Source organism: Cnephaeus nilssonii, assembly GCF_951640355.1.
Source record: "Cnephaeus nilssonii genome assembly, chromosome: 22".
Lineage (NCBI taxonomy): Eukaryota > Metazoa > Chordata > Mammalia > Chiroptera > Vespertilionidae > Cnephaeus > Cnephaeus nilssonii.
In genome coordinates, this window is record NC_137093.1 from 22,186,267 (window position 1) to 22,244,992 (window position 58,726).

General features: G+C 51.6%; 1 protein-coding gene across 1 annotated transcript; it reads left to right on the forward strand.

Annotated features, from left to right (window-relative positions):
• Positions 1–6,418: 6,418 nt before the first annotated feature.
• SSH1 (slingshot protein phosphatase 1) lies at positions 6,419–58,392 on the forward strand. The gene is made up of 15 exons (XM_079762897.1): positions 6,419–6,586; positions 11,713–11,753; positions 31,714–31,817; positions 33,698–33,762; positions 34,241–34,362; positions 36,373–36,441; positions 37,708–37,773; positions 40,349–40,543; positions 40,983–41,076; positions 41,879–42,007; positions 44,106–44,152; positions 47,483–47,629; positions 49,093–49,293; positions 51,716–52,274; positions 52,529–58,392. Exons 1-15 carry the CDS (start codon positions 6,521–6,523, stop codon positions 53,765–53,767), a joined length of 3,144 nt encoding a protein of 1,047 aa, XP_079619023.1. The 5' UTR covers positions 6,419–6,520; the 3' UTR covers positions 53,768–58,392.
• Positions 58,393–58,726: the final 334 nt, after the last annotated feature.

Here is a 58,726-nt window from a genome sequence, read left to right on the forward strand (position 1 = left end):
TGATTGATAACCAATGTGGCCTCCTCGCAGCTCTGAAATTCACTCAGGCCAGGGCGAAAGGATCATTTACTAGGAGGCAGAACTCTGGTGGGGGCCACGTGAAGTTATAGAGTAACAAGTTAACCCCCGCCCCCCCCCCCCCACACTCTCTCTCTCAGACAAAATTAGCTTTATTATACCTTTTCTGAGTACTGACACAATCATAACCTCTCTAATTTTATACAATACAGGAGATAGAAAGCAGAAAGTACTAATCCCCTGGAACCCATCCCACCACCAGGAAAGAGGGGCCAATTCACATTTGGGGCAAATATCCCCAAACATTAACATAAACACACCACTTCGTGTGCCAAAAATGGGATCACGTCGGACGTGCGGCTTCGGCTCCCAGTTCACGTATCAATATGGTCTGTCCTGAACACGTTTCCACTCGACTCATAAACCGGTGGCCCATTCACACAGGACCATGGAATATGGGTATCACAGTTTTTAAAGGCAGATCCTCGGGGGACCGTCTCGGTAATGTTTTCGATATTACGAACAAGTGTTACAGAAAACCGGAGAAGAACCGAGCAACACTTAGAGAGATGGAGTTCCATTTGTTACGCGCGGGTCCAGAGGAAAATGTCTCTCAAATTCCAACATGGAGGAACTTTCCCTATTTACATGTTTTTACCTTCTTTGTCTCCCAAATATGGGGTGTTTCCGGCCCCCTTTGCAAGTTCTTAAAGAGCCCCTATGTGCTGGGGCCTTGAGACCTCAACCAAAGGCCTGGCCTGGTGCCAGCACTGATAATTTTGTCCGGGGAAGGTTTAATGGCCTCTCTGAAGTGGGAGTAGTCTTATTTTCCTTATTATTTAAGCAAGCAAGCACTTACAGAAGCCAAATAGCAGGGTTAACATTTCAAACAGCGGTTTTTCTATAAGATGGATGCTTCCCAAGTATCCTGGCTGTGACCCTTGGCACACGAGTCTAATGATGTCCTTGGGGTCAAGTCCTAAGAAATGGAATCACATCCACCTGTCCAGAGAGACGCCTTCGCAGGAGCCCCGGATACCGGTGACATCTGGACGCCACGGGCCAAGGGGCCAAGGCTTCACGTCCCACACACCATTCCCTGAACACGGGGGCGTGGCCGAACTGTCACCTCCCCGGCAAGAAAGGCCAGGAACCTGGACATGGGCTCTGAGGTCTGGTTGGCCTGGGTTCAAGTCCTGCCTCTGCTCAGAGCCTCCATGTCTGCATCCCAGGATGCAGCTAATAACAGCAGGTGTATTTGTTTCCCGGAGCTGCTTTAGGAAAGAACTACAGACTGGGTGGTTCAAACAACACAAATGTGTCGCCTCACAGATCTGGAGGCCAGGGTTGGTTTCTTCCGAGGCCTGTGAGAATCTGTCCCAGGCCTCTCTCCCGGTTTCTAGGGTTTGCTGCTGGCAATCTAGGCTGTTCTCTGGCTAGTGACAACCTCCACATGGCGATTACCCTGTGTCTCTGTCTTTGCGGCCAAATTCCCCCTTTTGGTGAGGACATAGTCATATTGGACTGGGGCCCGCCCTAATGACCTCATCTTAACTCGGTGACATCTGCACAGACCCTACTTCCGAATAAGGTCACATTCACAGGTCCTGGGGGTTAGGACTCCAGCTCATAACCAAGCCACGAAATAAGGCTCCAGCAAACCCTTGAGGCACAGGGATTGCCCTTCACAAAAGGAGGAAGTAAGCCTCAGGCAGAGGAAGTGCCTGCCCTTAGTTCTAACTCCGAAGAAGGCCCGTTTGAAGCTGGCAGATTCCAGGGGTTTGGACATCAACCTGGTGGGGTTGTCGGGGATCCCTCTGCTCAAATGTCACCTTGTCCAGGGGTTCCCTGGACACTTGCCTAAACGGCCCCCTCCGCACCCTCTCGCCTTAGCCTGCTTTTCTCCACCTCGTTTCTTAATTCTCACCTGAGGGTATTTTTTTTCATTGATTTGTAGACAGAGGAGAAGGGTGGGGGGAGAGACAGAGGGAAAGAAACATTGATGTGAGAGAGACACATCGATTGGTTGCCTCCCTCACATGCCCCAGGGATGGAGCCTGCCCTTGACAGGAATCAAACCCAGGACCCTTCAGTCCGAGGGCCGACGCTCTAAGCACTGAGCAAACCATTTAGGACTCTCAAGCCCCCGCTCCCTTTTTTAAAAACATATTTTATTAATTTTTTACAGAGAGGAAGAGAGAGGGATAGAGAGTTAGAAACATCGATCAGCTGCCTCCTGCACACCCCCTACTGGGGAAGTGCCCGCAACCAAGGTACATGCCCTTGACTGGAATCGAACCTGGGACCCTTGAGTCCGCAGGCTGACGCTCTATCCACTGAGCCAAACCGGTCAGGGCTCTCAAGCCCTTTTTACTACTTGATGTCATATTTCATGTATTTGAATCTGTGCCTGTCTTGTTCTAAGAACTTTACCAATATTAATTCATTTAAATATAACATATTTTGCATATATTATACTAATGGCTTACACGGTTTGACTCTATTCCCGCTTCCTTTCCCCGTAGGCTGTACTGGAAGAACCTCTGTCTTTTGCTTGAATTCTAAAGTAGAAAAACGTGGGTTCAAACCCCAGCTTCATCACTCCCTAGCTAAGTGACCTTGTAGGTGTGACTTAACCGCTCCATGCATCCATTTCTTCATCCATGAAAGGAGAATCAGAACAGTGTGACAAGAAATAAATAAAGAGGCCTAACCCAGTAACAGACACAGGGACTGCAGGAGCACAGATAAGGGATATCTGATCTTCCTGTAGGAGGCGACCCCGACCCTGGAGCGTGCACGGAAGACATTTAGATGTTAATAAACCACGTCCCTCAACACCCTGGCAAATCCCTTTACATAATGGCCTAGCAGACAGCAAATAATTTGCTGTTCTTTTGGTAAAAAAATATATTTTTATTAATTTCAGAGAGGAAGGGCAAGGGAGAGAGAGTTAGAAACACCAGTGATGAGAGAGACTCATTGATGCCTCCTGCACCCCGCAACCTGGGCATGTGCCCTGACCAGGAATTGAACCGTGACCTCCTGGTTCATAGGTCAACGCTCAACCGCTGAGCCATGCCGGACAGGCAACTTGCTGTTCTTAATAGATGCAAACTGAGCTGAGACTATAAGAATGAGGTGAAAAATGATTAGATAAATTATGATGAAAAAAAAATTAAGATGGGACCAGATGGAAAGGGCTCCACTGGGTGCAAGGAAACTTTGGGGGTGCAAGGAAACTTTGGGGGTGCAAGGAAACTTCTAGCTGGTTCCCCTCCTCCAAACCTGGTTCTGTGAGGCCTAGAGACTGAGGCCAGGGGGCTTTGACTTCTTTCCCCTCCCACCGAAGCCCTTTTCACTAAAGGGTTTAGAATGGCCAAAATTATAAAGAAATATAGGGTCGAATCAAGACAGGGATCAGTAAAAGTAGCTTGCTGTGCCATATTGGATCCTGAAGCAAAAGGAAAAGTCAGCAATACAGTACTGATTCTGTCGTTAAAGAAAAAAAAAGAAAAGAAGTTGATATTTCCTGCATTGTGGATTTTTAAAAATATAACTTTTTTAAAAAAAAGTTACACTAGAATATTATTTTTTCACCCTGGCCAGGTAGCTCAGTTGGTTAGAGCATCGTCCGATATGCCAAGGTTGCAGGTTTGATCCCCAATCAGGGCACATACAAGAAGCAACCAATGAATGCATAAATAAGTAGAACAACAAATCGATGTCTCTCTCTCTCTCTCTCTCTCTCAAAATCCATTTAAAATATTTCCATACATTTCCTCCAAAAAACATTTCAGAGGGACTATAGTGCCTCCATTGAGAATCACCTTTGAGACAAATGATGCAGGAGGTCCTAACCCATGGGTCTGAAGGAGGCAGGGGGAGGGACCCAGGAGCTGCCTGGGTTTCTGGTTGATTCGTGAGATGGATGGTGGAGCCAGTTTGCTAAGGTGGGGAGGAGGATTGGACCATTGCGTTTGGGGGTGTTTGTGCAATGTGCACGTGGAGACTGAGGTGAGGGAAGGGATTTGGGATGAAAGAAAAGCTTTCTATTACCGAGTCAAGCCAGTACCTTGACTGATCCTTCTTGGTATGTTACTCCATGTCCCTATCTCCATCCCCCCCATACTGGCTACCGCTTCCCAGGATGACAACAGCAGCCTATGTGTTGGTCTCCCTTCACTCCCCTGCCCCACAATCCATTCTCCATGCACCAGCCAGAGCTTTCTACAATGCCCCCTAATTCCTGCCATTGGTTCTCAGGAAAGCCTTTCCTGACCTCCCTGCCCCCAAAGAATTGACTGGTGAGGAGCCAAGAGAAGAAATAAAATGGAGTAACTACATTCAAGCTGCTAAATGACTGAAATCAAGTAGGTTAAAGTGTGAGGAAATGATTCTATATTTGTTTTAACTAGCCTGGGAACTTGAACTTATGAACTTTGCAGTTCTGTGCCAATGCCTGGATATACATCAGACCTCCAGATTACCCTGTGGGTTATCCACCAAAGTACTCATGTATCCAGACCATCTGGCATCCAAACTGCCTCTCATCTGACTGATAATGGTGCTGGACCAATCCTGGGGCTAAGAATGCAGGGTTGAGTCTTCTCAAGAACGTACTTTTTATTATAAGAAGTTTTAACTTTCCTCTTTGGAATGTTTCTGGGTTTTTGCCTAGCTGTGTTTCCGGTTTGCAAACCCTAAGGCCCTTGAATAAATCTTTATCACTTATTTCTAGCCAAGGTTTCCCGATTTACTTATGCTCAGTTGACACTGGGTTTCTGGTCACATAGAAGAATTCACATAAAAATATTAGCAAAATAATTTTGAAAATGTGCCTAGTACAGTAGTCACCCCTTTATCTATAGGAAATATGTTCCAAGAGCCCCAGTGAATGTCTGAAACTGGATAGTACCAAATCTTTTTTATGCTATGTTTCTTCCTATATCTACATACCTATGATAAAGTTTAATTTATATATTAGGCACAGTAAGAGATTAACAATAATAACTAATAATAAAATAGAATAATTATAACAGTATACTGTAATAAAAGATGTGTGAATGTGGTCTCTCTCTCTCTCTCAATATATCTTATTGTACTCATCTTTCTTGTGATGATGTGAGATGATAAAATTCAAACCTAAATCTGTGTAACCATCTCTTATTTGCAGTGAATGGTTTGGTGTTTACTCATTTGAGGGGTCTCTTGCTGAAGTCTTATTAGGGGGTCCGTGCTTTTGGCACAACACTTTTTCTGTTCATGCCCCCCCAAATTTAATGTCTTTCCATCTCCACTAAGCACTCACCACACTCTGCGGCTATCATTTTTGCAATTTGAGGTGCGACAACAAAACTAGCGCGAATTTCTTATTCCTTCTTCACAATCCCATGGATGGACGTCTTAGCAACCTCAGCATACAATTTTTTTTTCCTTTCCTTCACCTTGTCACTTACAGGAAGTGCTTTAGGGCTTCTCTTTGGCACGTCCGAATTGTGATCATCGCTATCCTAGCACTTTGGGGCCCTTATTAAGTAAAATAAGGGTCACTTAAACAGTAGCACTGTGATACCGAAGCAGTTGATCTGATAACCGGCTACTAAGTGACTAACAGGCAGGGAGCGACACTGGACAAAGAGATGATTCATGTCCTGGCAGGACTTGAGCGGGATAGCTTGAGATTTCATCCCGATACTCAGACGGGCGCACAATTTAAAGCTTATGAATTTGTTCATTTCTGAAATCTCCCACTTAATATTTTCGGACTGCGGGTAACTGTAAGGAAGGATCACTATCATGTGACTCGCTTTTGTAAAATCCCCGAGGGCGGTCCTAATCTATTTTGCTCACGGTTCAGTACTCCATGCTTTACAGTACGTGCTCAGTAAATATTTCATCAATGAATGAATGGACAATGAATGAATGAATGAATGAATGAATTTCTGCAAAGACTGCCTGTCGGAGTGCTGGGCAGGGATCAGGGAGCCTTTAATTTTCTGCCTCCCCACCCTCTCCCGGGCAGTCCCGGCTGCGCGGCCACCTGGCCTCAGTTTCCCCGCCAGTGCAGCCCGCGGGCCTCTGGAGCCGGACTTGATGTCCGGCGCGCGCAGCCGCGTCCCCCAAGCCGGGGGGTGGGCCGGGCGCGCGGGCAAGAGCGCGTGTGCAGGGCGCGCGGGGAACGTGACCGGCGAGCCAGCCAGGGCCGCCCCGTCGCTGTGGCTCCCGCGCCGCGCACGCGCACGCGCGCCGCCCCACGCCCCGCCCCTCCCGCCCGCCCCGCCCGCCCCCGCTCCAGGCCTGGCGCGCGCCGGCGGGGGAGGCGGGAGGCGGAAGGCGGGGGGCGGGGGCGGTGGACGCGGACGGGGAGGGGCGGGCCCGGCCCGGCGCGGCTCGGCCCGGCCGCCGGTGCGCGGCTCCAGGAGCGCCCCGGGCCCGGCCCGGGCGGCGGCGGCGGCTCTAGCCCGAGGCCTCGGTGGCACCCGCGCGCCGCGCCGCAGCCATGGCCCTGGTGACCCTGCAGCGCTCGCCGACGCCCAGCGCCGCCTCCTCCGCCAGCAACAGCGAGGTGAGCCCGGGCCGGCCGAGCAGCCGCCGCGCCAGGCCTGGGCCGCGAGTGCGGGGCGGAGGGCTCCCGGCGGCGAGGGGGCTGCTGCGAGCGAGCGAGCGGGCCGGGGCCTGCGGGGCGGCGCTGTACGACCCCGCCTGGGCAGCCGGACTGGGGGGTCAGGGGGGCCCTGTGCGGAACTGTGTGAAGTTGTGGCCCCGGCTGAGGGTGACTGCAGGACCTGAGGGTGACTGTGTTTGCGGGTGTGACTCCCGTCTCAGGGTGACTGTGTATGTGGGTGTGACTCCCGTCTCAGGGTGACTGTATGTGCGGGTGTCACCCCGACTGGGGCTGGCTGTTCAGTGAAGCTGTCTGTCTGTGACCCCAGCCTGGGGGTGACTGTGCAGACACGGTGTGTGGCAGTGACCCCGTCTGGGGGTGACTGTATGTGCGGGTGTCACCCCGACTGGGGCTGGCTGTTCAGTGAAGCTGTCTGTCTGTGACCCCAGCCTGGGGGTGACTGTGCAGACACTGTGTGTGGCAGTGACCCCTGCCTGGGGGTGACTGTGCAGACACTGTGTGTGGCAGTGACCCCAGCCTGGGGGTGACTGTGCAGACACTGTGTGTGACAGTGACCCCAGCCTGGGGGTGACTGTGCAGGAGACTGGATGTGCGCCTGGGACACCTAATGGGGCGACTGTGTGAGAGGCGGGTTCTGAGATTTGTGACCCTGTGGCTGGTCTCGGCCCTTTTCCCTGAGCGCCTGGCGGTGTGCCCGTGAGGCTGTGTGTGACTTTCGCTGCCTGTGACTCTGTGGCCTGTGTTCCGGAAACTGCCTGTGTGATGCTGTGAGAGAGGCCACCGGGTGCCCTGTGACTGTGTGAGATTGTGTTCCCCGATGGCACGCCCCTGGGGTTCTGGCTCCCCGTGTCAGTGGCTGTGCCTGTGTCCCTGTGGCAGTGACCGTGTGTCTTATGTCTTTGTGTGCAGCCCAGTCTGGGTCTTTCCTTTTTGTCCTATCACTGGGGGCTGCATGTTTACATGCATCTGGCCGTGTGGCAGAGGCTGATGCTGGGGTTTCCCCGGCTGCACAGATGCATTCTGGGGATGCATGGTTGCCCTGCCCGGGTTTCTGTGAGACCGTGTATGACCTGGCCTATGTGTGTGGCTGGCTCCTTGTCCCGGGGTCGGTTGGGGAATTGGTCCTCTGAGTCTCCACAGTCGGGCTGGACGGTGCCAGGCTGGGTCTGGACCTTCTGAGCAGGTCACTGCTGCAGCTGCAGGGCTGAGGCTCTTGTCTCTACCCTTGCTCACCTTCTCTTGGAGAACCAGTGAAGGCCTCTGGTCTAAACTCATCTCCACGGCCAGGCTGAGTGTTGGCTCGCAGACCGAGCAGCTGGAGGAGGAGACCAGGCACTGTTTGGAGAAGGGAGAGAAGGCTGGGGGAGGAGGAGCCCCCGCCGGCCCAGGAAGTGGCCCCTCCAGCATCTGCGAGTCAGGCCCCTGCTCTGCGGGGGAAGTTGACTGATAGCACGGAAGGTTTTGTGTGTGTCTGCGAGAGACGGAGAGATGAGGGCCTGTATTTGGCTTAAGCGGCCCGGTCTGTCCCACCGGCTCCTGGCGGGGTAGCTCTTTCGCCTGTTTTGCTGGGACTGGCAGGAACATTCTCAGAGTGGCTGCCCCCTCCTCACGCGGAGAGGCCGCTGATGAGTTGTCTTGGCTACAGACAGAAGATTCTAACAGTTCCTCCTCTGCACGCTGAGAAAGAACCTGGAAGTCAGGCTGCAGCACTAGCAGCTTCTGTCCTGTCCACAGAGACATCTGTCCACAGAGACAGTTGCCTTGCAGTTGACCAAGTGCCTCTATGCACTTGATCTCGTGTTTCCTTCTCAAAAACGATGTGAGAGGCGTGAAGGCTTCAGCTCCAGGAAGGGCCTCTCAGCCTGGGTCTCTGCTTCCAAACCCCATGTTCCCTGCGTTACTCGCCCCTGATCTAGCCCTGACTTAAGACACATTTAGAAATTTTTATTTTTTAGCAGATAAAAAATATTTGTTATTTTTCATATACCATAAGTTCACCATTGAACGTGTATAATTCAGTGGTTTTTAGGATATTTCACAAGGTTGTGCAATCATCACCTCTGTCTAATTCCAGAACATTTTCATCACCCCAGAAAGAAGCCATCACCCAGAGGCTTCCTCTCCGACCCTTGACCCCCCACGCTGCTCTCACCAGCTCTAGACAACCACTAATGCACTTCCTGTCTCTATGGATTTGCCTATTCTGGGCATGTCAGATAAGTGGGATAATAGACTACGTGGTCTTTTTATGTTTGGCTTCTTTCACTTAACCTCATGTTTTCAAGGCTCATCCACATTGTGCCACGTGTCAGCACTTCATTCCTTTTTATTTCCGTGGTGGAGATGTACCCCCATTTTATTGGACATTTGGGGTTTTTCCACTAGAGGCATTTTACGTGATTCTATGAAGCATTATTTTCTCAAGGTGCCCGGGACCTGGTAAACATAGAATCATCCTCAGCCAGTTTTTATTGGACTTGAGATAAATCCGTCAGCAGCATGAGTCGCCCAGCGGGCCAGCCGAGGCAGGGAGATTTCCTGGAAGGCAAGGTTTCCCGGTGGGATGAGGCATGAAGAAGAAGCAGGACCGAACAGAGAGCGAGCAGGCTTGGGCCAGAGAGACTCTGCCTCCAGCCTGACCTCCCTCCGGCTACTTCCCCTCTCTGGGCCTCGACTCATTTGAGTTCCCTCTTGTGTATGCTCTTTTGACATATGTGGTTTGTCAGACTGACCTTCCCTTGCCGTTTATCCAGAGAATCACACACACACACACACACACACACACACACACACACACACAGAGAGAGAGAGAATTCAATGGTCTTGAAGTATCTACCCCCAGATCACTTCCTCATTCATCAAAATTCTTCTTGGAGTGAGAGATACTTAGGGCAGCTGTTTCCTGACCCAGCCTGTCCTGCCGAGTGGCGTGGGAACGGAGGGGAATCATGGCCTGGCCAGCAGAGCAACACTCCTCGCACTTTTGATTGTTTTCTCTTTCCCCCCACCCCCATCTTTCATTATCTCACTTACAGCATTTTAAGGTTAACCTTGTCTCATTCCTTTGTGAGGACAGGTAGAGAGCACCAGAGTAGATAAATCAATAACCTTCAGGAATGGATCATCACATTATGCTTGACAAACATTCAAGATGACTAATTTTCATGGGCACATCTCCAGTTTCGTTTTGGGGGGGTTGGGTCAGGATTTCTGTACATTGGCACTGCTGACACTGGGGCCTGAGATTTCTTTCTTTTTTTTTTTTTTTTAATATATATTTACTGATATTTTTACAGAGAGAAAGGGAGAGGGTTAGAGAGTTAGAAACATCCATCCGCTGCCTCCTGCACACCTCCTACTGGGGATGTGCCCGCAACCAAGGCATAGGCCCTTGACTGGACTCGAACCTGGGACCTTTCAGTCCGCAGGCCGACGCTCTATCCACTGAGCCAAACCGGTTAGGGAGGGGCTGTCTTGCGGATTGTAGGCTGTTCAGTAGCACTCTGTCCTCTACCCACTAGATGCCAGTAGCACCCTCCAAAAAAAGGCTCCAGACATTGCCCAGGGTCCCCTTCTGAGAAACATTGCCCCTGGGTGAGAACCACTGCGTCAGACCCAGCCTTCTCTCTGAAGTCTGTGGTGGTGGTGGTGGTGTGAGGGGTTTTGCATACGCTTCACTTGGAGACCCAGCCTCACAGCCCTGTGGCCAGCAAAGCCCTCCTTGATTTGTCTACTTCTCCCGTATGGAGTAGGGAAGTGTGAGAACTTGCCACCAGTGCATGCCTGTGCCTACTTATATATACTTAATAAATATAGTTAATAAAATGAAGGGGCTCCAGAACCCTCTGGCAGGTGTCCCTTGCTGCCCAGGCCCCTCCCTACATCAGCTCTGTACCCCTTTCCCATCCCTGTCAGGTTTCTGTCCTCCCTCAGCCCTGCATCTCTCCCAGCTATCTCTGCTTTCCAGGTTTCTCTTTCCCATTCAATGGGCTCCTCTGTGTAACATACAAAACACGCCAAGTCCCAGTGGTGCCGTTGTTTGGGGTGTGTGTGTGTGTGTGTGTGTGTGTGTGTGTGTGTTCTCATTTCAGTTTTCTCCTTGAAGGGCGGGGGGGGGGGGGAGAAAGAAAAATTGCAGTTAGGGCTTAAGTCATGGTTACTTTTGGAGCCTCCCCTCTTGGCCTTTGAACTTTTAGAAAATATTAAATGTCCCTTTCTTTCATGTATATAAATCAATCAATCGCCCAGAAGGTTTTATATTCAACATTTAAGCCTTTTTGAGAATCACCAAGAGCTTTTCAGACCCACAGACAGACGGCCTGATCCTGGCCACCTTCCACTGTGAAAGACTTGCCTGGAGTGTGTTGGGTTGGGTGTTTTGTTTTTTTTTAAACCCGTCTGTTGAGGCTTAGAACGGTGTTGATCACTCAGTTATGGCCTCGCTCAGTGGTCGGCAAACTCATTAGTCCACAGAGCCAAATATCAACAGTACAACGATTGAGATTTCTTTTGAGAGCCAAATTTTTTAAACTTCTTCTAACGCCACTTCTTCAAAATAGACTCGCCCAGGCCGTGGTATTTTGTGGAAGAGCCACACTCAAGGGGCCAAAGAGCCGCATGTGGCTCGCGAGCCGCAGTTTGCCGACCACTGGCCCTAGCTTGAAGGAGGAAATGGATTCTCTGAAAACACAGCCCCCCTCCCTTAAAAAAGAAAAACAGGATAAGATCCGCCCCCCCCTCCCCCAGGAAAGTTGAGACCCGAGGGCTGCTGAGTGCCTTGAGCAGCAATGCCAGATAGCAACGTTCCGTTACCAGATATTGATCCAAGATACTGTGGAAGGAATGTGGGTAAACATTGGGAAACTTCTGAATTCCTCCGTGGGAATGACCCCGAGGAACAGCCGAGCAGGCTTGGCGAGGAAAGGGTGTGGCTGTTTAGAAATCGCCAGGTTTCCTGGACGTCGGTCTGTATCTTCTTCAGACACCAGAGCAGGGAATGTGGGACTCGTGTCGCAGGCTGGTTGCTCATGCTGTCTGTGATGTGACGTTCTCTCTCTTCTCTGTAGTTGGAGGCTGGCAGCGATGAGGATCGCAAGTTAAACCTCAGGTAAGCAGGCTTTTCATTTTCCTTCTGAAGTCTTCTTCCAAGCAGGTAAGAAATACTCTTGTGGTTTTTTTTTTTTTCCCAAAAGGGAGAACCCTCAAAATAGGATACGCCAATTTTTTAGTAGCACCTTAATTATAAACAGTTTTAATAGCATTATGTAATGTTTAGAAAAGAATTGCCATTATCCTGCCGCCCTTGCTTTACCATTATATACTTCCTTCCCTTTGCTTTTAAAAAAAAAATCATGTAATATGCTCTCACATTTCTATCCTGCTTTTGGTAGGATCTTTCTTTTGAGGTAAGGACATGGCTGATTTGAAACAGACATTCAACGCTCTAAGTTTATTAATTCAAGGTGTGTGTTTTTGTTGTTGTTTTTTGGTGCTTGTGAGAAATCTTTAGCTATGCTCATTACAAAAATCCCTGAAGCTACCCATAGTCCTCAGTTGCTATATTCAATAGTAGACACCAAAAGCATTTTTGTTTTTTCTGCCCCCAAAATTAAGGCTTTCCCCTTTGGGTATTTTGTTGGTTTGCAGAAGATTTAGCGCTTCGTTATATAATGTATTCCTCTGTGCCAGGGAACCATTCTTAAACTCTGACTCTTACAGTTCAGAAGAGTAAACAGTTTCTGGGACATTGTCCTTTAAAAAAAAAATCGGTTTCATCTTGTGAGGAGGAGGAAAATTAATTGGAAAAGGAAATATGTGATCAGAAGCTGGCATTCATTCCCGAGAGCAGGATGTTCCCCGGGTTAAAACCCGAGGAGTACAGCATGCAGACGCGGTTAGGAATATGCTCAGCCCGTGGGTGAAGTTTCTGCGTGTTTGAGGGAAGGAAGGGAAAATGCTTTTATTGTGGCACACGTGACTTCTAAACATCCTATGCGTGTGGGCAAACCATAGCCTGCAGAAATCAAAGAGATGCCATATCTCCATCGCTGGGCCCTCATTTTCACGTGATGCTCGAGGAAGCACCAGTGACGGTGACACGTTGACTCTTTCACCTGGTGTTTTTGGTAGCTCAGGGTCTCGGCCAGGGCCGGCAGGCTGGAATCAGCCAGGTTCCCAAGTGGGGGCAGTCACGGGCCGTGGTGCAGAGCACACTGGCATGCGGCTCTCTGCTTGGAGGCAGGGAGGGGAGGCGTGGAGGTCTGCTCCTCAGAGACTGTGTAGGGGCGGCACTGGGAGTAGGGCTGTCACCGTGACCTCCGTGCGGGGCCCTCAGAGCAGCTGCAGGCGCCCGTGTCCCTGCCCCAGCCTCCCTCCAGCCCTTACCTGGAGTCAGAATCTCTTTCACCCTTTAACCCCCATTCCTTTCCTTCAGGGCTCTGGCCCAGGACAGAGATCTCTCACTGAGATGGTCTTTGGGGCAAAGAGCTATTTTTGGTTTTCTTTCATTGCCCTTCACTGGCGGACAGCATAGTGTTTTGCAATGTTTTCAGTAAGAACTTACTAACAGGTCTGGCTGGTGTGACTCAATGGTTGAGCGTCGACCGATGAACCAGGAGGTCATGGTTGGATTCCCGGTCAGGGCACATGCCTGGGTTGCAGGCTCCATCCCCAGTGTGGGGCTTGCAGGAGGCAGCCAATCATTGATTCTCTCTCATCATTGATGTTTCTATCTCTTTCTCCCTCTCCCTTCCTCTCTGAAATCAATATATATATATATATATATATATATATATATATATATGTATATATATATATATATACATATATATATATATATATATTTAAAAAAGAACTTATAAACAGCTATGATATGAAAGTATGTATTTGCCCTTCTGGCCATAGAAGGCCCCATTCTCTTCACAGTTTGGAGCTGGAGAGGACCTCACAAGGAAAGGAAGCCCCATGATATACACTGAGTGGCCAGATTGTTATGATCTCTGAACGCATAATAATCTGGCCTCTCGGTGTATATCCTATATAATAAAAGGCTAATATGCAAATTGTCCCCTCGACCAGGAGTTCAACCAGCAGGCAGGCTGGCCAACCGCCCATGTCCCCTCACCCTGGCCAGGCTGGCCGGACCCCACACCCATGCACGAATTCATGCACCGGGCCTCTAATATATATATATATATATATATATATATATATATATATATATATATATACACACACACACACACACACACACACACACACACACACACTGAGTGGCCAGATTATTATGCGTTCAGAGATCATAATAATCTGGCCACTCAGTGTATGTTGCCATAGTTAATCCCACAACAATCCTATGGGGGGAGTATTTTCCCAGTTCACAGAGGAGGAGCCTGAGGCCCCAAGTTATACGTGGGACGAGCTGCATTCAAAGCAAGTCCTCCTATGTCTCTAGCACCTGCGCCTATCTTCCTGCTCTGCCTTTTGGAACCACTTCAGTTTAGTTGGATTGCTGTCTCCTACAGGGAAAGAACCTGCCTGAGGTCACCTGGGTGGCTAGAGGCAGCACCCAGCCGGACCGAGGGCCACCACTGACTTGTGGTGGTGCTTCCCAGGATGCCAGGTCCCTCTGAGGACCACTCTGAGTTCCCCTCCCCCGCTCTCAGCGGGTCCCCAGTGCCATTGTGAGCCTGGGAGACCCTGGCTGGAGTTGGGGACCGAATTCTGAGCTTGTCCTCTTAGAGTCCTTTTCCCGTCCCTCTGCCCTCCTCACGTTCAGGCAGAGACACCAACCTGCTCTCTCACCTTCTAGCCAGACAAGAACAGTTGTGGTGTCCCGGTTTAAGCTTTGACCGACACTCATCCGCATCCCTGTAATAACTTGCATTTTCAGGCCTTTTCTCTCCAAGCCTGCCCTAGAGAAAAAAATGTATGGAATAGTCTGTTGGTTTGGCTTGTTTTGGGGGAGGAAAGTTAGGGAGAGCAGATTTCTCTTTGCTTCAAATTGATCCCGAAGGTAAACTGACATTTAGTTTCTAAAGGATGTTGGTAAGCGAGAAAAACGGGGGGCAACAGGTTATTTCTCTCTCTTCTCTCCTCTCTGTCTACCCTTAATTGATGGTTTCATCTATGGGGTCACCCCCTCTTGCACATGCTGTTTTTCAGTCCTTCTCCCTGCTCCCCGACCACGCTCTTTCTCTTTAGCCAGTTCTTTTTCACCTGGCTACATCCTCACAGCCAGGTCCACGGGCTCCCACCCCACAGGCTTGCCACTCCCCTCTCTGCAGAGGCAACAGGTAGCTCTGGGTTTCTCCATCTCTTCCAAGTACCACACCGGCCTAACGTGGCAGGTACTTGTGCTTTCGTGCCTGGTGCTTCCCTCAGTGGCAGGACCTTGTTCCCTGCCTGCACGTAGCATTTCAGCAGTTTAAATATATTAACGTAGTTTTGAGCCTGCAGTAGATTACGTACACGTACGAGAACGAGCAAGGTCCCGTGGAGGAAAAATGTGGGGTTCAGGGCCAGGCAGATGCAGGTTGGGGGGTCTGGCTCCTGCTCTAGCCGCCCAGTTCCTGCACCTCTGTGCGTTCCTGCACCTCTGCAGGTCTCAGTTATCCATCTAAGACAGAGGTAAACGACGACCGTTCAGGGTCATCAGTAGATGGCATGGGCTCCTCTCCCAGAGTCAGGTCCACGACGGGCTTGGAGAGCCGTTGCTGGGTTTGGTCTTCCTAAGATGCTGCTCAGATCGGTTGGTTCACAGCATTGAACTAGAGGGGCCGACCCCCTGCAGGAGTCGTGTCTGTTGTGTCACGCTGGGCCGGCTCCGAGAGGTTCCACCACTGCGTGCTCTGCACCCCTTACCTGGCTGCATCCCCCTCAGATGCAGCTAGCAGTGCACACTTGGAGAATCAGTGTTGCGGTTCCGACGGTTTCTCTGAAGGCCGCCTGGAAAACGTCTCAGGAACCGATCATCTCCCGCCCAGAATGGAGCTGACGCCGCAGCGCAGTGCCGCCCCGTTCCCTCGCTCCGCTCCCGTGTGCAGACTGCCCCGGCCTCCGGCAATCCCCTTTTGGAAGCCGTGCCGTTCAGACTGTGGGAATTGGTGAGCAGATGGCCCTGCTGGCAGCGGCTCCTGGCTCCCTCGCCGTCCTGGGAGCTGCCTCCGCCTGGCAGGCGATGTGAGTGGTTGTGTGCCAGGCGGGGCCCCAGGAGAGAAGATGGTTGTGAGGATCAGGAGTGAATGTTGTTGTTGTTGTTGCTTTTCAGCATTTCCAAATCAAGCGCATGAATATGTTCATGAGAGTTCTTTTAATTTTTTCTCTTGCCTGGCCAAGCAAATGTTTGGGCCAGAGCAGCAGGATTTAGTCTTCTCTATTTTATCTGGTTTCAGTGGTCAACTGTCAAGTCCCTTACCGCTCTGCCTTTTCCTCCATGATTCCCTCCCCTTTTGGTCTTGACCTGGAATTCCTCAGAGGACCCCATTCTCCTTAGAACAGTGGTCGGCAAACTGCGGCTCGCGAGCCACATGCGGCTCTTTGGCCCCTTGAGTTTTTAGCAAAGGCCAGCTTAGGAGTACCCTAATTAAGTTAATAACAATGTACCTACCTATATAGTTTAAGTTTAAAAAATTTGGCTCTCAAAAGAAATTTCAGTCGTTGTACTGTTGATATTTGGCTCTGTGGACTAATGAGTTTGCCGACCACTGCCTTAGGGCCTTTAGAAGTGCGGCTGTGCCTTCTCATCCTCCCCCTTAGCGTCAGGGTGGTCTCCACCGACCACGCCTCCTCATCTCCATTTAGCGCCACTTCTCTTACGCCCGCCCACCCTCTGGGGTGCCTTTCTGCCTTTCTTGGTGATTTCTCAGCCTGGACTTGATCATCCCTGATGACAAGCTGCCCAGCTAAGTTCTGCCCAGAGGTGTCCGGCATCCGCTGCATCCCGGCTCTTTGCAGCGAGCTGCTGTTTCAGTTAGCTGTTGCTGTGTAACAGGTTACCACACACTCTGGGCCCAAAACAGTGTCTGGCTGTCATCTCCCAGTTTCCATGAGTCAGGAATCCGGACACGGTTTAGCTGGATCCTCTGCTTGGGGTCTCACGTGGCTGCAGTCAAGATGTTGGCCAGTCCAGGGTCTCATCCAAGGCTCGGGTCCTTTCCCAAAGACACACTGGTTCGTGGCAGACTTCGTTTCCTTTCGGCTGTCGCAGCTGAGGCAGCTCGCTGCTTCAAGGCCGACAGGAGGAACTGAATGCCGTCTCGGGAGTGCCCAGCCATCCCCTTCCCCGGACAGGGTCACCTAACGAAGGGAGCCGCTCTCCCACCTTGTCCCCTGGCCCCACAGCAGTCGGGATAGGGACTCAGCTGTGGTGCCTGCACCAGGGGCCGGGGAGTTCTTGAGATGCCCCCATCCAATGTCGAGAAAGCAGTCGTGCACCTGAGCAGGTGTCCGTTCAGTGTTACAGAAGTAGCAGGTGTGTCTGGTGTGAAGGTGAGGCCACGTCGGGGATGCTCAGTCCTGGTGGGAAGAGGAGCATCAGGACGCCACAGGGATCGACCACCACGCAGGCGACCACCGTGATCTCTGCTCACACCGACACCCTCGCCCGCATCGGGAGGCATGGCATCACCTGGATTCGCACCCACTTTGAATATTGGCCTCTGAAATAACCGCCTCCACTGACCCCTCACCGATTTTCCCCTCAGCTTTGGTCTTAGGGAGAAACAGGGCTGGCTCCGACCTCTGTCATCTGTCACTCAGCCGGCTCTTCTGTGACCTTGGGCAGGCCTCTGTTTCCAGTGAACAAAACCATACACAGCTCGTAGGTTGCTGTCAGAATTAAATGTGATCACTGCACGAATCTCTTCTCCCACGGTAGACATCCGACAGATGCCCCTCTCTGCGCCTCCTTCCGGGCCCAGCTTCCGTGGGGGTGATTCATGCCTTCCATTTCCTTCCCACAGGCATGTTTCTCTCTTCAGTGTTGCCTGGGGACTTGGTCCTTGCTCTGTACTATGATGGCCACTTGCCCACCAGACCACATGCCCACCTTAAGGACAGGGCCTTCGTGGCTCCTAGCCTCCTAGCACCCGGCACCCTCTGGATGGGCCATCGACGTCTTGTAAATGGAGTCCTCTGTGTCTGTTTCACGTCGAGGAACTCAGAGTGGGCTTAGAACACAGATGGCAACAAGGGACCGAGATTTTTCCCCTGCAATTCCCCAGTGCGGTTTGGCACTGTTAGATGTCCCTTCCTTTCTGATCTGGTTCCTCACAGGAGACATGCAAATACGTGTTCATCTCGTCCCTTCCTGTCCCCACCCCGTGGCTTCATAGGCAGCGGCCTCCCATTGACTCCAAATTTAAAATATTGGAGCACACAAACCTTTAAAATTCTGGGGCCATTATACAGTTTTGCCGTTCCTTTTGGTTTAACCCAGGTATTATTCCTGGTAGTTTGGTGGAACATTTGATTTTAAAATCAGAATTTGCCTTCTGTATCCATTAAATATATTTTTTAATGTATTTTTATTGATTTTAGAGAGGAATGGAAAGGGAGAGAGAAATAGAAAGACCAATGATGAGAGAGAATCACTGATCGGCGGCCTCCTGAACACCCCCTACTGGGGATGAAGCCCGCAGCCTGGGCACGTGCCCTGACCAGGAATTGAACCATGACCTCCTTCCTGGTTTGGAGGTCAATACTCAACCACTGAGCCACACCAGCTGGCATGTTGTTGGAAAACTAATCCTAGAGTGGGGACCAATGAGAACAGAGCTGAAGTTAATTTGATTCTGTTGAAACTTAATTAACTTTATTATTAAGGTTAACTTAAAATGAATTTTGCTCTGAGTAGTAGGTTTCATTAAACTTTCTAAATACTAATACTTAGACTTCAAAAGAGTGCCTCGGGGCCCCTGTCTCATTCTTCCCACACACTTGGCACGCCAGGGGAGCGTGTGCACATAGCAGGAATGCTCCTGCAAGCTCTTCATCGTAACAGTGGTGACCAGTGATCACCCTCCTGGTAAACGGAACAAAGCTGTTAGAGGGAATCGGAAAGCCTAGGTTCTGTCCCGAGATATAGCATCTGCTGTGCAACCTTAGGCAAGTTGCTAAATGTCTCTGGGCCCCCATTTCCTTCTTTGCAAAGTGAAGAGATGGATTAGATGATGGTTTCTAAATCCAAGAATAAGAGTCCTCAGACCCACCAGTCTAGTTCTGTGTTACATTGTGCTTCTGATCGTTCATGGTAAATTTGTAACATGCTGTCAAAAGTTTCTCCTTTATTCCCACACTAAGAGCCAGGTCACATGTTTGTGGGGCATCTAGCCAGGTCAGTGTTAGGGTTTGACCCTGAGACGGAGCAAACAGGTTGACCCCTGAGAAGAAGTGGGGTCACTCGTCAGGCACGCCTGGCCCTCCCCTCAGGAGCGGGCCACATGCACAGTAGTGGCCATTTGGAAAAAAGAGACTCACCTTCAGCTCTTGTCGTTGGCTTAGGTTTCGCTTCGGTCAGATCTCTGGGTTTGGACAGCTTATTAGAAAATTCCTAGGGCTGGAGCATCCAAACGAGTTGTTCCGCTTCAAGGAAAGCCACAAGAAAGAAACTGGATTAATCAAAATAGGATTAATCACAATAAGGAGGAGTCATCTTCAAGATGTGCAGAGGGATGGGGCCAGGGACGGGGGCAAGACCCTGAGTCTGGCCTGTGGGGGTCCCACTTGGGGGGGCGGGCGTGGTATTGTTGATGGTTCCCATGGTGGAGGCGATGTGCTGATGAGAAAACCTAGCTGGCCTGCCTGTGGGCGTGGCCCGAGCATCGGGGTGAGATGGGCGAGACACTTGTGTGGGTTATGGAGGTCACACAGGCCGGCCAGTGCCTGACAGCGGGGCCTCTGGGTGGGTGTAGGTCCCGCCCCCTGACCACCTGCATGACCATGACTTTGGGCCAGCTACCTGCCCTCCCTGACACTGAGGGTCTTTGTGAGGCTTAGAGAGTCTTGTGTTGTGTGTAGTGCCTCGTCCTTGCCTGATGCCGCCTGACACATGGTACCATGAGTTATTTTCATTGATGGGAGTGAGGGCCCCTCCTGTCACCCTTCCTGACCGTCTTCTCCTCCATAGGTGGACTCAGGCCAGTTCCCCACAAAGGTCAAAAGGTCATCCAAGTGGAAGCTAAGAGGAAAAACAAGCAATGCTTGACCTAATTCCCTCCAAGTTCTACTGAACTTTGTACCCACTTTCACCAGGTTTCTTATTTTTATTTCTGCAGATTTTTTTTCTTGAACGGCTACTTTAGAAGCTATTTTTAAAAAGACTTTGTTTCAAAGAAGGTTGTCGGAGGTCCCCTCAGGAAAGGTCTGGTGCTCTCCCGACGGGCCACCCTGTGCTGGCAGAAGGAATTCCCGGTCAGGGCTTGGCACATGTTTGCCAGGAGTTCTCCAGGCGTTTCCCCAAAGCTGGGCCCAGTCGGAACTCCCACAAGCGAGGGGACCGTCGGTATGGTTTGGAGACAACCAGGCCAGCTGCCACCTCTGTAAATCCCTGGTCACTTCCCACATGTCCAGACCCACCTGTTCCGTGCGGGTCTGTGGCAGGGGACGTTTAGGAGTGGCTCCTAAGGCTGGGGTTGAGGCCACTGAACTGGACGCAGGACAGCTTCCTACAGCCCCTGCTCCCCAAGCCCTGGGCCCGTGTGCAGGCCCCACCATGCCCAGTAGGAGGGAGAAATGCCTCTTGTGAAGCAGCCTGGTAGTGGAAGCAGTTTTTATCTAACCGTTTGCTCTGTTTATCCATTTAGCCGACGTAAATGTGGTGCCTGTGTGTGTCGTGGGTCCTGTGTCGAATGCTGGGGATTCCATGTTAAGTTAAAAAAAAAAGAGTCTACCTTCTAGAGGTAGCATGTGAGTGCTGGTTCGGCCATAGCTCTGTTGGAAAGGGATTTGAAACAGCTTAGTAATTTCATTGAAACAATGTAATTTAAAATTAGAAAAGTGAGCCCGGCCCATGGCTCCGTGGTTGAGTGTCGACCTGTAAACCAAGAGGACACGGTTCGATTTCTGGTCAGGGCACATGGGTTGCAGGCTCCATCCCCAGTAGGGGGCGTGAGGCAGCCAATCAATGATTCTCTCTCATCATTGATGTGTCTCTCTCTCCCTCTCTCTCTCTCTCTCTCTCTCTCTCTTCCTCTCTGAAATCAATAATCCTCTCTAATAAAATGGTAATATGCAAATTAACCATCACTCCGCTACATAAGCCACGCCCACCAGCCAATCAGGGCGAGTATGCAAATTAACCCCAATCCAAGATGGCTACAGCCACAGAGAGCAAGGTTTCCCAGGTAACAGAGCAAGCCAAGCTTTCCATAGCCGTTGCAGGCCTAAGCCTCCACTCAAGCTACAAAGTTTCAATTATAGAAGGTAAACAAATTCAAACAACTGGCCGCAGAATGGAGCTTGAGAGAGCAGGCCAGGGTTGCCGGCGGCAACAGGGGAAGCAAAGCTTTCTGCACACCCTGGCCGGGCTCACCCGCTTAAGGCTACAAAGATTCAATTGTAGAAGGTGAATTAACTGCCACAGAAATGGCTGCCGCCCCAGGCTACAAAGTTTCAATTGTAGAAGGAAAATAAATTCCAGATACCAGGACCTCCGCTTGGGTTGCCAGGGGGCGTGGCCAGCCTGCAAACCACCACAGGCCCCTCGCTCAGGCCGCCCCACCCCCCAAGGGAACCCCACCCTGATCCGGGACACCTTCAGGGCAAACCAGCTGGCCCCCACCCCTGTACCAGGCCTCTATCCTATCTAATAAAAGAGTAATATGCAGATTGACCATCACTCCAACACACAAGATCAAGATAGCTGCCCCCATGTGGTCAAAGATCCTGCCCCCATGTGGACACAAGATGGCCACTACAAGATGGCCAGCAAGAGAGGGCAGTTGGAGGCACCCGGCCTGCAAGGGAGGGCAGTTGTGAGGGACCAGGCCTGCAAGGGAGGGCAGTTGAGAGGGACCAGGCTTGCAAGGGAGGGCAGTTGGAGGTGATCAACCCTGCAGGAGAGGGCAGTTAGGGGTGACCAGGCTGGCAAAGGAGGGAAGTTGGGGGCAAACAGGCTGGCAGGGGAGCAGTTAAGCATCAACCAGGCTGGCAGCGGAGTGGTTAGGGGGTGATCAGGCTGGCAGGCAGAAGCGGTTAGGGGCAATCAGGAAGGCAGGCAGGCAAGCAGTTGGGACCCAGCAGTCCTGGATTGTGAGAGGGATGTCCGACTGCCCGTTTAGGCCCGATCCCACCGGTGGGATCGGGCCTAAACGGGCAGTCGGACATCCCTCCAGGAGTCCCAGATTGGAGAGGGTACAGGCTGGGCTGAGGGACAACCCCCCGCCGTGCATGAATTTCATGCACCGGGCTTCTAGTATATATTATAAAATTGGAAACATGGGACACGGAGAAAGTGGGGGGAAATAAGCTGAAGTCATAGGAAGGTTTATATGTGGAATGTATGGCATAATGTTGCTACAGTTACCGGAGTTTGGCTACCAATCTGACCGTGAGCTTCCTAGGAGTCAAAACAAAGGGAGAAACAAGGTCAGTTGCTTGATTCATGGTGTCCTTAAAATACCGCCAGGTCAGTTCCTCTGAAGAACAATTCCTGACAGACACCCTGATAGATAATCCAGATAAGTAGTGGGTGTTCATAAAGAAACCCAGGGTGAGGGGTGGACAGTCAGGGCGTGGGCCCTGCAGCCCGCAGGGAGAGCTGATGCCGTGTGTCCATCCCACCCATTAACCTGGTGTTGTGGTCCTGCGAGGTGAAGTCAGCTGCAGGGTTCGGCGCCAAAGCTGCTGGTCGCCCCAAACATCGAAAACAGGATGCTGAGTCACATCCTGCGGGCCTGCGGCATCCTGACTTTGCGTGCCCTTCACAATGGGAGGCTCGCACGGGCAGGTTGGCCCCTCGCTGTTCCAGAGTGTGGTCTCAGAGCAGGAAAACGTTAAAATTAGGTCTTCCAGGAGCCGAGTGTGTGTGTGTGTGTGTGTGTGTGTGTGTGTGTGTGTGTGTGTGTGAAGTCCACACAACCTGACGCACACATAGGCCAAGAGGAACAGGGAGAGCAGCGCTTCCCATCATGCCCCACCGCCTAGCACACTTGCCATTCTGGGAAACACAAGAGGGAAAATGGTCCTGGGGCGGAGAGATCTCCGTTGGTGAGGGAGGAAGTATCCGAGATGGGAGGAGAAAGCCGGAAGTATGCCCGTGACAATAACCAGTGAGATGGTCCTAAGCTTTTATCACCTGCCAGTGCAGAGTAAGTAGTGTTTTACCAAAAGCCAATTACGTGGAAGTTGAAAAAATACATTTATTTTTATATGTATTTTTAAAATGTATTTTTATTGATTTCAGAGAGGAAGGGAGAGGGAGAGAGAAACATCAATGATAAGAGAGAATCATTGATCGGCTGCCTCCTGCACGCCCCCTACTGGGGAGTTGAGCCCACAACCCAAGCATGTGCCCTGACCGGGAATTGAACCGTGACCTGGTTCCTAGGTCGACGCTCAACCACTGAGCCATGCCGGCCAGGCTGAAAAAATGTTTTTTAACATTTTGAAACAAAACGTACAGAAAAGTGGCAAGTACAGTACAAAGAACTTTTTTTTCTGAACTGCTCTGAGAGAAAGCTGCCAGCCGATGTCCTTTGAATACAGGCCTCTTCTTGGCCGTGCGAACTTGGCAAGTGCCATAACCTCTCTGAGCCTCAGTTTCCCTGTGTATCACATGCAGGTGGATGCTGAGGATTTGGTTAGGTGATATGTATACAGTGCTCAGCATGATAACTACAGAGATGTTTTACCGTCGATGTTTCATTGAGGGCACGCTGTCTTCTGGGCACTGAGACAGACTGGACACTCGGGTGCGGGGGAGAACTTAGTTTTGTGTTGTTCGAAGCACGTGGTTGCCTAGAGGACCCGGCCGCCAGGGCCTGTAACTCCACCTGCAGCGTTTATTTGATGAGTCCTTCTTGTCCTGTTCATCCTGCACATGGTGAGCGCCGAGTTCCAGCCGCTCGGAGAGGGACCAGGGTGAGCTCGTCATGAAGTAAAATGCTCGGAGCGGGAGAGGAGGACAAGCTCCGTTAGGCGTGCTTACTTAGAATCGCCGCACGTCAGACCGGGAAGGAGACTTGGAACATTCTGTGCGTCCTGGCCGTCGAGTCCCATTGTGATGTTCAAGTGCCCTGACGTGACACGACCCCGTCACCACCAGTTAGTAGGTACATAGGTCTAGGAATTGAAGGTCTGGGAGTCAGCTTAGGGCGTGGTGACCTTGAATAGGGGATGGGGCTGCCTGTACCAAAGGGAGGACGAAGAACCTGGCACGGTGGAGATGCACCATGGGTGGGATTTTTGAGTCGTTTCAAAAACATGTCCTTCTCGTGCCTGCTCTTTCTGGCTGGCTCGGCGGTCGTTGCTGCCACTGCACTTCCTGCACGTGGCCTCGCTGGGGTCTTCGACCCTGGTGTACCGGATGTCCAGAGGAAGGTGGCACCAGCTCTGGCTCCCAGAGGCAGGGCCTGAGGCACTTGGGAGGCCATCAGGAAACTACCCTAAGGGTTATCAAGCCAACTTATGCAGTGGCGAGCTTGCTAGTATATTCAGCTGCTTGCTCCTGCCCGTCGGTATGAAGGGGAGCTGTGGAGCTGGCTTCAGAGAATGCCTCTTACTGTCTGAAATGCTTCTGGACATTCCTTCTGTCTGAGAGAAGCCTACGCCTTCTAGCCAAACAATACATGGCCCGGCAGCACAGACATTTGTAATGAGCCCTGCCAGCATTTCTTGCCGGTGACCCCGTTCCTGAGTGTAATGCCCCGCGGAGCTGGAATTTCCCTGTTCTCCGCACTCTATTGCAGGAAACGGTTTGGGAGCTCTAGCCGAGAGCTGTGTCAGGTGAGGTCCCTGTTCGCTTGTGCCCTGAGGGATGGTGTTTGGAACAAGGCCCTGCCGAGCTATGGGAGCACAAAACAGAAAGACCATGGCCTTGGTGCCACTCGGGGTCTTTGCGACTTGGACATGAATTCAAAGTGAGGGGAGAAGCTGTGGGAGAGCGGTGGAAGGGGTCTTCTGTCTCCACCTGCCGTCTTCTTTGCCTTCTCCAACTAGGACGTCTCCCATCTCCTTCACATCTCCATAAGCGTCACTTTGCTGGGAGTGGGGTTCTCTATGGTTCTGAGGTCCATCTGTATCCACCCAGCTTGACCTGCTGCTCCTGCTGCTGCAGGTCAGCGCATCCCGCCCTCGGACCTGGGGATTCTGCCCCGGACTTGGAGCCTCTCCGTCCGGTCCTGCCCCTTGTTAGACAGGTGACCACAGATAAGTCCTTTATCTTCTCTGTCTTGGTTCTTTCATTAGAAGAATGGAAACTCGTTCTTCTAAGAAACAACAGCAGAAACGGAGGGACAAGCCCCCTGTAAACTGGAAAGCACCATTCCGGTGGAAGGTAGCATTTACTTACCGGAAATCTCAGTGAGTGCTGCTGCTCTGCCGGGCGTTCCGGTGCTGAGAACTTCGTAGGCTGACGGTTGGATGGCTCAACAGAAGCCCACGGTTTGGTTCTTAGCTGTGCACGTTCTGAAACGTGAATTTATTACTACACTCAGGGATGACCACCTTCCGAGAAGACAACTTACATTAACCAAATTGATAAGAAACTGACTTATAAAACAGAATAGACATTTATGAGTTCACAGAGGGGCCTTTTACAAATACTCCTCTGTTCACTACAGGGGAGGCGTAACGTGATCTTCCAAGTGCATGCGTGTGTGTGTGTGTGCATGTGCAGTACCCAGTATGTTCCTCTACCGTGCAACCTGCTGCCTTACATCGCAGTTACTGCCCTGTGTCTGTCTGACCCACTAGCACATAATGTTGCCCCAGGCAGGAGCCATGTCTGTTTCATTTTTGAATGCCCAGGGCTTAGCCCTGACCAGATATTTGTGAATCTAAATGGAATTAGCAGAACCTCCTCTTGGGAGTGGTCAGTGATACCCACCTTTACATTTGTTCCCTTTTTTTTCCTGGAATTATCATCACATCCGCTAGCCTGACCACAGCCCACTCAGTAGTCATGGTGCAGAGCCTACTGCAATCGAGGGCTGGTTCTGTCCATGTAAAAGTGGTTTCAACCAGTCCAGTCACTTTGGACCCTTTCAGAGCCTGTACTTGAGGCTCATAGTCTCTGATTTTGTGCGAGAGGTGTGTCAGGAATCCTAAAATCACAGCGTTGAAGCGCCTTCCTGTTTCCTCGTCTATAAAACGTCTATAATGCCTGCTCAGTCTTCCTGGAAGCGTTCCTAGAAGATCAAATCCGTTGACATTCGCTCGAGTGCTTTGTCCACAGCCGAGCTCACCAGAGCTCTGATCTGTCAGTGCTGTTGCCATTTCATACCGTGCAACGCGGCTGCCTTTCGAGGGCAGGGACACTTGTGACCGAAAGCACTTGGTAGACGATGGCCAGGCGCACCTCCCTGCCAACCTGTTCTGCCGCTTCCAAGGAGGGTGTGGTTTTGTGCTCTGGCCTGGCGTGACCTCCCTTCACGGTACCCAGTTGCGCTCCTCTCCTGAGAGGACCACACGCTCTCAGTGGTGGAATCGTCCCCCAGCTGGAAACATTGATCATGCACCTACTATGTGGGAGGTATTTTTATGACGCCCACGCGAGAAACCAGCGTTCCCGTGTCTGTGAGGTTCGGGGGTTCACCCTGGCGATGGGTCCGAAGCCCTTCGGGAACTTTTAAAAAGCAGGTGCTCAGACTTACTGCAGACCTTTTGAATCAGAATCAGTTAAGGGTAGACCTGGGCATGAATATGCTTTAGAAGGTCCATAGGTTCTTCAGATGGACAGCCAGGGCTGGACGGCGGGGCATTCGGGTAATATTCTGCAACGTGGTGTTGCTACACTTCGTATTTCTGTTTTTCAAGAATTAAGTTTCTAAGTGGCCTGGCGCACACCCAAACCACCCAAACACACACCCGTCCCTTAGAGAGGGTCATTACCTTCGCCCTGGTGGACACGTGCTCAGGCGTGGCTTAGCATGTACTTCTTAGTCTGCAAATATTTGCTATTTGCACGAATGAACAGAACCCTGTAAGTGAATATCAGAACATACATGTATCGTAAACCACGAATCACAACCCAGACCTGTGTATTTTATTTTCTTAAACGTCGATGTGTCCTGGACCCTGTTCCAGGAGTTTGACGGGCTTCCTGCAGTTGTCACGTGGAGAAGGGCATGCCTGCCCCTCAGAGCTGTGGGAGCTGGACACCGTGCACAGCTGAGTGCCTGGCACAGCCCCTGCCACGTGGCAGGAGCTTGGTAATGGCAGTAATGTAATGCTTGTCGATGGGGAGCAGCTCGGCCAGCGTGGCCGTGCCACCCGCAGAACTCTGCAGGATTCCCACTCAGTCGGAAGGACGTGTCCTGTGCAGGTGGCCGTGGGCAGGGTGATTGGGGTGACCCCCCTCTGTCCCCCCCGCCAAGCCCTCCGCCTATCCCCAGGCTGGTGGAAGAACTCTAACGCCGAGGCTTCTCTTCCTGAGGCCTGTTTCCTGCTGATGCTTCTCTCTGCATCCTGCACGCGATGCTTCCACGTGCCGGGAACCAGCACCGAGGAAGAGGGGTCCGGGCTCCGACTCCTCGGTGACACGTGCTGTAGCAGAAAGAACCAGCCACGTTGCCGTCAGCCATCTGGACGGTTAGGGACGACGGGCAGTCCAGGGATTGAGAAGGTGGACGTGGGGCACACATACTTGTCTAATCCCATCTTGTAAAGTCGTCTGCTCCTGGGCAGGCTGTATCCTCCGCTGCCAAATAAGCATCGTCGTGTCTGTGTCTCAATCCTTTTGTGAGCATTTGGGAGCTGGGGGGGAGCTTCCAGATAAGACCTTCCCGAGTTCCTCTCTTAGGGTACGGATCCCATCCCGCCCTGCACTGTGGTTATTCGAACCCTTAATTCATTTCCCCGGCTGAAAGCAGACAGCTCCTGGCTGGCTCCTGCGGGTGGGGTCCGGGTCCTGGGCCAGGCCCTCCGGGACCGGGGCCTGCTTTACCTGCGCAGCCTGGCCTGTCCTGAGCACCTTGCGTGCATTTCTCACACGTGCACACGGGAGGGTCCCTCTACCTGGAACGCCCCCTCCCCAGACTTGCCTCCTCAGGGAGCAGTTAGCACGACCACAGGATTTCCAGAATGTAAGCGCGCTTTTGCAAGTGCCCCGTAACCGTGGCAGCTGCCCCCGGTCACGGCTGGGTGAGTGGACGGTGTTCTGAAAGAAACAGAAATCCTCTGTGACGATGGCGGCCCGCACGGGGCCAGTCACACGGCCATGTGCCTGGGCGGCCAGCTGTTTCCCTCCCAGTCTCTGATGCGCACCCTCTGGCCTGCCGCTGAGGCCGCCACACAGCGTGGGAGGGCAGTGATTAGAGGAACTTCAGCTGCCTCGCTCCCTCTGAATGGCCCTTTCATCGGGATGTGCAGGGACAAGGGCCTTTTTCAACCCAAATATCAGGGGGAGACGACACTGCCACCAGAGCCATTTGCTCTCCGGGCGGGAGCGTCGTCCGAGGCCAAGGCCTCCTCGCCGGAGGACTCCAGCCTCTTCCTCACCTGCCTGCCTTCTCCTGGGGCGGGGAAGGCAAGAGCGCGGGGTCGCTGACCATGTGATCGCCGCAGTCATGAAGCTTTTCTATTTCACCGACTTCTGCGTCGCCCTGCAGCCACCTCCTTACTTCTGCTCTTCAGAGGCTTCCAGCCCAAATTAGTACGTATCCCCTGCTGGTCTCTGTTCTCCTGCCCGGCTCGGGGACGGGACGAGTGGCTGCTGATGCTCTGAGGGCTGGGGGTTTTTGAGGAGCAGCAATTGAGGTTTTCCTCTCTGTCTTCAGTGCCTTGTAGAGACTTTTAATCTCGCGGCGGCGTCTGAAGCGGCAGGAGCCAGTGTCTGAGAACACGTTTGTCCCTTGGAGATAACAAAGTTGGGGGTGGGGGTCGGGAGGGCAGAAGTTGGCTTTGTTTTTACTCCAGGATTTTCTTTACAGCGATGGAGGGAAACAGTTCCGTTTTGTTTGTCTGGGTCTGACCCTCTGGAACTTAAGTTGTTCTTTTTAGGACACCAGCATCTTTGAGAAGATGCAGGTTTTCTGGAGCTGGGATGGGTGGTTGGTGGGTTAGTGCTTTCTGCCCCCCGACTACCCAGGAAAGAGTGTGCCATGGCCAAAGTGGGTTTGTTACAGGGCCTCCTTCCCCAGAGGGGCGCCTTGAGACCCATGAATCGGGGTACGTTGCCCCTGGGTATTAGAGGCCTGGCAGAGACCCCCACGGCGCCCTGGCGGTGGGAAACAGGGTTCGCATCAGCCACGCCGAGGGCGCCTGAGGCTCTGGGCCTGCAGTGAGCTAGGCACAGGAGACGGGAAACAGGGTCCGGGGGAAATATCCGTGTCTTGGCCCCGAGAGTCATCTTGTGCGGCCATCCTCGTGCTGTGTCCTCTCGCTGCCGCCCAGGCGCAGGCGAGGGCTCAGGGCTGCCCCCCCCCCCGCCCCCCCGCTTCTCGCGTGGATGGGAGGCCCTGGTTCTTTATCAGCCTCAGGGACCCCGAGGAACAACTGGCCTAGTCAGCGATCACAGGATAAAGCCGGTCTGTTCTTTTGCATTGTTCCCCATTTTTTCCAAAGGAAGTGAGAGGGAAACCAAGGGGAATTTTTGCCCGTGATTTCCAAGGCGAAGGTCACGGTTCATGGCTGGCTGTTTCCAGAGTGCTTGGGGTTTGGGTCAGGGCGGATTTTTGTTTTTCTGGGGTTGTCGGTTTTCTGTTTTGTTTTTCTAACTCGCGGACAGAAGAGGCTGATGTTGCCTTGCAAAAATTTCCCCCAGCTGCTTCGACGAGCTGGTGGTTGCGTTTGTTTCGTGGGTTTTGGAGTCCCTGGGGCAGCTCTTCCAGATTTCACTGAGCATCAGCAGTGAGTGATCTGAGTTCTGAAAATAAAGTTGGTCGTGAAATTCTAAGGAAGGAGAGGGGGACAAATGAGGAGGGTGGGAGAGTGCTGGGTGATTCTGCCGCCTGCTGAAACACGACAACCTGGATTTCAGACGGGCCAGGTGGGTGCCAAAGAGCCTCTTGCCTCCCGTGGGTGAGAGCGAGACAGCAAAGGAAAGGTGCCTCCCGCTTCCTCCATCGTTTAGAGTCCTGGGCTCCTCAGCACTTGTCACTTGCAGCACAAATACCTGACGCATCGGTGGGAAGGATGGCTTGGCAGTGCACTCGCGATCATAAATAAAGAAGTTGTACAGAGGTATTGGTGTTACAAAGTCTGTAAAGCCGGTTATCAGCAATTCAGAGGCCCCAGTGAGAGAGGCAGACGGAGCCTTCCTATTTGATATTTGAGCAGTCCCTATTTTTAGCATGGGAATTCAACCAGGAGAACCAGCAGATGGGATTGTGGACTTGCATTCTAGAAGATAACCGATTCTGATTCCAGGATCTGCTGGCTTGCTTGCTAGTTTGTGGGGTGAGTTTTCGTAGCACCTAGAGTTACTTGTTAGACGTGGCTGCCTTTCTCATTCCAGGATTAGGAGGTTTACTCACGGGATGTCTGGGGCAGAGGCGATCTTGCTTTCTAACGTTACCGAAGATGTTGTTGTGTTTCTACCAGGAACTGATTTGCTCTCTGTTAAAACCAAAAAAGTGCCGCGTTTTCTTAAGAGTTTTTCCTTTCAAATCATTTGTATATTAATCTGTTGCTCAAGAGAAAATTGATCATTTTTACAGTTTATAAAATTTGTGATCTTTCACAAAATTAGTAAGAATAAATTTTTTTCATTATAACGTACATGTTTTCTATTACTTTTGAAAGTCAAACAAAATCATTTAAAAAAGTTAATATTTGCTCAATGTAGAAGATTTGGAAGATACTAAGAGGTAGAAAGAAGATAATCATAAGTAGTCCAACCCCTCAAAAAACAGGTAATAATTTTGGAGTATTTTTTGGGTAGTTTTCAGAGTTGACAGTATTTTTGAATAATTGGGAGTAATTAATAGATAATGCAGTCTACTGCTTTATGCAGTTTTAATTTCTGCATAAACTAAAGGGTTTTTTTTAGAGCATTTGGAAACCTTGAAAAGGTTTTCATTGCAAAATTTTAAGTTATAGGTTGAATATTATTGTTTTTTGGTAGTTAAAATAACAAAAGACCAAAGATTCATTCTGCTGAGAAATTCATTGGGTCAACTTGAGGTTTTCTGCAGCAACAGTGGACACAGCACCCCTGACTAAGTTAAATCCCAGGTCAACAGCCACTCAGCTTCCCTTAAGATGCAAACAAATGGTGACAGTGCCCCTTCCTCTCGCTTGGATTCCATCAAAGGAAGGCAGCAAGAAGCAGAGAAGCTGTGAGAAGACACAGAGTAAGAAACAGGTCAACAGCAAGGCTACGAAAGATGCACCCCCTGCCCTCAGCAGAGTCGGTCCCTGTTTTTGTTTTTTTAATATATTTTATTGAGTTTTTACAGAGAGGAAGGGAGAGTGATAGAGAGTTAGAAACATCGATGAGAGAGAAACATCGATCACCTGCCTCCTGCACACCCCCCACTGGGGATGTGCCTGCAACCAAGGCACATGCCCTTGACTGGACTCGAACCTGGGACCTTTCAGTCTGCAGGCCGACGCTCTATCCATTAAGCCAAACCGGCCAGGGCTCAGTCCCTGTTTTTAGAGGCTGTTGTATCACAGTGAGATCCCTCGCAGTGTCCTGCAGGAGGGGGCTCTCGGTCCTGGCAGAGCCCACACAGAACCTGGGTGTTGGAGCGGAAGGTCGTTTCCACTTGCACACTCTCCGGCAGCCAGCTTGTAGCAAAGATCCGGGAAGACAGCGCTGTGAAATGTTTCCAAAAGCTGTTTTATCCCATTTGAACTGCATGTGCTCTTTGTCCGCACCCCGGCTTTTCAACCCTGTAGCATGTCTTTGCCCGTTTTCCTCTCTGAGTTCCAGCCTGACCGTGCTCCGGTTTCGTTCTTCCCAGCTTAAGCGAGAGCTTTTTCATGGTGAAAGGAGCAGCCCTCTTCTTACAACAGGGAAGCAGCCCTCAAGGCCAGCGAGGCCTGCAGCATCCCCACAAGCACGCAGGTAAGCCGATGCCCTTACACTGGAACTCGTTTTCTCTGCCACTGGAGGGACCTCCCGCTCCTGGTGGGGAGCCATGTGTGGGTTTCCAAGGCCAGAGAACTAGTGGGACCGGGGCTGTAACAGCTGGCACAGGGAGAAGCCCCCTCTGCGCAGGCTCGCCAGGCATGGTTTCCGGGTGGCGCGGGGAGCAAGCGGCCCTTCTGAGCACGGTGTCTACCTGACAAGTGAGGGGCCGGCGGCACTGGGTTTGGATGTAAAGATGTCTGCTTACCGTTTATCAGTTAGCTGCATATTCTAAGTGGAAGCAGGACTTTTTAAACAGATGCACCAGCATACGTTATAGTCAGGTGTTGTGCCCTTGAAAACAGCCACCTCGGGGTGCCCTGTACCCAGTCTGGGGCTGCTGTCACTCCTCCGAGCATTTGGACAACTCTCATTTGGAGAATTTCTTTCTCTCCCCCAGCCCCCACATTCTCTATAATACCAAAAGGAAAAAACACCTGTTTTTATAAAAGACAGTGGAATGAAAAAAGAGTAATTATTAAACTTTGCTAAGACAAAGTTTAGTGACACATCTGACATGAGCATCTGATAGCCTGCCTAGCCTTATTTAGCAATATGTGTCCAAACTGTGTATCCTCCCCCCCCCTTCCTTGCACCCCATAGCTGGGAAAAGAGGGTACCCAGGGATAGAACGCGTGAGATCTTCATTTATTTGGCCAGCAGCCCAGGGAACCCCAGGGCCAACAGAGAGAGAGATTCTTAACTGGTCTTCGAGTCCAACAAAGCCCAGACGCTGGTTGTCTCCAGGTGTTGGGCCTCTGGGTGATAACATTTTTTTTAAATTCTAGTTTTGAAACTTTCTGTAACAGGATGTATTCCTTTCGCACTGCAAAGGGCTCCAGCCAGCCTCGTTAGGGGAATTTCTTTATGAGCCCTTGGTACGCCCTGAGATGGAAAGTCTTTCTTTTTTAATGGTGGGTTTGGTTTGAGGAAATAGGGAAGTGGTAAAGTTGGGGATCAAACCTAGTATCAGTTTAGGTTCAAAAAGCAAACAAATAAGGAGAGCCTATGAAGTAAACGCACCGGTATTCTTTGGTGATGGACTCTGGCACCAAAGGCAGTTTGGAAAGGAGACGCGAGAAAACGTGCTTGTGGGCAGCACTCCGGTGCTCCCGGGACGGGCAGCGCACACATGGAGTGTCAGCTGGGATGCCCTCTGACCCAGAGCAGCAGGTGACAGCAGCTAGCCACTGGGGCCAGTGTTCCTGTCACCGGGATCATGTTGTTTGTCTAACCTCGAGTCACCCAGCCCCTTTTTGGATCCGAGTGCTGGGGTTAGAATTTTGCATCTTACAATTGATAGCAAACATCAAGACCCAATCGATATTTTCACATAATGACATTTGTAATCAAGATTGAAGTCTGTCTAAAGCCAGGACAACAATTGTTCTACACAAGGAGGCAGTGTGGTGTGGGGAAAGGACCTGGCTTCTGATCCCAGTTCTGGAACTGACTGTGTTGTCGTAGTCAACCTCTGAGCCTCAGTTTCCTGATCTTTAAAATGGGCATCACATACCAGTACCTTGGAGGTTATGGAATTTAAAATTTACTCAGGTAACATACTTACGTCCTCGTAGGTGCTCCGCGTATGGTCGCTATAATGATTACCTACGGTGACTTCTGGTACAATGAAGCTATAAACAGAACCTTTATTTTTGAATTTGCTATCGGCTTTGCTCTGATAGGAATTGAACCATTGTTTATGTCTGAACAGTAATGCAGATGCTCAAGCTTTGCTCACTCTGTATAAAATGTCTCCTTCCTCTAAATCCAGCGGTATTTTCCTACTGTGTGAACTTGATTTGTTGGTCCGATAGGTGACTTGCCCCAGCATCTGCAAGTGATGATCAACCTTCTGCGTTGTGAAGATAGAATCAAGCTGGTAAGAAGAGACGAGAGTGGCAAGTTTTAATTTTTAATTGTGAAATTTGGTAGGGAATTACTGATGAGCAGCGGGTGGGGTGGTGGGGGGAGGGGGAGTATGTGAGTTTTTATATTTTAGCCAATTCTCCCAAATTGTTCACAATGGCCAAAGCGGAGTTTGCTCCTCGGTGCCCAGAGGATCCAGAGAAAGGAAGTGTGGGGTCTCTGTCAGTCTATCAGTCTGTGCTGAGTCGGCGTCTTCAGTGTCTGGATTTTATTATTCACCCATTTAACACACTTGGGGAGGGGCCCCCTGCGCCAGGCACTGTCCCTCGTGTTGGGGGATAAATGAGATGCGGCTCCTGTGCCTGAGAATCTCACCTTAATGCCTGAGCTCACGGGGGAACGGTAGACAGCAGATGTCCTTGACCTTGGTTGGGTGGAGGAAGGGGGCACGACCCGGGAGGGCGGGCCGTGAAAGCCTCTCTGCCGTGCAGGCCGTGCGCCTGGAGAGCGCCTGGGCGGAGCGGGTCCGGTACATGGTGGTGGTGGACAGCAGCGGGCGCCAGGACACGGAGGAGAGCATCTTGCTGGGCGTCGACTTTTCCAGTAAGGAAAGGTGAGTCTGACGGGACAGGAGTTGCTGCTGGAAAGAGATTTCTATGGCCCCGTATCCTTGGGAGTTGACGGTAGGATGCGCGATGGTGGGTGGCAGGGTGACCAGGAACAGTAGGGTACGGCAGTTCCACTCTTGTGTGCGCACTGTGCCAGATCCACTCTCTGCTCTGAGCTCAGGGCCTACTGGGAGGAGAGAAAGTTACACTGTGCTCGGAGGTCTAACACTGGGTGCCACTGGGGTGCTCTAGACGAGGACACTTAGCCAGGAGGGCTTCCTGAAGGAGGTGACGGCTGTGGTGAACACCCAGTCAATGCAGGAGCCAGTCCAGTGAAGCAGGGAGGACGCCCTCCAGGCAGACGGGCCTGTATGAGAAGCATGTGCTCCATAGGCAGCGCGTCGAGTGCCTTACCCAGTGTTGCTGTCCCACGGATCCCCAAACTTGGAGACGGTCCTGGGTCAGAGGCTTAAAGAGAGGTTTGGAATGTCCCAATAACTAGAGGCCAAGTTCGGTGTATCACAGGCCCTATTACTTGTGTGAAATGAAGGCGAATGGCTCTTCTTACATCCAGGATAAGTTAATACATGTGAGATCACTGCGAAGCCTGGATTTGTTAAAACTAGATTAAATGGGCTCCCCTTAGTCATCATTCATTAAGCAAACAGTTTGCATTCTCCTGTGTATGAGGCAACAGGCAAGGCCCAGGTAAACAAAGAAGCAGCAGTACACACAGTTCTTGACCTCAGAGAGCCTGTGAGCTCAGTGAAGAAGAGCCATCATCAGATGCTGGGGGGTGGCTCAGGGATGCAGAGACGTGTGGGCGGGGGGGGGGGGGTTGTGGGAGCACAGGGGAGGGGTGGGCGTAGAGGGGCCATGCCGAAGGCCTCTGGAACATGCAGTGGCTAAGCCAGGTCTCAGAGGACGAGCAGGCAGTTGGGCAAGTCCAGGGGAAGGGACGTGTCGGTCTGGGGCTCTGAGGGGTCCCCTCCTTGCCTCGCCCCAGCCCTGACACAGCCAAGAAGTTCCAGGAGCTCTGGGTCTCAGCACAGGTTTTACTTTGCAGCTCTGCAAAGGAAGTGTAATCAGCCCATCGAGGACGGGGAGGACTGCAGGGTGGGACAAGAACTGGCCTCACACGAAAGGCTGGAGGAGTCCGGCAGGGGCAGGGGCAGGGCAGGGCCGCAGGTGCCCAGGGCTCCCTGTCGGCACAGTCGCACACTCGTCACGTTACTCCCTGGGCGGGCTGCGAAGTGGCAGCAGAGATGTAAGCTGGAGGCTGTGGCGCTGGTCTGGGCACAGTCACCGCGGTTCCGCACAGCCGACGCTTTCAGATTCCTGAGGAATGTTCCTAAGAATCCGAGGAGCCCCTGTGATAAGCCCTTTGGTTCCCTCGGCGTGTTCGAGCGGCGCCAGTCCCTGAAGTATCATTTCCCTGTTAGGATGGGCAAAACAAAAGCGATCAGGCGGGTTCTGAAACAGCAGCTGCACAAAAGGTACAGAAACAGAGGTCTGGCACTGAACTCCGGCAATGGTGCTGGCACGCTGCCCTCCCCCCTCCCCCCAGGACCGGAGCCTGGGTTGGCTGCCTCCACTCGTCTGTGTCCCCCAGAGCGCGCATGGCTTTGCGCCAGGAGCGCGCCAGCCATCGGCGGCTTCACCCCAGCTGCCGTGAGGTCGTGTGGTCAGCTGGTTGCTCCTTTTCCCCTGAGAGCGGCCTCGGAGACCTGGTGTTTATGAAACTGCAACCACATCAAACCCTGGGGTCAGAGTCCCCCGTGACTGTCTCCAAGCTGGGGTCACTGGCAACTCCCTCTGGTGGGGCCATCGCAGACCCGTGTCTTCTAGAATTCAGTGGTGAACAGTCCCTACTCACAGCCTACAAGCAACTCCCAGGGACACACCCGGGAGCTGGACCCGGGTCGGGCTGGGTGAAGACACAGGGAAGTCTGTGTGTGAGCAGGTCACAGATAATGTGACTCTAACCCTAGACATCTCCCTTTCCTCCTGCGCAGTAAAAGCTGCACCATTGGGATGGTTCTCCGACTGTGGAGCGACACGAAAATCCACCTTGATGGAGACGGGTAAGCAGTTCTCTTTAAAGGGTTCTTTTAGCCCAGCCAGCGTGGCTCAGTGGTTGAGCATCAATCAACCTATGAACCAGGAGGTCACGGTTCAATCTCCAGTAAGGGCACATGCCCAGGTTGTGGGCTCTATCTCCAATGTGGGACGTGCAGAAGGCAGCCAATCAATGATTCTCATCATTGATGTTTCTATCTCTCTCTCTCTCTTCTTCTCCCTTCCTCTCTGAAATTAATAAAAATATATTTAAAAAAATAAAAGGTTATTTTAATCACTGTAAACTCTAAAACACGAGTTGGTTTGGGCATCATTGGGTAATCATTAGCAAAAGAATCATATGTATGATGTGTCTATTGCATCAAGAGAAGTGATATTGCCCTCCAATGAGCCACACAAGGAAAGGGACATCCTGGTCATTGTGTGGGGAGTTTGGGTCATGTCGTAGCCACAGAAGCACCTTACAGGAGATCACTGCTGTGTGACATTAACAGCAGCAGTAAGCGGACATTCATTCATTCACCTGTCGTTGGTCAAAGAGTACCCACATTGTGCCCTCCCTTTGGGGCTGGTCCCTGAAAGCTCACAGATAAATGTGACAGCAGGAGCTCACCGTTTCAGGGGTGCAGGGACAACCGACAGGGCAGGGGGGGGGGGGGCGCTGCAGAGGAAGAAGCATCTAGTTCGTCCTGGGCAGGAAGATGAGAGAAAGGGCCATCGGGCTCTTCATACGTGTGCCCCCAGGGGAACACATGGGTTCTGCGAGGAGGGGTGGAAGGAGGCAGGATGGACATTGTTCCCGCTAGGATTCCAGCAGTGAAAGTCATGCCGCCTCAGATGGGACAGGGAGAAATAAACATTCGATTTCTTGAAGACATAGGACTATGGTAATACTTTCCTTTTTTAAATTGTGTCTTCCATTAATATATTTTCTGTGCAATTCCGGGAAAAAATGTTGATGGGACACAGCAGGTGGGTTGGGCCATTGCCAAGCATAAACGAGGTGGGGTGGAATGCTGTCACTGCCTCGCACCCTGTGCTGGGGTTTTCCTTTTGGTAGACGTTGCGTTGCGGGGTTGAGAACGAGTCTCCCCGGATGGAGAGCCCATCTTGGCCCATGTCTGATGCAGCCGGCCGGTGGTCCCTCATCAGACAGCGTGAGGCACGCCGGCCCTGAGAGTGTCCCCGGAGGGCCTGCCCCACCGCCTCGCAGGGGTGTGGTGGGAGGGGCTGGTTTCTCACCGCGCTCTCTTTCTGTTTTTCACTCTTAGTGGCTTCAGCGTCAGCACCGCAGGAAGGATGCACGTCTTCAAGCCCGTATCTGTCCAGGCCATGTGGTGAGTGTGGTTTTAGGGACTTTCAGCTCCTTGGAAATAGTGACCCAGCTGACAGCAGGACTAGAAAACCCCCTGCTAGGGGTTTTAGGTACATTTGTTTTGTACATTTGTTTGGTGTGTATGACAAGCTCTACCTGACAGAATTGACCACTTTCACCATTTCTACTAGTAAGTGTGTGATTCAGCGGCATTAAGTACGTTCACAATGCCGTGCAGCCATCACCACCATCCATCCCCAGAACTTCTCCACCATCCCAAACAGAAACTCTGTACCCACCTGCCACAAACACCCCAGCCTCCTTCCTCCAGCCCCCGGTCACCTCTATTCTCTGTCTCTGGGAATGTGCCTGTTCGGGTCCTCGTGTCAGTGGAATCCTTTGTCCTTGCCTCTGGCATCTTGCACTTAGCATCATGCTTTCTTAGCATCATGGTGCATCCATGCTGTAGCATGTGTCAGAATTTCCTTCCTTTTCATGGCTGAATACTGCTTCATGATATGGCTATACCACGTTTTGTTTATTCGTTGATGGACTTTGGAGTTGTTGCCACCGTTTGGCTATTGTGAGTAGAGCCGCTGTGAATATTGGTGAGCAAAGCATCTGTTTGTGGTTCCTGCTTTCATTTCTTTTGGGTATATACCTAGAAGTTATCATGTGACTTTCTAGATCACATGATGATTTTTTGGTTAATTTTTTGAGGAGCCACCAAACTGTTTTCCACAGCAGCGGCACCATTTTACAGTCCCACCAGCAGTGCACGCGGATTTTACTTCCTCCACATCCTAGTTAATGTAATACTTGTTATTGTCTGGTAGGGTCGTGTTTTTTTTTTTTTTTTTCATACTAATGGATGTGAAGTGGTACCTCATTATGGTTTGGTTGCATTTCCCTAATTAATTAATGTTGAGCATCATTTGATGTGCTTATTGGCCATTTATATATCTTCTTTGGGAAAATGTCTAGTTTGTCCTTTGGCGACTTTTTAATTTGGTCGATTTCTGTTGCGGAAGGTGTGTTGTTTTTGCATGTGTATGTACAGTCCCTCCTGACAGATGTCATTCCAGTATGAATTCACCTGCTCATTGTACCTGGCACACAGTAGGCATTCCGTTTGCACCATGAAGGGAAGGGCACTCTGCTAGGCACTGAGCATCTTGGGAGGCATGAAATGGACATAATTTCTCTCCCCGTGGAGTTTAAAGTCTGTGGAGGGAGGTGGCCATAAACACAAAACAAAGCCACGTGTTACATGGAGGGGTGCTGGGAGGGGGTGCTTTCTACAGCGTGCAGGAGCCTGGGTAGGGGCAGGGCCTCCCAAACATTCTGCTTTAAGGATGAGGTTCCCGTGGATCGAGGCTGCGTTCGGCAAAATGACTCACGTCCAGAGCTTCCCCGAACCCGGCACACACACCCTAGAGCCTTCCTCACCCCTGGAGGGTTGTACCACCCGCGCATGCAGCAAACTCGTGGCCTGTCGCGAATAATCTGGAAAAGGCTCGGGAGCAAGCTAGTGGCACCTGAGAGAAGACGTCTGCCCCGTCTTCCTTCCAGGACAGAGAGAGGTTTGCAGGAGTCTGCCATGGGCTTCGCTCTCACTAGTCTCTCTCCCGCTGCTCACTCTGCAGTCTGTTCAGGGTCATCTGGGGGAAGTCATGAAACCATCCTTCTCCAGGTGTCCCAGGTGTTCTCTGTGTCCCTGGGTGATTTTTTTTTTTAATCTCTTTTTCTACAGGTGAGTAAAAAATAGGCCCACGTGCTTTTCCAAAACTTCAGAACCAGAACTAAATTTCATAACTCCCCAGCCCACGTTTGTTCCCTCAACCAGCCTACAGCCGTGTGCCGTTGGGAAAGGGCCATGGCTTTTACCCCACGTTGAGCGTTCTCTGCTGGCTCTCCCTCCTCCCAGGGCTGCGCTCTCCCCCCCACACACACACCCAGCGCACCCCATTCGCTGAGAAACGTTCCACTAACCTTTTGTTAAAAGAAGTAAAAGAAGAATGACTGAATTGACCATTATAACATACATTTTTAATATTGTTCCTTCTGTCCCACCACCTTCCCAAACCTCTTCTTCAGTTGGATTCTGCATTAAAATGACTTTCTAGAACGCGTTTCCTTAGGAGATCTAAGCTATTAAAACATTGATGGGAGGGGGTTGGAAGTTGTTAGGAAGCAGTAAAAGGTCTCTGCTGCATGGTAATGAGCTCCCTTCCAACAGCGAGGCTAATTGTAGCTCCTACGTTTGAGATGCCCACGGCCTCCCTCGGAAGTAACCTCAGTCCTTGGGAGTTAGTCAGTGGACTATAAACGGGTGTGTGAACCAGCGGGGGGTGGGGAGGGAGGGGGAGAAAGAGGAAGTTTTTGTTTCCTTGTTGGGAAAGGTGAAGGATGTTCTATCTGCTCTCTGGTCAGTGCGTGTGTCACGGAGACTAGCCATGTTGCCTGGCAGGATGGGAGCCCCAGGAGCCAGTCCTGTATGGCCTGCGCTTCCCCGCCCCGTTTAGAACCCTTTGCTGAGGCGAACACCCAGCACGCCTGTGCCTCCCAGGCCTGACCCCCTCCCCTCCTCACCCCAGGTCCGCCCTGCAGGTCCTCCACAAGGCCTGCGAAGTGGCACGAAGGCACAACTACTTCCCCGGGGGCGTGGCTCTCCTCTGGGCCACCTACTACGAGAGCTGCATCGGCTCCGAGCAGAGCTGCATCAACGAGTGGAACGCCATGCAGGACCTGGAGTCCACGCGGCCCGACTCCCCCGCCCTGTTTGTCGACAAGTGAGTGGGGTGCCTCCTCACCCCCGCCCACCCCGCCTTGTGCCTGACTGTGTCCCCGCGATGTCACGCCTGCTCTGGTCGCACCACCTCTCCCAGAGCCAGCCTCTCTCGCAGAGGTCCCTGACGGGTGGCCTGTGGGTGGCCTGTGGGAGGTCTGCGACCACACCTCACTTTCGGAATTACAGACAAATGTGGGTGTGACTGCATCTCTGCGTCCCAGCCCCCGTGTGCCCTGTTGCCCTGAGGCACTGCAGGCTCCTGTGGGGGGAGCTCTGGACACAGCGCAGACTCTGTCCCTATCCCCCGCCTGCTGAGGTCACACATCAAGACGTCACCTCTGTGGACCCAAGCCACGTTCTGGTTATCCCAGGGGCGCCGGGGTCTCTGTGAACTCTGACCTCAGGCTTCACTTTCCTGCACTTTCCTCCTTTCCCTCCAGGCCAACGGAAGGGGCGAGGACCGAGCGCCTCATCAAAGCCAAGCTCCGCAGCATCATGATGAGCCAGGACCTGGAGAACGTGACCTCCAAAGAAGTAAGAGCTCTCCCCTTCTTAGCGGGCCAGAGGCCGCGGGGCCTCCTTTGTCCTGTTGCCCAGGCCCGGCCTCCTTTTCCAGGCGGCGCACCGGCTCTCAGGGGCTTTTTCCTGCAGGACGTGGCGAAAAGAGCACAGCCCCACCACGTGCCCGCTGTGAGGCTTGGGCAAGCTTCCTGGGCTCACTCAGCCTCTAAGGCCTTAGTGAGAATTCCATGGACCCCTAGATGGCACCAGGAAGCAGTTCCTGGGAGCACCCTCTGCCCCACGTCGCCTCCCCAGCAAGTCGCTAACCCTGGACTGATTTCCTTCTGCCTCTTGCTGTTTCTCTGGTCACATTTCCCCCCCAGTTGCTTTTGGTTCAAGGAATGCAATGGATTTTAATAGCAGCGTAACCAAGGTAGATCTAAGAGGTTGAAATGGCTATTTCTAAATATACAATCTTTTCCTTTATTAATAATATACAACATCATATTGTGATACCTTCCAAAGCAAGATGAAACTGACTTGGGATTTTCATGGCGATGTGTTTGATATTTAATTGTACAGACATAAGTGCTTTCCACTCGGAAAAGATCCCCTGGGAATCAGATTCCTCGTGTGAAACCGTGTCATATTTACTTTGAGGCAGAGTAGCCTGCATTCCCACCACCCACGCCTGTGCGCCGCTCGGCACAAAAAATGCAAAAAAACCCCACATTTTTTGGAAAACAGCCTCAGTTGGCATTGTGACTGTACTTCTTTGGGGGTGACAACTGTCTCCTTTAACAAATCGCTTTTCTTAACGTTTCCCCCTCCACAGATCCGTAATGAATTGGAGAAACAGATGAACTGTAACTTGAAAGAATTCAAGGAATTCATAGACAACGAGATGCTACTCATCCTGGGGCAGATGGACAAGCCCTCCCTCATCTTCGATCACCTTTATCTCGTAAGAGGCTCAGCCCACGTCGGGGTCTGGCTTGGGAAACCTACACCGGGCCTGGGTTGTTTAGAGCAGGTCAGAGGGGGGGAAGCCCGAGTTCCTGGAGCTTCGATCCTGACTTTTACGGGAACCCCACCTCCTCCTCTGGCTGCAGCCTCGTGGTTTGCTCTCCAGCCGGATGCTTGCCATGTTGCCACAGCTGGGCTGTGGGGGGTTGTTTGATCGTTAACTGGCAACCGTTCTCAGACTCTTGCCATCCCCTCTTCGGGGACTAGCACAGGCCCGATCCAGATACCTCCAAATGGGCTGCAGGCTAAAACCCCCAGTTACTAAAGGGAGCGTGCTGACCAAACCCCAGAATTATGCCTGGGAGCCCCAAGACGTGAGAAACAGCACGGGAGGCAGACTGGACAGACACCTGGAGCGCAGCTTGCCCTCTGCGTGGCCAGGCAGCCGTGGCTGTCCGCAGAGTCCAGTGATGCAGCCTCCATCGCTCACTCAGATGTTCTTAAAGCTGTAAATCTCCATAGAAGGCAACTGGCAAGTTTTCAAAGTCAGAGACTGTAGAAGAGGGCACGTTACTAAAATTAGAGGCAGCACAGCGTAGTAATGAAAGTCCGCCCCCTCCGGGCCCAGTTCCCACCCCCACCCCCCACCCCCGCCTGACGGTCCTCCACCATGTGTCGTGAGCGATAGCTAATGGGTTAAATATATGTATTTAATGTATTTACAGATGTCTACATACATATTTCATGCTAAGATGCACATAAATGTGTGGGTTTGAAGCCCGTATCTAGATGAAAGCTATGTGGCAGCGCTGGCCTCTGATCTCCTGAGAAGTTGATGGTTCTCCCCGGTGGAGACAGCACAAGGCACCGCCAGCCCGTCTGCCCACTAGGTGGCGATCACGGCAAGAGGACGCTCACAGGCTTAGGGAAGCACTGGTTCTTTTCCGGTGCGGTTGGTGCTTTATGTCACTTTTTCCATGAGAGATACCAAAGGAATTTCTGTGTTGGAGCCTCTCCCTCCAACATGAAAGTCCAACTGGCACCCACACGTGGCCAGTCCCCGCAGGTCCCTGAAGGCCCTGCCTCTGAGGGGTCTGCATCCGGGAAAGGCAGTTCAGAGGGAGACTACGCAGGGTTGTTGCTCTTTGTGACTCTATGTTGTTGGCATTTCCGAAGAGCAAAGTGGTGGTTTTTTTCTTTGTGTTTTTTTTCCTCCATGTTTTTTGCATGCTCAGAAATGGAGGGTTTGTTGTGTTGTTGTTTTTTAATACCATTTTTTAAGTATTAAATTAAAATGTTATAGAAAGCTGGGAATATAAGTAAGTCTGAAGAAGAAAATTAAAGGCATTCCTAATTTCACAATCTAGAGGTAGTCACAGTCAGCGTTTTGGTATATTTATTTTTCTACCTCCTGGGTTTTCTTAACGCATGTGTAACTTTTCTAAAAAGGAAAAGAAAAGGGAAGAAGCGTGCTGTTTATGTTTACATAGATTTGTGTCCTTTAATTGTTTGTTGTCATTATGCGGTGTTTCCCTGTGTTGTGAAATACCCTCCAAAAGTATGAGTTGTCTTCATGGCTCCATCCTGCGGACCCATCATCATTTGTCTTACTAATTTCTCCCTGTTGGACCTTGGGGTTGTTTACCCTATTTTGTTATTGTGAATAACCTTAAATATCTTTGTACATAAATCTCTGTGCAAATGCTGGGTATTTCATTGGGGTAAGGTTTTGTAAGTGGAATTTCCGGGTCAGAATATTACTATTACCAAGAAACCTCCCGGAAAAGGTAGGCTGATTTCTGCTGTAATTAGAGGTCTGTGAAAGTGCCTCCTCTTGAGTGGGAGGTCGGAGGTCACTGCCTCCCATGAGAGGACCCCGTTGGAGTCCAGGAAAGGAAGTGGTGAGAGTGGGACATGTTTTTCTGAGCTTGCCCTTCCCCTGTTGTGCTGTGGATGCCTCGGGAACCTGCCTTCAAACCTCTGTTCTCTGAGGCCAGGGGCCCGTGTACTCACCATCACCATGAGGGCTAGCATCCCGTAAGCAGTCTGAGGCTGACATGTGACACTCACGGGGGTTTGTGTGATCTGTCCCCCAGGGCTCTGAATGGAATGCATCCAATCTGGAGGAGCTGCAGGGCTCAGGGTGAGTCTGCTCCCCTTGTCTTCCCCTGTCCCTCTAAGCAGCCTAGAAACCTGGGCTCTGCCCCCGAGGTCAGGTCCAGCCCCGTGCTACCTGCCTGTGCCTGTAATTGCCTGCACCCCAGCAGCCAGGCTGATCTGCATAGCTACACAGGTGGGCTTCAGAATGCCACCTCCTGAGTAATTCATGGGTTTAGATTTTCCTGGGGTTTGTGTGATGGTGTGTATGTCCCAGAGAATGGTCCTAAATCACAGTCCAGTGGGATAGACAGCCTGGATGCTGTGCTGGTAGGGCCACGAGCCCCCTCCCACCGGCCCACTGCCCTGCAGAGCTGCTGAGAGTCCCGGGGTGGACATGCCTAGCTGTTGGCCAGTCAGCACCTCTGACCCCTGGACCACTGCTTGTTCTATCTGAGCTTCTACCTTTGGGCCTGGAGGGAACCTTGAGCTAAATACTCAGCATTGGGCAGAAACACATGCCTGCCTTGGTCTGAGAAATGCCCAGCAGCAGGAATAAAACATCTTTAAATCTAGACCTCCAAGAACAGATGTCTGGACATTCAAAAAAACAACAACAACACAGCCACAAAATCACTGTCCTGTGGGTCTGACATGATGACATCCTTGAATTACTGCATTTAAAAATCAAGACTAAACAAATCTTAAAATATATCTTTAGAACTGCCGGTTAAGATGTGTTCTCTCAACAGAAAGTATTCTTAAAATGTAGGGTGATACTGTCTATGCTTTCTGTTTTGCTTGGAAGAAGTAAATTATTTTAAAGATATTTTTTTAAGCATTTGTTCAGTATTCACTTATAAAATCTACTTGAGGTATTTTCAACCTCCTGAAATTACTTTGGCCTTCCAGGAATTTAAGTATTAAGTTTAAAGACCTACAAGACCTGGTCGGCAGACCCTTCCAGCTACTTACTTATTTATGGCCTGCCTTGTTTTAAAAAGGATGTAAAGTAGTTCCCAAGGACATAAGTAATGGACAGATATATTCTGCTTTTTAACTATTTAAAAGTGGAGACTTTGTTTTTTCTTAAAGTCTCTGTATGCTTGTAATAGTTATGAATTTTGAGATTTTGAGTTTACTAGGTGTACCGGTTAATAATGCAGATTTTTATCAATAGATGGAGTTACACTTATGTTGATATATATGCTATTTGATATGCATGCTATTTCGTTATATTGATAACAAGCTTCAAAACTTCATATGTCAAATTTGCTGAAGGTGTTAACATCATAGATTTTTATGCTTTAAAATGTCAAATTTAGTGCCAAAAAAAGAGCATTTGCGGGAAGTTTTAATTCATTACTTTATTTTGAAGAAAAGTGCTGCTGAAAGTTATCGTATACTTAAGGAAGCTTATGGTGAACATGCTCCATCTCAAGATACTTGTGAATGCTGGTTTAAATGCTTTAAAAGTGATGATTTATATGTGAAAGACAAAGAACGTCCAGGTCAACCGAAAAAGTTTGAAGATCAACAATTACAAGCATTATTGGATGAAGATGCGTGTCAAACTCAAAAACAATTTGCAGAAAGATTAAACATTGCTCAGCAAACAATTTCCGATCGTTTACAAGCAATGGGAAAGATTTTAAATGAAGGAAAATGGGTGCCACATCAACTGAACAAAAGACAAATGGAAAACCGAAAAGTCATCAGTAAAATGTTGCTTCAATGGCACGAAAGAAAGTCTTTTTTGCATCGAATTGTGACTGGCGATGAAAAGTGGATTTATTTTGAGAATCCCAAACGCACAAAATCATGGGTTGATCCAGGTCAACCATCAACATCGACTGCAAGGCCAAATCGCTTTGGAAAGAAGACAATGCTCTGCGTTTGGTGGGATCTGGAAGGTGTGGTGTATTATGAGCTTCTAAAACCAGGTGGAACCGTTAATACTGATCGCTACCGACAACAAATAATCAATTTGAACCACACTTCGATTGTAAAATGGCCAGAATGGGCCAGAAGACACGGCAAAGTAATTTTGCTTCATGATGACGCACCATCACACACTTCAAAACCAGTTAAAGACACGTTAAAAGATCTTGCCTGGGAAGTATTAACCCACCCGCCGTATTCACCAGACCTTGCTCCTTCAGATGACCACTTGTTCGGATCGATGGCACACGCACTTTCTGAACAGCACTTCAAAATGTACAAAGAAGTGGAAAATTGGGTCTCTGAATGGTCTGCCTCAAAACAAGAAAAGTTCTATTGGGACGGTATCCATAAGTTACCTGAAAGATGGGGGAAATGTGTAGCTAGCGATGAATATTACTTTGAATAAAGCACTTTTGATGTTTCTCTTGAAATTACTGTGTTTTCTTTTATTACAAAATCCACATTTTTAACCGGTATCCGCATTTTTACCAGTTAATAGCTAACCCACATACCATTTAAAAATTCGGATTAGCGCCCTGACCGGCTAATGATAGAGCATCGGCCTGTGGACTGAAGGGTCCCAGGTTCGATTTCAGTCAAGGCATGTACCTTGGTTGCGGGCACATCCCCAGTAGGGGGGTGTGCAGGAGACAGCTGATCGATGTTTCTAACTTTCTATCCTTCTCCCTTCCTCTCTGTAAAAAAGCAATAAAATATATTTTTTTAAATGCGGATTAGCTATTAATCGGTTAAAAATGTGGATTTTGTAATCAAAGAAAACATGATAATTTCCAGAGAAACATCAAAAGTGCTTTATTCAAAGTAATGTCCATCGCTAGCCACACATTTCCCCCATCTTTCAGGTAATTTGTGGAGACCGTCCCAATAGAACTTTTCTTGTTTTGAGGCAGACCATTCGGAGACACAAGTTTCCACTTCTTCGTACGTTTTGAAGTGCTGCTCAGAAAGTGCGTGTGCCATCGATCGGAACAAGTGGTCATCTGAAGGAGCAATACAACAGGATAGCATACATATCAAATCGCATATTTATCAACATATGTGTAACTCCATCTATTGAAAAAATCCACATTATTAACCGGAACATCTAGTAAAAATGCATTTAAGTAATAGATATCTACTTTCCAGAGTTAACATTGCTTAGCAATGCTTTGAACTGTTTTTATAAGTCTTTTATAAAGAAGTTTGTTTTTTATTATAAATATAATACATTCTCATCAGAGAGAGGGCATTTAGAAAATACCAAAGAAATTACTATTAAGAAAGAAACAGAAGTCCTACCATAAAAACATAAGTCCTTTAATAATGCATATTGGATTTTTTTTCTCTGTTCAATTTATTGTTACTTTGTTTTTCGTAGCTCCTCTTTCTGGTTCTCCAAATGTGTTCTTTTTTTCTTTTTTTGTCATTGCAGTGTTGACTACATCTTAAATGTCACTAGAGAAATAGATAATTTTTTTCCTGGCTTATTTGCATATCATAACATCCGAGTCTATGATGAAGAGACAACAGACCTTCTTGCCCACTGGAACGAGGCGTACCACTTTATAAACAAAGCCAAGTAAGTGGGCGGAGAAGCCAAAGAAACCGGTCTGAGGGAGAAACTGGCAGGTGCTGGGTGGGCAGAAATTAATGACAGCCCTGGACACAGACACCTCCTGGCGCAGGGAGCCCGGGTGTCTGCCGGCCCTCTGATTTCAGACCACAGGACCCCTCCGAGTTGTTGATCTCCAGGTGGGGGCCCGAATGAGCTGGTTCTCTCCCACCTATCATTGGCTGTGACATTTGACCCGGTTCATCCTCAGCACTGGTTCCAGTTAAGAATCCAGTACCACATGGACACTCTTGGGAGGCTCTGCCCCGGGGGAGTCGCTGAGCCAAAGGAGAGAGACGGGAGGGCCACCTGTATGTGGGCTTAGAGCACCTTTGGGCCTGCTCCCTCAGGGAAGTCTGCTCAGGCGATGCCCTGAGCTATGGCTGCCTTCCCCCAGCTGGCGCGATTGTCCTGTCCCAGCAGAATGGGACGGACCGTGAGCCCGTCATGGTTTCACGCAACGCTGGTCCCCACTGTATTCTCCTGCAGAACAGCTCTGCCTTATGCAGTCAGAGCAGAAAGAGAGGACCCCTGGGAACCCCACCTTGCTCTGCACCCCTCCAGGTCAAAGCTACATAACCTGCTCTTCCCCCGTGTCCTCATAGTTGGCATTCCTGGGGTAATCTGCAGACCAGCAGTCCAAAAAAAAAAAGGCGCTGAGATTTGGTGATAATTTTAAGCCTGAGGTAGGAGAAATGAGCCTGCTCCACTGACAGGCTGGCTCCTCCTAACGTAAACAGGCAGGCAGGTGGGCTTGCCTCGCGTGCAGGCAGAGCTCCAGCCCGGGGCTCCCTCCCATTCCCCAGCAAGCGATACCGGGGAGACACTGTGTCTGGCCTCGTCCTGTCTGTTCAGTCAGCCGCGCCCGGGCCAGCACTGCCTCCTCACAACCTAGGGCCCCATCCTCCCCTGGCCTTTCTCTGTCTCGGCCAAGTCCGTGGTGCTGCTGGCCTCGCCCTGGCTCCTTGACCCCCTGTCTCCCGAGGGCCTTGCGGCTTCCGGCTCTCTGACCCCATTCTTCTGTAGTAACCCGTTTCCCGTCTCCATCTGCTCTAGCTGCGGTGTATCTAGAACTCCCTCTTACAGATCTCTCTTTCGCTGCCCACTTGCTTCCCACAAAAGGGTTCTTGGTCTCCGAGCCTGTCCAAGCAATGTGGGAAGATACCCACCTTGTCCCTGAAGTCCGCCCAGATTTTGAGCTCTCCCTGCAAAACTTGCTGGGCAAGGAGCGGTTTATCTTGATTTCCCATTGTGTGCTAATTGATTTCGCAGGGAAGCGATTTCCTTTAGAGGGTGTGTGGACATGTGCTGCGTAAACATCGGGACTGGGAGCATTTGGGCAATGACATAACACCAGGGTTTAAAACTGTCCGTTGTGTAAAACCAGAGAGAACGAAGTCCAGCTTTTTTAAAACTCTCTCCCCCGCCAGGAGGAACCACTCCAAATGCCTGGTACATTGCAAAATGGGTGTCAGCCGCTCCGCTTCCACGGTCATAGCTTATGCGATGAAGGAATTCGGCTGGCCCCTGGAAAAAGCGTACAACTACGTGAAGCAGAAGCGCAGCATCACGCGCCCCAACGCCGGCTTTATGAGGCAGCTGTCTGAGTATGAAGGCATCTTGGACGCGAGGTGGGTGACTGTCTGCGAGGATTGGCAGGACTGAGCTGGAGGAGCCGCCGTCCGCAGCGAGCAGTGGCTTCCGCAGCCAAAACCCTGACGCAGGGGAGGGGGGGAACCGGTTTGAGAAAAACAACTATTGTTTGGCGTTTGATGAGTGGTTTCCAGGAGGGATCTGTTCTGATTTTGTTGGCACGCACGGCTGTTTTGCTGCGGGAGGGAACGGTGCCTAACTCCTATTCGAAGGCACGGCTTTGTGTGCGGCACGGGCATGTGGGTGCCCGGTTTCCTGAGCATCTGCTTTGGGCCCAGCGCTGTGCCAGGCTTCGCCGCAGGGCACTGCCAAGGACTGTGGGGCAGACGGGGCCCCCCCACTCATGAGCAGGGCAGCTCAGGGCAGGCTCGTCAGTCCCCCCAGCCTCTTTCTGCGTAAAGAATCAGCAGCCACCTGGTAGGGTGGTTGTGAGGTGCACATGGGTACTGCCCAGCTTCACCTTGTAGAGGCTCTGCTAGACCTGGCTACAGTAGATATGATGTCGTTTTTCTACAATTCTAACCCCACCTGGGAAGGCCTGCAGGTACAGGTTACCCCCACTTACGGGAGAATAGGGACTGACTGACGCTGGAGGTTAGCTTGCCCTGCACCTCACAGCCAGGGACAGCAGAAGGGGGCACCTGCCCAGGTGTGTTGACCTCCAAGGCAGGGAGGCCCCGAGGTCCTCCAGCCCCCAGCGGGAGGGGTCCTCCAGCCCCCAGCGGGAGGGGTCCTCCAGCCACCCCGGAGGATCCCTGCTGTACCCCGGAACTCTCTGTCTCTGTCACCCTCCCCCTTTCTGTTCCGTCTGTAGGAGGCCTCCCTGGTTATTTCCGACTGGTGCTGTGAGGGAGCCGCAGGCTAAGTCTTGGCCTCTGGCTGCTTTGGGGAAGCAGGCTTGGACAAGGTCCAGAGGACAGCTCCGGACATCTCCACTGTCAAAGCAGAGAGTGGCTGGACAGATCCCCAGGCAGGGCCGAGGCGGAGGTGGAGAAGTGTGCATCCCTGAGCCCTTCAGCCACTCACTGCACCAGTGCCCTTTTAGCCCATCCAGGGGGTTCCAGGCTGGGTTCATAGCTGCGGGGTATTGACCTTGAATCGCAGCCCCACCTGAGGGCCCCTGGCCTCGCCCAGAGCATGCCCAGGGAGCAAACAGTCATGAGTGATCGTGCCACTCTCTTGCATTGACCGACAATAGCAGATCCTTAGTTTACATTTAATTCTCTCATCTCAACCCTTACAACCCCATGATGTCTGTATTGCTCCGAGGCTCGTGGAGGTGACTTCTTTAACCTTACTTCACTGTAAGCCTTTTCTCTTTTTACCTTTATGTTTTAAAAATGCATCATAAAAATAACACCACACTATTAGAAGACAGATTTTTAAAACTGACCTGTAATCTCTGTGACCTAAACTAACGAAGCAGAATTTTTGGACTGGGCAGGATGCCCCGGATTCTTTGTCTGCCAGAGTCGAAGAATGAATCCACAGACAGAAGATGGTATAGCAAAGGTGGAGCTTTATTGAGGAACAAGTACAGACTCCCCCGTGGGAAAGGGTCCTACTGAGTTCCTTTTCCCTACAGCTTATAAAGGCTGCAGATCCTGGTGCCTTGATATCCCCTCTGATTGGTCACTATTCCCTTGGATTGGTTACTATAGTAACTCCTGAGCTCAAGGTCAAACAGCACATGGGACATGTGAGGTTCTCCCCCCTCCTTCCTTATTGTTTTCCTCTTCCCTTCGGGCTTTCTTCTTCTCCTTCTGGATGAAGGGCTTCCTTCCTTTATTTTGTAAATATAGACCTTTTCCTGTTCCCAGCTCCCTCAGTCTATGGAAATGGACCTGTTGCAGCTTTTCAGCTTCCCTGTTCTATGGAAATAGACCTTCTGCTCTGTAGCCCTGGTCCTCTTAATTTCTAAAATTTCCTAAAACCTGTCTTTTTCACCCCAAAAAATTCCTATTGCAGTAATATTTATAGTTTCCTGGAATCTTCCCAACTTTATTCATGTGCATTACGTACTTACATTGCTATATTAGTATAACTGTGTATGTATATAAATATTTCTACTGACAGATGGAGAAACTGAGAGGTGGGACCTTAAGTGGCGTGACCCGATGAGATGGGACACGAGGCTCCTGATAGCGTTTCAGGCCCAGGTGCCCTTCCCCTGTCTGCCACGTTGTCGTCACGTGACAGAAAGCCCTTTAAGGTTTCTTGTGAGGGCCACGATGGTTTTTGGGTCCTAGCGCTGTTTCTCTCATCCTTTCATTTCTTGGGGACAGTTGAACAGAGAGAGGCCTTACGCCAGCCTTGCTGGCTCCCCCTACCCCTACCCCTCTCCCCAGGAGTGGCTGGGCCCTGGCCTCTGATGACCTTCCTCTGCCCTTCCTCCCCCAGCAAACAAAGGCACAACAAGCTGTGGCGCCAGCAGACCGAGAGCCGCCTCCAGCAGCCTGGGGATGACCTCGCGGGGTCCGGGGACTTCTTGCCGGAGACCCTGGGTGACACCCGGGAAGCCCGCCTGTCCTGCTTGGACGATGCTGCCCAGCCTGGGTTCCCAGGAGGAGGAGGACCCTCTCTCTCCTGCTGCTTCCGGCGGCTCTCAGACCCCCTCCTGCGTTCCCCCAGCGACGAAACCGGCGGCCTGGTCCAGCTGGAGGATCTGGAGAAGGATGCTCTGTTGGATGAAGCAGCTCCGCCTCCAGCAGCGCCCAAGCCAGCCCGACCTCCCCAGGAAGGCCCCGGGCCCTGTGAGAAGGAGGTGAAGAAGAAAGCAGAGTTTGGAAGCCCGAAAGCCCAGAGTGGCCCCTTGCCGCCGGTGGAGGAGATGGAAAGGGAGGAGGCTCCCGGAGGAGGGAGGTGCGGGAGGTCCCCGGCCCAGCTGCCTAAGAACCTGCTCAACCGGGAAAACCTAAATAATAACAATAGCAAGAGGAGCTGTCCGGATGACTTTGAGGTAGGTGTGGGGCAGCAAACCGGCCACCTCACTTCTGTTCTGCCCCCAGAGCAGCCCCCTCCCAGCCTCCTCTGCTACTGCCAGCTCGGCAGTTCTTAGCCCCAGGGACCCCTGGGTTTGTTTCAGAGCGAGCGGTCCCTATTCCTGCTGTGAGAGCGCCATCCCTCCAGGGCCCCCCAGCCTGCCCCGCGCCTCCTGGTATGTCGTGGTCTTTGGCTGTGTCGCACTCTCACGACGTTCTTGTCCCCTTCCAGCACGATGCTCTCTTTGGGATCCTCAACAAAGTGAAGCCTTCCTACAACTCCTGCGCCGACTGCATGTACCCTACAGCCAGCGGGGCCCCCGAGGCCTTCGGGGAGCGGCGCGAGGCCCCTGGGGCCCCCGCCATCTGCACCCAGCCGACCTTCCTGCCCCACCTCACGTCCTCCCCGGTGGCCCACACAGCCAGCCGGTCCCGAGCCCTGGCCCTGGAGAAGCTGGCCTCCGGCCCCCCCGAAACTCCCCCACTCCTGCCACCAGCAGGCCCCAGGAGGCCGGACCCTGGGGTCCCTGGGCCCAGGGCTGCCCCAGAGCCGCCGGCCAGCCCTTTGGAACCTTCCAGAGAGACCCCAAAAGTCCTGCCAAAGTCCCTCCTTTTGAAGAATGCTCACTGTGATAAGAACCCTCCTGGCATGGAAGTGGCGAAGGAGGAATCGCCACCCAAGAAGGACGTGAAGCCGGCCAAGGACCTGCGGCTGCTGTTCAGTAAGGAAGCCGAGAAGCCGAGCTCGCACAGCTACCTGATGCAGCACCAGGAGTCCATCATCCAGCTGCAGAAGGCGGGCCTGGTCCGCAAGCACACCAAAGAGCTCGAGAGGCTGAAGGGCGCGCCCGCAGACCCGGCGGCCCCCCTCAGGGACGGCCCCGCCAGCAGGCTGGAGGCCAGCATCCCCGAGGAGAGCCAGGACCTGGCTCCTGACCTGCCGCCGCCGGGGGCGAGTGACGAGAAGCCAGAAGCCACCCCCGTCCCGCTGGAGGGAGCCTCGCTGAAGAGCCCCTCTCCCTTCCTCTGCCGCCTGGACCACACCAGTCACTTCTCGAAAGACTTCCTGAAGACCATCTGCTACACGCCCACCTCGTCCTCCATGAGCTCCAACCTGACCCGGAGCTCCAGCAGCGACAGCATCCACAGCGTCCGCGGGAAGCCGGGGCTGGTGAAGCAGCGGACGCAGGAGATCGAGACGCGGCTCCGGCTGGCGGGCCTCACCGTCTCGTCCCCGCTCAAGCGCTCACACTCTCTTGCCAAGCTCGGAAGTCTTGACTTCTCCACAGAAGACCTGACCAGTGAGGCCGACATGTCCACCATCGCCGACTCCCAGGACGCCAAGTCGAGCGAGGCCTCCTTCTTGCACGAGCCCCAGGCCACCCCACGGAACCCAGCCACCCCCTCGAAACCATCAGGGAAACCCGCGCCAGAAAACTTGAAAAGCTCCTCGTGGCTGAGCAAAAGCTGACCCGCCATCCGCTGATCACATGACCCCTCCCTGAGTCTCACCATGGGTTTCGGTCAGCCCCTCGTGTCTCGCTTTCCCTCAAACAGTGGCTTTTAAGAACTCGCAGCCCGGGAGGAAAGGGGAGTGTCTGTTGCGTGGCCAGCAGACTCTGAGCCCGAGTCATGCGTTTCCCAGAAGAATCGTGCTGCAGGGCATGTACAGATCCGCACACACGTCAGAGTACTCCGTTTGCAACAGGCACAGAACAGCTGTGGTGGCGGCCTCGCCCCCCGGCGCACGGTCCTAGCTCGTTCAGCCCGCGTGGGCAAAGTCTTGGATGGCAATATCAGTCCTACCTCTGTTCTTGCTGTGCTTTTTATGTCTAAAATACAGTGATGACCAAGGCTCATTCCAGGGAATACTGCTGTGTCAGAAAAGGGGTTCCCAAGAAGGAATTTGGCTGTTGTTGTTTGGGACCCCAAAAGGTGTTAGGATTTCTGACTTGACCACACCGAGCCCTGCAAGGTACAGGGGTTCGAAGGCGTCCGAGGCTGTTGCGGAACCAGCTCTGGGGCGTGGGCCTCTGTGCTGCCGACTCCTCAGTCCTGGCATGTTGTGAACGCTGAGTGATGTGCCTCTGGCCCGCACCGGGGTCCGGCGGGGGAGGAACGTGTGTGATGTCCTCAGTTGTTGCTTATGGTGGATTTCAAATTGCCCCCCATCTGGGGGAGAGAACCCAGGAGCACTGTTGGTCTCCTCTGCTGTTGAGCGCCGTGGCGGGGAAGAGGTGTTGACAGTGTCCTGGGGTCCGGGGTCCTGAGAGGCAGACTGTCCTGCCAGGGACCCGGCACTCAGGTTCACTCATTGTCACATCTGCTGGTATTTGGGGGGGAAAAGAAGACCCAGTAGTGAGAAACGATCAGTTCCTCCCTAAGAGCAGCTTCTGTGAAAGAAACGGGACTGTTGCAAAGCTTTTCCATGTTTACAGTTGCCCCTTCCTGGTGGGGACGCTGCTGCCCGCTCCTCTCTGGCGGCTCCCAGTGGGAGGACGGGGCGCGGGAGGGCCTGCGGTCCCAGCCGGGCTCTGAGCAGCCCCGTTAGAGTCAGGTGAGCTCAATGCCTCGACACCGCGGCTCTGAGCTTGAGTGGAGGGGCGCCTGGTGTCGGTCAGCAAGATGGGATGTTAACATTTGAGAAGAGAGAAGGGGCTCGGTTAGAAAGGTTGAATTCAGGGTTCAGCAAACATATATGGTCCCATGAGCTAAGAATGGTTTTTACCCTTTTCAGGGGTTATAAAAAAAATTAACTAATAGGCAACAAAGACCACGTAGCCTGCAAAGCCTAAGATGTTTATTGTCAGGCCCTGTACATGCAAAGTCAGCTGGCCCCTGGGTCTATCGGACAGCACAGGCTACCCAGAGCCCTCTTGGAAGAAACGGGGCCTCTTGACGCCTCCGGCCAAATCCTTCTCCCATCCCAGACCTTGCAGCCCACCCCAGGGTACCTCCTGCAGGGCGGGGCGGCTGTGTTTGGGTGGGACCCTCCTGGCTGGTCAGCCAGGTTAATTCCGTGAAACTAGAAGGCCTTCCAGAACAGCCAGATTCTGAAAGGGGGTGAATGAGTTGCCATCGGACATTGGTCAGAACGGGACCCCCGACAGCCATCTTTCTAGAAGTACCAGGCAGGGGCTTCGGGGACCAGGCTAGTCCATATTTCAACCAGTGCGAGAGTTTGTTTTGTTTTGTTTTTGTTTTTGTTTTTTGTTTTTTGCAAAAACCCTCTCTCCAGCAACTTTTTCTCCCCAACCGTATCCTTTTAGTTTTTAAAAATATATGTTATTTTTACTTTATAGGAATTTTTTTTCCCCACCACCATTCACTGAAACCACCTTAAAAGGTGATTATTCACTTTTCCCAAAACCCCTTTTAGGTTTTTCGCCCCCTCTCTCAGCCAACAAAAGCATATTCTCAAAAATAAATAAATAAATAAATAAATAATCAAGTTCAGTATGTCTTGCCAAATTAAATTTCATGTGGTGGATCAATTTTTGTGTCAAAATAATCCTTTAGGTTTGGTGATGAAAGGCTGTTTTGCTTTTTTAAACCATGCGTATGAGAGCGATACATTTTTGAAAACTTTAATTTTGAAAGCCATAATTTTTCCTATCAGTGAAAAGGTGGGAGGAGGATGACAGGTCTGAGTGGGTTTTTGGCTTTTGTCGAAATTATCGATGCATTTCTCAGAAGCACAATTTGTATATTAACATCAAAAACCAGGGCCCCATCGTCAGAACAAAGCAAAGAGGCATCCTTGAGGTGGTGGGTAGACTTTTCCCACAGACCCACGTCAGTTGCATGTTGACATCTGGCAAATCGCTACCTGAAATATACGGACGAGAGCATCCTGCCAGGCTGCTCTCTGAAAGGAAGGTTTGCCCCCTAAGCTGCACCGTATCCTACCCGATGTTCTGTCTGTAATCTTCGCTGGTGGGGAAAATTCCTAAGGCGAGTGGCACAAGTCAGAGGCAGGGTGCGTGCCCTGGACATCGGCGACTGCCCCCTTCGTGGAATGCCGTTGTCTGATGAGGAGAGAACAAACATTTTCTCAGCTGCATTTCATCGTCACCTCACCTTCCCCCCCCCCTACTTTTAGTCACGTGGCACGCCAAAGGTTCGAGGGAACTAGATCTTCCTTTTGCACTGGTACAGGGGGGTCACCTTGCCAGGAGTTGTTAGGTATAAGGGGGAAGCTGATCCTGGAGCTAGAAGATGCCACTTTGACAATGTCGCTTTCCATTTCTTTGTCTTGGAGCAATGTCTGTCATTGCGTGAGCTTCTTCAGAACAAGGTTCTTACTCTTGCCGTTTCCCTGCCTCCTTGGTCTCAGACCCCTGGGCTGGTGACAGCTCTCTGCCAGGTGATGACACCCTGCCCACCTGGTGTGCAGGTCACTCATCAGGCCCTCAGGTGGCTGCATGCTCCAGCCCCCCTCCCCCCTCCACCCGCCCTGGCAGCTGAAAGCCTTCCAGCCCATCCTAAAGCCTCTTCCCTCGTGGGCACGCCCAGAGGATGCCACAGGATGGAGCCAAGTTTGCAATAGAATTAACACTTTCAGGACAGCACTGCACCCCAGCCGGCCGGCCATCTTGTCTCCCCCCACAGGCCCGATCCTAGAAGGTGGATGAATCCCCCTGCTCCCCCGGGGCTGTTTCCATTGGGAACAGAAGCTGTATCCTTTCGTCAAGATCATGTGAGTCACCTCCCCCAAGGTGTCCGAAGAGGGACTTGCCCTCTGTTGCCTGGAAATGCTTGATGCCGGAATACATTTCACCCAACCATCCTCTGGCGTGCCACCTAGCAGGGCGCCCGTTCCACCTCTGGCCGTGGAGCCGGGCAGGCTGGGAAGACGGTGACATCTGGACAGCGCGGTGCAGGGCCACCCGCTCTGGTCCCACCCCGCAGGCTCTGGCTGATGCCACATGCCAAACCAAGGTAGTTGATTGACCCCCATGCTCAGCTACTGGTCTTTTTATTGTCTGCTCTGCCATGGAATGCCTGTTGTGTTTGAGTTCACTCTGCATATATATATATATATATTTGGATATAGATATATATATAGAGAGATAAATGTAACTTGAATCATATCATCATATGCATCACTTCTCATTCACACATGCACCGTCCCCACGCCGTGAGGCGGATCCCCTGGAGCGGTCCAGAGTGACGCTGTGTGGTGCCACGCGCTCGGTAGCTCTGGACAGGACTTCCCTGTTCTGGTCCCGGAGGAGGTGCTGCGGCCCTGGCCTCAGCCCTTACCCAGGAGGCTCTCTGGCCAGACCCCCAGTCCCCTGCTGTCCTTCCTGTCGGCTGTGCTGCACGAGAAGGTGGCTGCTTCCTCCCTTCGTGGACACTGTAATTATTGTTTTACAATTGAGTGCCTTAATCATAGTTTACAAATACTGTGTATTTATGGGAAAGGGCTAAGCTCTCACCTTCTGTGATGGGATCCTTGGCCTTGTCCGTGGTGGTTGGCGTTCGGGCCGGCGCTTGCCCTGCCCCGTCCCCGTGCTCATCTGCTGTGCAGTCTCGCGCGCGCACCCACAGCTGTCCGAGGAGCATGGCTCGCATCGGCTCTGGGAGTCCCTGCGGGCGAGGCTGGCTCTGGCCCACGCCGCGTCCCGTGATAGTGAGGGGAGACTAGAACTTGGTGTGCTGGCAGCTGGGGGTGCTGACCGCAGCCCAGCCCTCGCCCGCTCCCCCGTCACACAGCTGTACTCGTCTTTAATAGAGGTTTTTATTACCACCTAGGCCACCCTGTCTTGTTCTCTGTTGGTGTCCTGAGCTCTTTGCAACAAAATGCAGGTACAGACACCCCACACACACCCCCAAATCAGGAGCTCCACAAGATGGGCTGCCCTTTGGTTTTCAGAAGCTGCCAGTGGGTTCCAGTGTGTTGTGTAACGATACCCATTTTTTTATTATATTGTTTTTTTTTAATAGTATATATTTAAAAGGCAGTATCTTTTGTACTGTGAATTTACAGTAGAAGATGCATAATGCACTTTTTTTTTTTACTTCTGTTGGTGTGTACTGTATATAGTCTGTGTGCTTCTTGTGATGAAAATAAACGTTTTCTTTATAAATGCCTGATGACCTGTGAACTCGTGCAAAGGAAACGGCCTGCTCCACCCTTGCCAAGGTAGTCAGATGCGTCTGCATCACCACGACGGCCGGTCTTTCCTGAGCACCTACTGTGTGCCCGGCCCCACGCTAAAATCCTGGACAGTTTAGACCCAGGAAAGAATCAAGGGAGGAAATAGCTCCTCCAGGAATTTTCTTTTTCCCCTGATTTTGCTGGTGAGGAGGAGTGGGCCCCAAAGCGCTGTCCCTCAGCAGGGTGGGACTTGGACTTCTTCGCATAATGTCTCTTCCTGCACCAGCAGGAAATGTAAAGCTAGAGGTGTGTGTGCTGGAGAGAAGC

Excerpts from the sequence above, each read along its gene's own strand:
- SSH1 (XM_079762897.1), top strand. The coding sequence starts at position 6,521 with ATGGCCCTGGTGACCCTGCAGCGCTCGCCGACGCCCAGCGCCGCCTCC. Across the intron at positions 6,587-11,712 it reads CCTCCGCCAGCAACAGCGAG|TTGGAGGCTGGCAGCGATGA; the intron begins GTGAGCCCGGGC and ends TCTTCTCTGTAG. Across the intron at positions 52,275-52,528 it reads GCTGTCCGGATGACTTTGAG|CACGATGCTCTCTTTGGGAT; the intron begins GTAGGTGTGGGG and ends GTCCCCTTCCAG.